Source organism: Convolutriloba macropyga, chromosome 9 (assembly GCF_964194025.1).
Source record: "Convolutriloba macropyga chromosome 9, txConMacr16.3, whole genome shotgun sequence".
In the NCBI taxonomy this organism is placed as follows: Eukaryota; Metazoa; Xenacoelomorpha; order Acoela; family Convolutidae; genus Convolutriloba; species Convolutriloba macropyga.
In genome coordinates, this window is record NC_134476.1 from 15,971,278 (window position 1) to 16,043,366 (window position 72,089).

The following is a 72,089-nucleotide window of genomic DNA, read 5'->3' on the forward strand; positions in this document are numbered from 1 at the left end:
CTCATGGGAAATGGAGGCGGATGCGGTCTCTCTGGCATTTTTGGATCATGCCAGGACAGAGCTAAAGAGAATGACGGCCTACGTAATGCAAATAAAAACTGTAACTGATGAAAAGTTTTTCTTAGTTGGGAATGAATTGAAAGAGATTAGAGAGACACAAAAGCAGATGACAGAGACACAGAACAAAAATTGGGCTATTATAGAGGAACAATTTAACGTTTTCGAGGGCAACTTTCAAATTCTACGAGACTGCACCCAAATGCTGTTCTCGAACCAACAGCTCAATTTCAACTTCGACACAGCAGCTTCTCTTCTCTCAATGCTCTATGCGGACGCCAAAAGCTATAGAACAGCTCTCTACACGTATCGGATGAATGTCCTAAATGCTATCCCAACGTTACTACAACAACAGTTACCAATGTCCTTGGTACCCAAGGAGTCTGTACTTGCTATACTGAAATCTGTCGCTGCTGACCAGTCTTAAGGTGGTAGCAGATTGTCCTTAGCCATACCCCCAACAGTTTTTTTTATCATATGACAAAAAACTTCTTCGAGATGTCGTGACTTTGGATGAAGGACTAGTTCTTACACTTGCCATTCCGTTGGCCTCGTGACAAACTGTTTTTTCTACGTACCAGGCGCAAATAGTTCTGCTGCCTCAGCCAGAACCTCGTATGGCAATCCGATGGGTCATCGAAGCGCCCTATCTTGCCATATCAGAGGATCAAATGGAATCGGTAACACTTTCAAAAGATCAGTTTGAGGCATGTCTAGGATCAGCTAGATCAGCGAATATGCCATGAGACTATCGCTACCCAAACGAATCATCCTTCTTGCATGGCAACCCTCTTCGTTAGTTCGACCCTAAAAGCAGCGGAGACTTGCGACACGGAAGTATTTTACCTTCCTACGCAAGCGAATGCTGCCAATTTAGGATACGGCATTTGGCTAATCACTTCGGCTTCAGATGCTTATGAAATGCGTGAGTACAGTCTTGATTCTGTACATAAGTCATGGAACAGAATAATTCCGGGATGCAAGATATGCATTATAACAGTCGAATGCAACTATCAAATAATTATTGGAGAAATTTTGAAGATTCGATCCGATCTCGAGAGCTGCGACCGAGTTGAAGCGAAACTTATCGACGTTAAGCTACCAGACCCCTTGGAGCATTTGATGAGCGAAATTCCACAAATCGATCAGATGTCCTACTTTAACTCTCGAACAACAGCGGGAGTAGAGCTTCTGAGAAAAGTGAGAGCAGAGCTGATTCGAAGCCCAAAAATAAAGTCAAGTGATGACTTAGTTGTTCAGATTGCGAGACCAATCACTGCTGATATGAGAACGTTAAAGCCTACACTGGTGTCTGAATTCAAAGAATACGTCCCATTAAAGATGTCTTTGTCGCTTACAGTTATTGTTTTCATTGGGAACATCATTTTATACATTTTGTTTCTCTATCTTTATCACAGATTTAAGATCATTCGTAAATTTGTTCCTTCATTCCTCAAATCACAAAATGATGACATTGCTGTCAAACCAGTCATAAGTGTGAAGGACAACATTACTGCTGATGCCATTCCACAAAAATGGAAAGAGAACTATCACATCCTGACTGAAGCCACTAAACCGAGAAGTAAATCTCGCTCACGCACATCATTATCTACGTTGAACAAAACCGTAGAATCAAATTCAAACCCATGTCTCTCACAAACTTGTTCTCAACGCATTGAAACTGATCTCTGAATTAGTGCAGATGTATTGTAAAGTATAATGTGCCCTACCAAACTGAAGAAGAATTGGAGTACCCTTGCAGCAGACCAATAGTTCCTCCTATACTGCGACAGATCACTTTTAATTAACTATTATTCGGTTGGAGTGGAGCAATTTCTTCTGATCTCATTATGTGCTACCATTGTTGGACGATCATTTATTCTTTTCTACTCGCATGTATTCTTTCTAACTGGTTTGGAACTGGCAAACTTCTACTCTTTTACGGATTTGAGCTTCGTCGCTGAATGATGGATACCGAAATTTTTCGAGCCCGGAAGTCTCCCTGAGGAGCGGAGTATGACGTAGCTCAAACCCAAGTTCAAACTTTGACCTTTTACTGTTATTTAACTAACTCTTTTTATGCCATCATTTTGTTCACATTATTACATAATTGAACTTTACTACTGAATTCCAATCAACTTTGGAAAAATCTGTTTAATATTTGCCTATATTTGAATGTAAAAAACAAGATATTAAAATTGTAACAGACAAAATAGTTGCTCGCTAATAAACAGTTGTATTACTGAAATAAAGTTTTTACCAGAGGAGATCTTCAGTTGTCGAAGTGATTGTCGACTCACCCATTCGAAGATCCAAACCGCTAAAGCTATCCAATAGTGAATAAAAAGAACAGCAAAATCGTTAAATTGTAATAGGTGCTCAGCACAATTTCGTTCGCTAAATTGTTGAAGCTGTAATGCTGTGAACAACTATCGTTAATTCAGCAACGTATTCGTTCTTGCTAGAAAAGTTGTTGTTTGAAAGAGTTTACTCGAGTAAACAGATCAATTTGATCAATTAGAATTGCTTTCAACCAAAATGAACAACCACTAGTGGATACATAATATTTGAGCACATGATTCGGACCTATACAAAAAAACACTTAATTTTAGCTATAGCTTAAAAGACAAGAGTCAGGGTATTAGAGGACGACCTCAATGTAAATGAAACCTATATCAATAAAGAATATGTTTACAATTGAATACTCTAATTATTTTGTAAAGTGTAAAGATATTCTTTATTGATAAAGGTTTCATTTACATTGAGGTCATCCTCTAATACCCTGACTCTTGTCCTATAAGCTATAGTTAAAATTAAGTATTTTTTGTATAGGTCCGTGTTTTGAAAGTTTTCCAGCAATGTTATAACGTAAATATCAAATTTCAACTCAGTTTGGTGGTAAATGTTATATAAATATAGTTTGGTTGGTAAAGGGACTTTTATTAAAATCTTTTTGTAAAATTCTATAGGCTTCGTTTTTAGGTTACATATAGGCTTCCTTTTCTAGGTTACAATTCTAAGCAAAAAGTTGAAATTCACAAGCTTTTTTTCAAAGTTTTTTTTTCAAAGTTTAAATAGTCTATTATTCTTAATGTTGTTGTCAATCACTTTGTTTCAATGCTAAGAATTTTTAGACTTCTACTTGGGTCATGAAACTTCAATTTATATCTTTCTTCAATTATGGGAGTTTGAGAGTTCGGCTATGGCTTTCACTCTTAAGACGTAAACTCTGAAAGCATTAACAGTGTTTAGCTATCAGCGTTTGTTCACCTTGTTATTGTAATAACCCGAGGAAGTCAAAAAAGTCTATAGGAATGTAAATTGAATTAAAGGTACGGGAGCTTTTCGTTCTTGAGAACTCATCGGGGTACACTTCTTGATCGCTGGAACATATTTTGATCACTACTTGAGTTACGGCGTTGTTTTCGGATTATGCGTAACGTCCGCTAGAATTTCATTTGACGCGTTTGATGATCGTGTACTGCTGGGAGCTGAAAGTTGTGGGTAGGTGCATCTATGGATAGACTTTCCACTTTTTTTTACAAGTCACCCGTCCTCAGCTGGGACGGGTGACTTGTACTTGATACTAGAAGAAAATTTTCAGGTTGTTAGAAAACTTTGTTTTTACCCATTTGCACGGGAACGAAATTAAAGGGTGGTGGGTCTTATATTAACCACTTCTTTTTGCATCAGGGAACATAAATTAGGGTTTTATAAAATAACGCTTAAAAGAGTAGAATTTGTGCTTTACGTAGCTTTTTGGTAATTTTCCTGGATAATATGGGTATCGGTTCAAGTATATTCTATTGTATATTGCGTTTTTAAGTTTCAAAGATAAAAACCCTCAAAGTGTGGGTCAAATCTTGCTCAAATCTTGCAGAACTGAAATGTGCAATTGATTATACGAAAACTTTGCCGCACATAATGTAAGGGAACTAAACTACCGCCGAGCTTCTTATTAAAACTGCTCAACAATGTCAAAGGAGGTAGTAGTATTTTTTGAGTCACTACATGTGGTTATTGCAATAGACAAGATTCATTCGCCACTTTTTATGGATCTTTTTGTTCCGACCCTCTTGGGGGGGGGGGGGGGGAGGAACTATATACTCAAATGGGTTTTTTTTTGTTCCGTGAAGTTTCGCCGATCGATATATTCATCGTAGAGAGTTGAGACTGGTATCATTAGAAAGCTCGTCCAGCGTAGAATATGGAATTAAAAAGATTTTTTTAATTTTCGTTTTCTACAGGGAGTTATCGAGGTTTAAACTTCTGAGAAAAGTAGAGTGAATTCACTTTGTTTTTATTCACATTTTCCGGAATTTTTGCCTAAATTTTCGTCAGTTTTGCTAAAATTTGCTATAATTTTTAAGAATAGTGTCGTTTATTTTATTTTTGAAGACGAACAAGCATTGTTGATTGTTTTAATTTAATTTGTTTGGTCAAAAAATCTGGATAAACATTTCAAAATTTAGCCTTTTTCATCAAAAACAGCACGAAATAAGCTACTTTAGTCCACTTTGATTAAATTTGCCGACAGTACACACCCAAACAACACTCATACAATCTTTGTAGACTCAGAGGGGGGCTATTTCTACTTCAGAGTCCGCTGAGAGTGCTCTGTAGTTAAAACTTTGCCTTTTTTGCTAACTTTACTCGTTGACTATCAAAAATGAAGAATTTATTTTGAGTTTTCAACTAACAAATTATCTATATCTACAACATTCGAAAAATAAATTGTTCCTAACGGACAATAAGCATTAGCAGGGATAGTTTTGGGCCATTCTTGGACTGTTACAATCCAAAAAAAAAATCGGGTTGTAATCAGTCGGTCTTTTTTTTAAAAAAAAAAAGACCTTTTTTTTTTAATAATAAAGAACAGAACATATCAAATCAAAGCTCAGGAGTGATAGGTCCAACCAATTCGCTTTCTAAGCAGCTCAAAGCTAATGCATTTAGTTTTTTACTTGAAAGTTTATGGTCGTTTCTTTTTTTTAAAAAAATAATTGACTTTTCAATAAATAATGGCTTAATTAACTTTTCCTCTTTTTCTTTCTTAATTTGTTCAACTTCCAGCTTAGTTTCAGCAAAGAAAGAATGCTTCTTCTTTCTACTGATTTAACATTTATTCTCGGTTGCAGTTTTAAGCTTGAAGTTATTGTTTTCTGGCTTTGATACTACAAGATTTCAGATTTTTGTTTGTTTTGATATTTGCCAGTTTTTCACGTTTTCTAATTTTGTCACATTATCACAGTTCTCATGTCACATTATTAGCGTTGAGAATAAGGCACATATTAAAATCGTGAAAGATATACATCATCGTATTAACGGCCTCGACGCCTCTTTCTTGAATAAATCAATTGAATTTTTTAAATTTTGTCTAACTGTCATTTACACTTTGTCGTTTCGGTCGTATGAAATTTCCTGTATAGTGATAGCTTTCATTGACTTTTCATGGAAAAATAGAAAAACCGATATTCTGATATTAGTAGATAGCTGATGGCCTTCATGACTTTGAAAACAATCGTTTTCCAAAATTTAAAAAAAACTTTTCAATTTCGCAATTTTGTTCTTTTTATGTTTCTTTTTGTTACCTAATCTCGTTGGTTAATCACAGGTCAAATACGACATTATGGGTGTCAAGGGAATAAAAGGGATTGGTGTCCCAAAATCTTTTTTTTAAAGAATTTGTTATGACCTTACTGGCTTCGACACCGGTTTTTCACAAAAAAAAGTGAATTAATTTGATTTTTGTCATATTTGACATTTTTTTGTAGATGCAAGAAATGTTCTGGATAATTGCAGGTCTCGAGGGCTTCTTTTTCATGAATAAACGACCCTATTTAAATAGTTCTTTTTGTAATTAATGCCTTTCATGACATTGAATGTAAATTTGTTTCGCAAAAAAAAAATTAAAAGTATTACTTTAGCACTTCGCTTTTTTGTCTACTTGTTACTTAGTCTTACTAATGAATGGCCACAAAATACATTATAGCTGTTTGAAGAAGGCGCAATCGAATATATTTTGAGGGCCAAAATATGGCTTGACGGTTTTGACAGCGTTTTCTGGCAAGTTTCAATTGAATTTTAGTTTGTTTTTTTGTTGTTCTTTTTAGCCGCTTTAAAAAATGAATAAGGACAGGTCCTGACGCCCTTCTATAGAAACAGTGGTAATCGTAAATTTGTGGTAATATTAATTGATTCATAATGGTATTTATTACTTTGTAGTTAACTGTTTCAAAAAAAAAGTTAATTTTTTTACTTTACTGTTTTTGTTCTTTTTTGTATAATTGTTACCAAACCTTTTTATGGACTGGTCGCATATGTTTTCTGGTGATTTATAAGTTATTTTTGTTTAGTTTTAAGTTTATCTGACGGTATGTTGACTTTTTTATTAAATTTAGTTTTTAAGAGGGACATAAATTTTTTGATGTAATTAATGTTTGTTGTTGTTGTTGTGTGATTTTGCTGTTCGTCTTGACTCGCTTTCTCAATATTGACCTATTACAGCAATCTAATGCATCAATTTTTACTCCACTGAGTTATTTGCTTTGGAGGCTATCTCATCGTTCATACAGAATTTTTTGAAAAAGACTTGGACTTTTTTGGGATTCGCAAAAAATATTTTTTGGGGTTTTCTATCTGTTCCTCATTTGGTAGACAATTATGCCAAAATTGTGGATGGGCGGGGTCGGAACCTTATTTGCCATCGCACATTACCGAGCCGCCTTGTTTAAATTTTAAGCATCTTAATTATACAAGGGTAAACTAATTATAGCTTTTTGTATGTCACTTTATTTTTGCTTCTAATTTAGTTTTCTGCTTTGGTTTACTAGTTTTCAGCCAGGGAAAGCTATTTCAACAACCTAATAAATGTTTTTTGGTAACAGAGAAAGTCATTTGCCTTGAACAAAGTAATCTGTCGATTCATATTTTCAAAATGCGGTTAATTTTAAATGCGGTTATTGATTGCCCAATTAATGTATACTCAAGTCTTGACATAATTGTTTGAAAAAAGTTAAGCATAGCTGGTGAGTTATCTATTACGTAATGCTTTTCCGTTTCGCAGAAATTAAATAATTTTAAGTAATACTTTTTCCTTCCCGCGTTGATGTAAAATGTAATCTTAAAATTTGGAACTGCTCTTTTCCCCGGTCCATAAAAATACATGATAAGGTGTGCATTTACTAACTGTCTTGGGGCATGCATTTCATTTTTTAATCTGAAATAAATTTGGAAATGAAGAATTTAGCTCAAATTGGGGGAAAAGACAAATATCTGAAAGTTCCAGCAGTAATCAGTTTGAACGTTGTGTCCTGTGTTAGCATTTGTTGCCATCACCAAATAAATAAATCAATTTTTAGTCTGAAGATCCATTTATTGACAGACTGATTTGAATCCTTGATCATTTAATTTAGCATATTCACTATTCAACTTTTTATAATTCGAGTCTACTCAATAGAAGAGGGAAAACTGAGCAAACAGATTGTTCTGTTGAATTTTTTATTCAAAAAACTAACTGCCACAATCTGAAATATCAAATATGAATTTATCTATTTTATAATTGTCATACAATTGATAATATGTCGGAGTCTAAAATTGGGCAGGTTTGCTACAAATGTTTTAAAATTCGAAAAGTGCAAATAGAGTGTTGTTAAGGATAAATAGCTGTGAATGGAAAATGAGCACCGGTGGAATTATAGGCTCTCTTGCTTCCTCTTTTTCGAAACTGCAAAATAGCGTATTATAATTTAATTAAGGGGCAATTGTTGAAACTTCAGATTGTGGAACGGTTATTAGACAATGTTAAAATTATGTTATTACATTGAAAAATACCAGCAGATACTGTTGTATCATAAAAGCATCCAAAACAGAAATGATTACTAAACCTCTATTTTGATCTGAAGGGAAGAATCGAGGGTTGAACAAAGTATAATGAAACCAATCGAAGTACAATGGAGTGAAAAGGCGTGAACATTTTCATCAGTTCATAATTTTAGAGTGCACTTGTATAAAATATTATATGAATCTCAAGTTGTTTTTGTCTCTTGGATTATACTTCTTGGAAGATTTTTAATGCTTGATTTTAAGTGTCGATTAAGAGTTAAAATGATCAGTTTTGTTATACAGCAGTTGACTTTTTCAATATCTAGCTAAGCCCCTCCCATCTAATATCTGGCTAAGCCCCTCCCATTATTTATGACGCCCACTTGCCATCAATGTTAGTTATATGGCATGTTACTAATTTAAAAAGCACGTGCGCTTGGGGCGCGAAAGTTAAACAAGCTGGGGACTGAAACAGAATAGATCTGAAGTTTTTTGTTTGTTGATCTGATAAAGGGCAGTTCAATAAATAAAAAAATGCTTTTCAAAATTTGGATTTTCAAATGTTTTGAAGAGAATTGTATTGAGGAAACATCGAAATGTTCAACCATCGCGGAATTATCAATAGATCCACTCGTGTCTCTCACTCAAAGGGAATATTTAACAAAAATGCATCTTTTGTTTATGATATTAGTTGCTCTCGAATGAGAAGCAATTATTGTAAAGGTGTCTTTTTTATGAAAAGATTTTGATTGACCGTTTTGCGCTTTTCTTCTAGAATAATCTTCGACTTCTCAAGTAATTTTTCACACGCTTGATTTTTGAGTGACTTCAATTGCCCTCACTCCGAAATAAAGTTCGTTGTTCAAACAAAACCGATTGTTAGAGAGTCGATAACCAGGCCATAATAGCCGAGTGGTTAATACCTCTGTGGAGGTCACGGAATGGGACTCAGGAGGTCGGGGTTCGAATCCTACCTTTGCCTGATGTTTAAGAGTTCGTTTTGCAAAATAATGTATTGTGCAAAGAACAATTGACTATTTGGAACAGATGGGTGTTTTGAATATTCGCACAGCAATAGCAGTGCCAGTTTTGGTCCCACCGTGGAGTTTTACACTCAAATTCAGACGCTTTCCTAAAGTAATTTCCCAATTTTTCTTATCTATTTGAATTAATTGTTCTCATTTAGATGTTCAATTATTAAGAGATCCAATCTATGTTCAAATGAGGTTCAATCAATAAATATAATGTTTTCAGAGAAAAGCTCATTGTTTTTATGGCTGTGACAGTGTTTTTGTAGATTTAAAATAGTTTCTTGAGTGGAAAATTCGAGTGAAATCCTCTTTTGAGTGAAACTAAGTTGAATCTTCTTAGCAATTAAGTTTTTCAACTTTTGGTTTTATGACTTTACGAGTTTTCAAAAAAAATTTGGGTAATAGCTCTGTTTCTTGCTACATTATAACGTCAAAGAAAGGTTCCGTTGGCGTTATAGGGAGTCCCATTGGAACATATATAACGTTTTTAATGAATAGCTTGAGACTTCTATCTCAAAATTTTTTATCGCATTTTTTATTTTTCTCTTTGATTCTTTTTGTAGTTACTTGGCGTACTAAAATTAATAACAGGGGTCTCGATAGCTCACTTTAAAGGCGTAAACTTACATATTTAATATCAGCAGTTGGTAGGTATTGCTTTTAATTATTTTGAGTTTGTTTATTTTCAAAAATTTTGACTTAAAGTTTAAGTTTGATATTTTTCTTTGCCAGCTTGTTAAATTGTTCATTAAACACAGTCTCTTTCAGTTTTATGTGAAGCAAATAATAATGATTTTAACGGGCCTAGTCTCAACCGATGCGTTTATGACTACTATTAGTTTTTATAAATGAATTTTTGTTATGGGTCAAATTTGTGGTTCTTTTTGTTGGCCTTTCACCTTGCCCCTTCGAAAACCGGTCCTGTTATGTTCATATAAGGTCCAAAAGAAATATTTCCATTTAGAAGTTAATTATTTCATTGACGTGAACACTGCGTTTTCGTAATTTAAGAATTTTTCGGACTTGCATGTGTTTGTAGTTATTTTGTCTTATGACAGTGTGACTATTGGCAGGCCCCATTGGCTTTACATGGAGTTAACTGTGAGGCTATCTAATGTTTTTAGTCGCAAGCTGATGGTTTTTTATTGTTAAAAAATTTCAATGTGTTTTTTGAACTTTGTCCCTTTTTCTTTTTGTCGACTTTTTACATGGTCTCATTATGGACTGGGTTGTACTGAAGTGAAAGTTTATTTTTAAATGAAGGTTTGATCTCATATTATTTTGACTCTTTTAATAAGTGATTTTTAAAAATAGAAATAGATATTGAGTATTGCCCTTAGTTTATTGTTTGTTTTAATTTGCTGTTTGTCTTGTCTTCTAGTCTCGATAGTGACAGGTCTCATCACTGCTCTAACGTTTTTTTTTTGGAAAAAAAGATATTTTGCTTTATAAATACTTTTTTAAATCATTCATCTTTTCTTTTCGAACAGTATTCGAATTTTTGAAAGTTACTTATCTTTTCCTCCTTTGGTAGACAGTTATGTCAAAATGTGGATGAACGGGGTCGGAACATTATGTGCAAATGCACATTACCGAGCCTTCTTGTTTTGCTTCTAGGATCGATGACTTTCGAAGTTCATGCTTTCATGCATTTGATTTCCATCAAATTCACATCACGAGCAATTTTTCATGATTGAATACATTTGCCCTATAGCTGTAATTTCAAAGTTACATCAATTTCAAGGCAAATTTATTGGATCGTTTTAGTGAAATGGGTATTTTTTGAACGGTTGAATTAACTTTAATTTTTCAAAAATAACGACTGTATTGAAGTTAACGATTATACTTTTAGATCGCTGAAAATGAGTGGCGATACGGTTCACTTACAAGCTATTGTTGTTTGCGAGAGTTTCTCGCGATCAGATGACGATCAGTTCGAACTGGCAACTATGTTTATAACCGACAAGCAGTCACCACCTTTAACATCGATTGCTGGTGGTGCTTTATCGATTCTAGATTTATTGCTTCAAAATTTGATTTCTAACGGCGTGACCGAAGTATTCCTATGTTATGCGCGTAATAAGTTACACGAAGCTCATTTAAAAGATATTAAATCGAAGTTTGAAACTAGCTCTTTATCTATAGAATTGGTTCACTCTGTGAAGTATTTATCGATAGGAGATATCATTCGAGATCTTGAAGGTCGAGGGAAAATTAAAGATCACTTTATTGTAACAAGCTTTGACGTTATATCGAATTGCGATTTAACAACGGCCTTAGAACAACATAGAAAGCGATACAAAAAGAGTAAACTGAACGTTTTAACAGCTGTTTTTTCGCAACCATTATCTGCGGATAATCCGGTTTTTACGGCTGCCACGCAGAAGTTCAATTTGGGCTTGGAACCGTTGACCAATCAGATCCTGTGGTTTGATAGCCAATCAAGTTCAAGTAAAATGACGATAGAATTGGACATCTTGAATGCGTACAGTGAAATGACTTTGATGACAAATATTTATGGTAAGTATTGTACTGAATTGGATAAAATGGGGTGGGTAAGGTGAAATTTTTTGGGCTATGATATGATTCGAGTATTCAAATTCCTCAAATGATAGCAGCTTCTTAACTCAGTCTGATTGTTCAGTCAAAAATACAAGTTCAGTCAAGATCAAAGATATCGCAGAGTCAGAGATTTTGTTAATTTTATGTAACTGCTTGAAGATTTGAAGTGCCGATTTTAATTCTGCGTATAGCTTCGAACAAAAGCTCTTCTGTACAACATACTAATTCTAGATATTTGATGCTTTAAGGAACAAAAGTAACGATAATCGGTGATAACTGATGCTGGACCTACAGCTATAAAAGAATTGATATAATGGTGCAAAACTGGTTTTATGATCTGTCTAATTAATTAAAAATAAAGTATGGTTGCTGTAGATACGGGACTGTGGATCTGCTCACCGGAAGCTGCTCATCTGTTTGTGGACAACTTTGACTTCCAAGACATGACACAATTTGTACGCGGTGTCCTAGACAACGAAGAAATTATGGGTCAAATGCTTCACGCCCATTGCATAGAAGAGCACGAGTTTCTGTCTCGTTGTTTACAATCAATGTCACAATTGCAAACTGTTTCTTCTATGATAATGCAACGACTGACGTACCCTGTTGTACCGGATATTATTGACAAGCAAATAACTTTCCAACCAATCGGATCTTACTTCCATCAAAACTCCAATTTTGATTGGTCACATTCAAAATCCTTTCAGTCGTTACTGGGTAACAACTCTTCGACCGGTTCGGATTGTTCTATTAAATTTACTGTTATTGGCGAAAATTGTAAAATCGGCAAGAATGTGAAATTAACGAGGTGCTTTATTAGCAACGATGTCACAATTGAAGACAATTGTTCGCTTGAAAACGTATTAATAAGTCGTAATTGTACCATAAAATCAGATTCTACAATCCATTGTGGGCTTGGTTTCATTGGTCAAAAATGTTCAATCGGACCTCAAGCTAATCTTAAATCAACAAAGTTGTTCATTTCGCTAAATAAGTTTGAGAACAGTATAGCATGTTCTGAGTCATCCACAAATTTTGGCACCGGAGCAAATGGATTTTTCTGTGAGTCGAACATCAAAGAACTGAAAGATCGTTGTAGCTTGGATCGATACACATTCAGTGAAGTTTCACGATTCATGAGAATTCTTGACAATCATGGCGAAACTCCTGGACTGTTGGAATCGAGCGGTAACTTCTCGGATTCCGATGTTGACGACGTTGCTGACGATGTTGCTCAAATGGCTGTTCTAGATTACCACGAAGTTTTCGTATCTGAAGTTCAAGACAGCATCGAGCGAAACGTAGCTGAGGGTTTAAAAAACGTCGAAGATTTGATTTTGGAGATCAATGCGTCTAAGTTTGCTTATAACGCTTCGTTGACAGATGTTGTTCAATGTGTGATTGAATGTGTTTTGAATTTGGACAACAAGCCTTCGGAAATTGATAGAAAGACTTGGTTTGCGAGCGCACAGAAGAATTTGAATCAGTTTCGAAAACTGATGCTGCATTACTTCAACTCAGAAGCTAGTCAATTGGTGAGTAATGTGAACAATTGTGATTTTGTGGCTTGTATTTGCGTTCTCTCGAAAGGAGATTATTAGTTCCAACCCTTCAAATGTATTTGGGGGATGGGAACTATACTAGCCGAATTTTTTTAAGAATGAAGCCTTTGAACAGTTAATTCACGTTTCAAATAGACTAAATACAAAAATCAGGTTATTGTAAAATGTAAAAACAATTTTATTACTCACTTCTAAACTCTCGAAATTTTTACGCACTTCTTTGGTATTCTTTTTTGTGTACCCGTTTCTCAAGTTTTTCAGGGAAATTGTAGTGATTGTTGCTGCTGCTTAATTTTTGTAAAGACAAATCAAAGAAGAGGAAATCACTGTGATATTATTGACTTTTTCTTTCTTTTGGGTTTTATGTCCTTTCTAAACATTTGGAAATTAAGATTTGCATTGGTGGCACTAATTGAAATGATGCATGTTAAGCAAATTACAGTGAGCAGAAAACAGTTGTTTTTTTGGAAAAAAAAAGGAAGTAATAATAATGAATAAGGCGTTTTTTAAAACATTTCTCCACTCGATTATTTCTGACTAGCTGGCGTTTCAGTGCTAATATTCAATCTGAATGGAATATAGTTGCCTCATCAATACGGTTGTAGGAGTTGTGTCTTATTTTGCTGCCATTGTCAAATAGATCAAATATAATCTGAAAAACTTTGACTCAATCCCGGAATTTTTTTGACAGTTTGAAATAGTAGTTTTTCTCTTGATTTCCGGTGTTTGATATCTTTAATTGCTCTCGAACGAAATGTGAAGCAATTATTGTAAACGCATGTGTTTTAATGCCAAATTTTTGCTTGAACATTTTGCTTCTGATCATTGTTGTTCCGACCACTATTGAGGGGGGACTATATACTCAATTGGGTTTTTGTCCAGTCAATTTTGACCGATCGATATACTCAATTGACCGACTATATACTCAATTGGGTTTTTGTCCAGTCAATTTTGACCGATCGATATATTCGTTGTAGAGAGCTGTTAGTGGTATCTTTAAAAAGCCCGTCCGGCGTAGAATATGGTATTGGCAAAGTTTTCTTGAATTTCGTTTTCCAGAGCGAGTTATTGATGTTCACATTTTTGTGAATATCAGACCGATTTGCGTTATTTTTATTCACATTTTTCAGAATTTTTGCGTAAAAGTTCGTCGATTTTCCTAAAGTTTGCTAAAACTTTTAAGAATATTGTTGTTGATTTTATTTTTAAAGACAAAAAAGTATTATTGACTATTTTTATTTAATTTTTTTGGAAAAATTTTTGGCTAAATAATTCAAAGGTCAGCCTGTTCATCAAAAATAGCACGAAATAATCTTCTTAGTCCATTTTGATTAAATTTGCCATAAGTACAAACCCAATAACCACTAACACACTCTCTGTGGACTCAAGTGGGGGTATTGCTACTTCAACATCCATTGGTAGTGCTCTGTAATCGAAATTTTGCCGTTCTCTGCTAATTTTACTCGTTGATAATCAAAAACGCAGCATTTTTTGATTTTTTAACTAACAAATTATCTATAACATTTGAAAAAGTGTTCCGAATAGACGAACAGAAAAATGTAATCAGTCGGTCTTTCTTTAAATTTAAATTTTAATAAAGAAAGAGAACATTTCAAATCATAGCTCATTTGTGATCGGTCCAATTGGCTTTCTGAGCATCTCAAATTAATGTATCTAGTTTTCACTTGAAGCCTAAGGTCGTTTTGACTTCTAAAAATATTTGATTATCAATGTGAAGGCTAATTTAACTTTGCCTTTTATTCTTAATTTGTTCTTTTTATAACTTAGTATCAGCGAGGAAGGTTTCTTCTTTCTACTGAATTAGAATTTAATCTTTTTTGCGGGTGTACGACTTAAATGATGGTTTTCTGGCTTTAATACTACTAGATTTAGCATTTTGTTTCTTTAGGTATTTACCCATTTTTCACGCTTTCTCGTTTTGTCACTTTCACATTATTGACAGTTCACATACCACATTATTGGCGTTCAAAATCAGGCACAATTGAACGTATCAAAGTCCTTAATGATATAGATTATGCTTTTAACGGCATTGACACCACTTTCTCGATTTAATCTTTTAATTTTGTCTTCAACTGTCGTTTTTACCTTGTCTTGTTAGTCGAATAAAATTTTCCTCTATAATGACAGGTTTCATTGGCTGTTTATAGAAAAAGTGCATGAGCAGATTTTTTTATTTCAGTAGATAGCTGATGTTTCTCATTACTTTGAAAACTATCGTAAAAAAACACTAAAAAAGACCTTTCAACTTCGGAATTTTGCTTCTTTTTTGTCTTTTTGTTACCTAGTCTCGCTAATTACAGGTCATATATGACATTATTGGTGTCAAGTGAAGGTGTCACAAAATCTAAAAACGACCAGGGTTTTTCACAAAAGGTGAATTGTTGATTTCTGCCATAGTGGACGTTCTTTTTGTAGACATAAGGCATATTCTGGAGAATTGCAGGTGTAAAGGGCTTCCTTTGGCCGAATAAATAAACATTTTAATTATTTCATCTTGTAATGAATGGTTTTCAGGACTTTGGAAATATTTTTTTGAAAAATACAAAAGTTTTACTTAATTTCGCCCCTCTTTTTGTCTACTTGTTACCTAGTCTCATGAGAGTTCACGTACTACATTATTGGTGTTCGAAGAGGGCGCAATATAACATACTTTGAGGCGCAAAATATGGCTGAAAGTAATAAAAACCATTAGAAATCAACTGAATATATTCCACAGGTTTACGATTGCCTATGATTTTTTAGAAAGGCCATTAAAACCTGTCCTTAAATTTTTCATGCGGTTACAAAAGAACCACATGAGTTCATTTGTGTGTTTTTGTAACCCCATGAAAAATTTAATAACGACAGGTTTTAATGGCCTTAAAAAAATCATAGGCAATCGTAAACCTGTGGAATATTTCCAGTTGATTTCTCATGGTTTTCATTACTTTGAAATTTATTTTTAAAATTTCTAAACGAGTTTTTAATTCTTACTGCTTTGGCACTTTTGTCTAATTGTTACCGAGGCTTTTTATGGAATAGTCCATTATCTTTTCTATTGAACTACAAGTTATTTTGTTTCAGTTTTATCTGACGCTATTTTGACTTTGTTATTGTGTTTTTGGATTTTGGTTGTAGTTAATGTTTGTTAGTTTTTTGATTTTGATGTTCGTCTTGACTCACTCTCCTAATTTTCCCAGATCTTATCAATTTTTGCAGACTTAAAAGGGGCTATTCCTACTTCAACTGCCATTAAGATTTCTGTTATTAAACTTTTGCCGTTTTTTGCTAACTTTTTTTCGTTGATTATCAAAAACGGTGCATTTATTTTTGATCTTTTAAATAACAATTTACCCTTCTAACATTGGAAAAATAAGTGTTGAAATGGATGAACAGAATCCAAAAAACCTCGGATTGTAATCAGTCGGTCCTTTTTTTAAAAAAAAATTATCTTTTAAAGAACAGAACATTTGAAATCAAAGCTCACTATTGATTGGTCCAATTGGCAAGCAGCTCCAATTTAATATATCTAGCTTTTTACTTGAAAGCCTATGGTTTTTTTGGCTTTTAAGAATATTTGATTTTTAAATAAATAATGGATAATTGAAATTTACCTCTAATTCGAACATTTTGCTTCTGATCATTGTTGCTCCGACCACTATTGAGGGGGAACTATATACTCTACTGGGTTTTTGTTCAGTCGGTTTTGACCGATCGATATATTCGTTGTAGATAGTTGTTAGTGGTATCTTTAAAAAGCCCGTCAGGCGTTGAATATGGTATCATCAAAGTTTTCTTGAATTTCATTTCCAGAGCGAGTTATTGATGTTCACATTTTGTGAATATCAGACCGATTTGCGTCTTTTTATTCACATTTTTCAGAATTTTTGCGTAAAAATTCGTCGATTTTCCTAAAATTTGCTAAAACTTTTAAGAATATTGTTGTTGATTTTATTTTTAAAGACGAAAAAGTATTGCTGACTATTTTTATTTATTTTTTTGGCAAATTTTTTGTCTAAATAATTCAAAGGTCAGCCTGTTCATCAAAAATAGCACGAAATAATCTTTTTAGTCCATTTTGATTAAATTTGCCAAAAGTACAAACCCAATAACCGCTAACACACGCTCTGTAGACTCAAGTGGGAGGTATTGCTACTTCAACATCCATTGGTAGTGCTCTGTAATCAAAATTCTGCCGTTCTTGCTAATTTTACTCGTTGATTATTAAAAACGCGGCATTATTTTCTGATTTTTCAACTAACAAATTATTTATAACATTCGAAAAAATAAGTGTTCCGAATAGACGAACAGCCTTAGCAGGGCTAGTTTTGGGCCAATATTGGACGGTTACAATCCAAAAATGTAATCAGTCGGTCTTTCTTTAAATTTTTTTTTATTTTAATAAAGGAATAGAGCATTTCAAATCATAGCTTATTTGTGATCGGTACAATTGGCTTTCTAGTTTTCACTTGAAGCCTAAGGTGGTTTTCACTTTTAAAATATTTGATTATCAATGTAAAGGCTAATTTAACTTTGCTTTTTTCCTTAATTTGTTCTATTTGTAACTTAGTATTAGCGAGGAAGGTTTCTTCTTTCTACTGAATTAGGATTCAATCTTTATTGCAGGTTTACGACTTAAATGATGGTTTTCTGGCTTTGATACTATTAGATTTAGCGTTTTGTTTCATTTTAGGTATTTACCCATTTTTCACGCTTTCTGGTTTTGTCACTTTCACATTGACAGTTCACATACCGCATTATTGGCGTTCAAAATCAGGCATAAGTGAACGTATCAAGGTCCTTAATGATATAGATTATGCTTTTAACGGCATTGACACCACTTTCTCCATTAAATTTTTCAATTTTGTCTTCAACTGTCGTTTTTACTTTGTCTTTTTAGTCGTATAAAATTTTCCTGTATAATGACAGGTTTCATTGGCTGTTTATAGAAAAATGGATGAGCCGATTTTTTTATTTCAGTAGATAGCTGATGTTTCTCATTACTTTGAAAACTATCGTAAAAAACACTAAAAAAGACCTTTCAACTTCGGAATTTTGTTTCTTTTTATTGTCTATTTGTTACCTAGTCTCGCTCATTACAGGTCATATATGACATTATTGGTGTCAAGTGAAGGTGTCACAAAATCTAAATCCGACCAGGTTTTTTCACAAAAGGTGAATTGTTGATTTTTGCAATAGTGGACGTTCTTTTTGTAGACATAAGGCATATTCTGGAGAATTGCAGGTGTAAAGGGCTTCCTTTGGCCGAATAAATGAACATATTTAATTATTTCATCTTGTAATTAATGGTTTGCAGGACTTTGGAAATATTTTTTTAAAAATACAAAAGTTTTACTTATTTTCGCCCTTCTCTTTTGTCTACTTGTTACCTAGTCTCAAAAGTTCACGTACTACATTATTGGTGTTCGAAGAGGTTGCAATAGAATATACTTTGAGGCGCAAAATATGGCTGAAAGTAATGAAAACCATTAGAAATGAACTGAAAATATTCCACAGGTTTATGATTGCCTATGATTCTTTAGAAAGGCCATTAAAACTTGTCATTATTAAATTTTTCATGCGGTTACAAAAGAACCACATGGGTTCATTTGTGGTTCTTTTGTAACCGCATGAAAAATGTAATAACGACAGGTTTTAATGTCCTTTCTGAAAAATCATAGGCAATCGTAAACCTGTGGAATATTTTCAGTTGATTTCTAATGGTTTTCATTACTTTGAAATTTATTTTTAAAAATTCTAAACGAGTTTTTAATTCTTACTGCTTTGGTATATTTGTCTAACTGTTACCGAGGCTTTTTATGGAGTAGTCCCATATCTCTTCTAGTGAACTACAAGTTATTTTGTTTGGTTTCAGTTTTATCTGACGCTATTTTGACTTTGTTATTGTGTTTTTTGGATATTGGTTGTAGTTAATGTTTGTTGTTGTTTTTTGATTTGGCTGTTCGTCTTGACTCACTGTACTAATTTTGCCAGATCTTATCAATCTTTGCAGACTTAAAAGGGGCTATTCCTACTTCAACTGCCATTGAGAGTTCTCTGTTATTAAGCTTTTGCCGTTTTTGCTAACTTTTTTGTTGATTATCGAAAACGGTGCATTTTGATTTTTAAATAATTATTTACCCTTATAACATTCGAAAAATAAGTGTTGAAATGGATGAACAGAATCCAAAAAACCTCGGATTGTAATTAGTCGGTCCTTTTTTTAAAAAAAATTATGTTTTTTATTAAAGAACAGAACATTTGAAATCAAAGCTCACTATTGATAGGTCCAATTGGCAAGCAGCTCCAATTTATTATATCTAGCTTTTTACTTGAAAGCCTTTGGTTTTTTGACTTTTAAAAATATTTGCTTTTTAAATAAATAATGGCTGATTGAAATTTGTCTCCAATTTCTATTAATTTGGTCAACTTGTAGCTTAGTGTCAACAAAGAAAAAATGCTTTTTTGTTTCTACTGAACTAAAATTTAATCTTTATTGCGGTTTTACGCATAAAGCGATGGTTTTCTAGCTTTGATACTAATAGATTTAACTGTTTTTTTTTCTTTTTAGGCATTTGCCCATTTTTCACGCCTTCTCGTTTTGTCACATTATCACACTATTGACAGTTCACATACCACATTGCTGGCGTTCGAAATAAGGCAAGATTAAACGTATCAATATCTTTAAAGATGTAGATAATGGTTTTAACGGCTTCGACACCACTTTCTCGAAGAATTTAATCGATTTTTTAATTTTGTTTACTGTCGTTTTTACTTTGTCTTTTTAGTCGTATGAAAATTCCTGTATAATGAAAGGTTGCATTGGCTTTTTATGGCAGAAACATGAACCGATATTCTGGTATTAGTAGATAGTGATGGCTTTCATGACTTTGAAAACAATTGTTTCAAAAATAAAAACAGTTTTAAAGTTAACAATTTGGTTCTTTTTATTGTTTCATTGTTACCTATTATCATTAACGAGAGGTCACATGCTACATTATTTGTGTTCAAAGAAGTCTTAATCAAACATATTTTGAGGCGCAAAATATGGCTTTACTGCTTCCACGGCGTTTTCTGACAAGGTTATTGAGTTTTTGTTCATTTGTTGTCCTTTTGTTACCGCATAGAAATTTTAATAAAGGCAGTTTTTAATGCCCTTGCAGAGAATCATAGGTAACCGTAAACCTGTGGAATTTTTTCTTTGATTTCTCATTGTTTTCGTTACTTTTATTGTTAATTTATTGTTTTTAATAATTGTAAGCGAATGTTTTAATTTTACTGGTTTTGTTGTCTAATTGTTACCGAGCCTTATTATGGACTGGTGCCATATTTTTCTAGTGAAGTACAATTTTTTTTGTTTAGTTTTAGTTTTATCTGACGCTGTTTTGACTTTGTTATTAAGTTTGTTTTTTAAAATGGACATAGAGTTTGGATGAAATAAATGTTTGTTGTTGTTGTTTGATTTTGCTGTTCGTCTTGACTCGCTTTCTTAATATTTTCTGATCTCATCAATCTAGTGCGTCATTTTTCTCCACTGAGTTTTTTTGCTTTGGAGGCTATCTTTTTGTCCATACACCAATTTTTCTTTAAAAATACTTGAATTATTGGGGTTTTCTACCTGTTTCTCATTTAGTAGACAATTACGCCAAAATTGTGGATGAGCGGGATCGGAACCTTATATGCAATCGCACATTACCGAGCCTCCTTGTTTTAGTTTCTCAAGGGATTTTTTCACGCTTGATTTTATTGTTGGAACCTTGTGCGCTCATAATTTTCTTTAGGCTACATTCCTGAATTATATTGCCCCGCCTGTCGTTCGACAGCAATTCGTCCAACGTTAGTCAGTTTGTTTTAGTTTAAGCGCGCCCAGCAGTTTCTGTAAAACTGTCTGGCGTTTAATATTCAAAAATTGAGAAATTTTAACAAGCAATGGTTAGTCGAGTCTTTTTCTCTTCAAAACCAAATTTTACATAATTGACCCTAATTTTTTATCTTATATATCTTTAAATATCTTTTTTTCCTGTCATTTCATTGTTTTTCAGTTCAAAACCTGGGTTATGTTCTCTTTTGATTCCTAAAGATGATGAGTGAATGCTTAAACTCAAAAGAATTGAGCTGTCGGAAAGGCAAGAATTTATTTTAAATACAAAATGGATTAATCTTTCTGACTGGAGGTGGAGGTTGAATTTTTTAATGCTGTGGTGACTGGTATACCAGATCTTGTAATACGAGGATAACTTTATTATTAGTATTTAGTGTAGATAATACCAATCATGGTTAATTTTGTACCTAGGATTTGCCTGATAAAGGGAATTGCCTGATTGGTAAATTTTTGGATGAGTGAAATTTGCTCCGAGCACATTGATTTCTGCAATTTTATTCCATCCGTGATGAACGCTGTAAAAACCAGTATCCCATTTGGCAGTTGTTGGCTCTGCGCCCTCCTCCCCTGAACAAAACAGCGTTTCCTCCAACTATAGATTAACAATCCACAGTAAATATACTTACACCCGTTTAATAACGGTCTGTCATTTCTATACGAACTATAAGGGTTTCAAATGCACATATTGGTTCACAATGGTTATGAAAGGAAAATGTTCACGATGGGAGCGTCTTCCTATTTCTCTTTTCATAATCATCTGTGAAGAAACCTTTTTGCTTTTATCTCTTTTTTTGCATTTACGATGGTTTGCATAACCTGATAATAGGTGGGACCAGCCATTACACAATTAATACATGTCATTAGAACGGCTTAAAGAAGGGTAAAATACGTTATTTTTCTAATGGTTATATTTCACCAGGGAAAAGGATACAGATCCAGTCACCGTTATCTGTGTGACCATTTCAGACAGCAGTTCTTACGATAGAGCGTATGTTCAATGATAGTCCCCAGTTGATTCCAATCAGTCCCAATCTCATGCTGTTCCTCTACCAGTCAGACTTCATATCGGAGGAGGCTTTCGTCAAGTGGAGCGAGTCAGATCCATACGATGACCAGGAGGCGGAAGGGTTCGATAGGATGGCAACTAGGGTGAAGTGCAAAGAGTTCATTGATTTCATGTTGCAAGATGATGAAGAGGATGATGACGATGATTAATACCAAATTTGCAAGTCTTTGAAGAGATGCTGGAACAGAAAATAGCAAAATATGGAAAGAATATTTATTGTTTTCGGGGTTTCATTCTTGTTACAACTCTCTCCGCGTACTGGGTGAAATCACCTTAAACCATTTAGATCATTTTTTCAGTATGTCAATTCTTTATGCTAAGGGGATTGTAATTGCAAAAGCCATAACGTGAATATATTAAAGCGCAACAATCTGATTTAAAAACCTGTTTTCTTGATAAAAAATTGTTTGTAAAAATTCCAGCTTTTAAATTTTGAATTAATATATGTTTCAAAAATAAAAACAGTTTTGATGTTAACAATTTGGTTCTTTTTATTGTTTCATTGTTACCTATTATCATTAACGAGAGGTCACATGCTACATTATTTGTGTTCAAAGAAGTCTTAATCAAACATATTTTGAGGCGCAAAATATGGCTTTACTGCTTCCACGGCGTTTTCTGACAAGGTTTAATTGAGTTTTTGTTCATTTGTTGTCCTTTTGTTACCGCATAGAAATTTTAATAAAGTCAGTTTTTACTGCCCTTGCAGAGAATCATAGGTAACCGTAAACCTGTGGAATTTTTTCTTTGATTTCTCATTGTTTTCGTTACTTTTATTGTTAATTTATTGTTTTTAATAATTGTAAGCGAATGTTTTAATTTTACTGGTTTTGTTGTATAATTGTTACCGAGCCTTATTATGGACTGGTGCCATATTTTTCTAGTGAAGTACAAATTTTTTTGTTTAGTTTTAGTTTTATCTGACGCTGTTTTGACTTTGTTATTAAGTTTGTTTTTTAAAATGGACATAGAGTTTGGATGAAATAAATGTTTGTTGTTGTTGTTTGATTTTGCTGTTCGTCTTGAATCGCTTTCTTAATGTTTTCTGATCTCATCAATCTAGTGCGTCATTTTTCTCCACTGAGTTTTTTTGCTTTGGAGGCTATCTTTTTGTCCATACACCAATTTTTCTTTAAAAATACTTGAATTATTGGGGTTTTCTACCTGTTTCTCATTTAGCAGACAATTACGCCAAAATTGTGGACGAGCGGGATTGGAACCTTATATGCAATCGCACATTACCGAGCCTCCTTGTTTTAGTTTCTCAAGGGATTTTTTCACGCTTGATTTTATTGTTGGAACCTTGTGCGCTGATAATTTTCTTTAGGCTACATTCCTGAATTATATTGCCCCGCCTGTCGTTCGACAGCAATTCGTCCAACGTTAGTCAGTTTGTTTTAGTTTAAGCCAGTTTCTGTAAAACTGTCTGGCGTTTAATATTCAAAAATTGAGAAATTTTAACAAGCAATGGTTAGTCGAGACTTTTTCTCTTCAAAACCAAATTTTACATAATTGACCCAAATTTTTTATCTTATATATCTTTAAATATCTTTTTTTTCCTGTCATTTCATTGTTTTTCAATTCAAAACCTGGGTTATGTTCTCTTTTGAGTCCTAAAGATGATGAGTGAATGCTTAAACTCAAAAGAATTGAGCTGTCGGAAAGGCAAGAATTTATTTTTTTAAATACAAAATGGATTAATCTTTCTGACTGGAGGTGGAGGTTGAATTTTTTAATGCTGTGGTGACTGGTATACCAGATCTTGTAATACGAGGATAACTTTATTATTAGTATTTAGTGTAGATAATACCAATCATGGTTAATTTTGTACCTAGGATTTGCCTGATAAAGGGAATTGCCTGATTGGTAAATTTTTGGATGAGTGAAATTTGCTCCGAGCACATTGATTTCTGCAATTTTATTCCATCCGTGATGAACGCTGTAAAAACCAGTATCCCATTTGGCAGTTGTTGGCTCTGCGCCCTCCTCCCCTGAACAAAACAGCGTTTCCTCCAACTATAGATTAACAATCCACAGTAAATATACTTACACCCGTTTAATAACGGTCTGTCATTTCTATACGAACTATAAGGGTTTCAAATGCACATATTGGTTCACAATGGTTATGAAAGGAAAATGTTCACGATGGGAGCGTCTTCCTATTTCTCTTTTCATAATCATCTGTGAAGAAACCTTTTTGCTTTTATCTCTTTTTTTGCATTTACGATGGTTTGCATAACCTGATAATAGGTGGGACCAGCCATTACACAATTAATACATGTCATTAGAACGGCTTAAAGAAGGGTAAAATACGTTATTTTTCTAATGGTTATATTTCACCAGGGAAAAGGATACAGATCCAGTCACCGTTATCTGTGTGACCATTTCAGACAGCAGTTCTTACGATAGAGCGTATGTTCAATGATAGTCCCCAGTTGATTCCAATCAGTCCCAATCTCATGCTGTTCCTCTACCAGTCAGACTTCATATCGGAGGAGGCTTTCGTCAAGTGGAGCGAGTCAGATCCATACGATGACCAGGAGGCGGAAGGGTTCGATAGGATGGCAACTAGGGTGAAGTGCAAAGAGTTCATTGATTTCATGTTGCAAGATGATGAAGAGGATGATGACGATGATTAATACCAAATTTGCAAGTCTTTGAAGAGATGCTGGAACAGAAAATAGCAAAATATGGAAAGAATATTTATTGTTTTCGGGGTTTCATTCTTGTTACAACTCTCTCCGCGTACTGGGTGAAATCACCTTAAACCATTTAGATCATTTTTTCAGTATGTCAATTCTTTATGCTAAGGGGATTGTAATTGCAAAAGCCATAACGTGAATATATTAAAGCGCAACAATCTGATTTAAAAACCTGTTTTCTTGATAAAAAATTGTTTGTAAAAATTCTATCTTTTAAATTTTGAATTAATATATGCAAAAAAAATTGTCAGAGCCTCTTTTTGTTGTTAGAATTTGTTTTTGTTAGCATTGAAATACCAAAGTTATTTTTGAGGCACAGAAATGTTTCATAAATTGGTTGAGAAAATGTCAATTCTGATGGTAGCAGCTTTGCATCAGAAGTAAATGCAGCAAATTTTCGATGTTTTTATTTTAAAAACATCTAAATTTGTTGTTAAACAATTTGAAATGTCGATTATCAAGGTCTTTAATCGTAATTTTCATCACTTCAGATGTCGGATGTAACCAAGACTAACGATCACGCTTCAAACTGCAAATCATTCGCCGTCTCTTTGGGCTACTATGAAGATCCATATATCAAAATATTTGCTAAAAATCCGGAACGAAAACCTCCTGAAATCAGCCTGGGAACATACGTCCGCTCTATCATTGTTCGTTTAGTAGTTTCAGAGTTTATTTCGATTTTTAAAAGAAAATGCAACGTTATTTCTCTTGGAGCTGGATTTGATACTCTATTCTGGAATCTAGACCTGAAACCAGAGAAGTTTGTCGAGACTGACCTGAAAGAAGTTGTGATGCGAAAGTCTCTCGTTATTAGCCGAAGTCCAGTTTTGAAGCAGGTTCTCTCAAAAGATGCCAGAATTGCGCCTACAGGAGTAATTTCAGAAAATTTCTACTTAATGAACGTGGATATTTCGGAAAATCCGGAATCCATTCTGGAAAAGATTGCGGAAGAAGCGAGTTTGGATAAAGATTTACCGGTTTTGTTTTTGTCCGAATGTGTTTTAATTTATTTGGAGAATGAGCAAAGTCAAAAATTGATTGATACAATTCCAGGTGTATTTCAGTCCGCATTCTTTCTACTTTATGAACAGGTATGTATATTGAGATATCAATGAGTTACTTGAATTACCGGAAATGTCTGCCTTTGGGTCTACAAGATTTAATTTTTTGATGTTTTTTGGACTAAATGAAATTCTTTTGAGTTCTGTTGTATCGTCCGTTGTAACGAGATTTAATTCATATTTTTTCTTGTGAGATTCAGGCTAATTTTTTTGACAACTGGTATATTAATTGTTTCGACCTTCACATTATTTGGAGAGAGGATACTATATGCTTAACTGTTTTTCTGAGTACTCAATTTTGGCTGATTGATATTCAATCGTAGAAAGTTCTGTGTGGTATCATCGGATAGCTCTCGAAGCGTAGAATCTTTGACTTTTTAATTTTTTTAATTGCTCTCGAACGGAGTTTCAAGCAATTTTTTGACTTTTTGTCCAAATTTTTTTTGCTTAAGGGCTTTTTCACTTTTGTTCTAGAATATTCTTGGCTCTAAATTGATTTTTCACTTGACTTTTCAAATTTGCATGATCTCAATTGCTCTCATTCCGAAATAATTTGTTGCTAAAAGTGATTGTAAGCGACGAGGTATGAAAGCCAGGCTAGAGCTGCGTGGTTAAGATAGCAGGCCTTCGAACTGCTTCAGGTTCGGGAACCTTTTTTTTGGCAGATATAAAAAAATTCTTAGCTACATCCATTCTAAATTAAATTGCCCTCCCACGTTGTCCGAGATCAATTCATCCGATGTTAGTCCGTTTATTTATTTGAATTTTTGGTTTCTGGTGGAGTTATTGGGGGTTTGAAGTCTCGCTAAGTTTCGATGCCATTTTAATGCCCATTTGGGCCTTTTTCTTCACTCATTCATTTTTCAAATTTTTTCAACCTACGTAAAGTAATTACTACTAGTTAGTTATTATATTAATTGCTCTCGAACAAAGTTTCAAGCATTTAGTGTAAACATGTATCATTTTTCGATTCGAAGAGGAGTATTTTTATTCAACGGTTTTTTTAACAGAAGCAGGTTTGTTCATGACTTGAATTTTGACTTCTCTTTTCGAACATTGCATATTTACAGTAGCTTACGTAATGTATTGTATTTAAGAACTGTTGGTAATAATAAAAGTGAAAAGGTCATTTTGAGAATTTTGATCCCCAAACCGCCCCCAGCTATACCTACCTACATACCCTCCTCGCCATCACCTAACCACATTCCTAACTGACAATTGATTCTTTCCAAATATTTATTGCTTTGTTTCTTTTTTAATATGTCTGAAATAGGTAGGGTTAAAATTTTTTAATTGCATGACTCTTCGGGTCGTTTACGGTATTCTACTGGCCATATTCTCTTGCAAAATTGTCGCTTGACTGGTTTTTTCTGCAACATTTCTTCGTTATCCCTTCCCGAGAGACTTTCACGCTCTACTTTTGTTTTGTTTTAGTAATTTGAATTGCGCGCATTCTGAAACTGAGTCTGTTGCTAAAATAATACCGATTATGAACGAAAAAAGTTTATAGACTGTATAGCCTTGTTGTTTATGTCAAACCACTCCCTAATCAGGTGTTTTTGTACCATAAACTTTGTGTGACTAACACCGCCAGTCGTTCGAGAACAAATTGTCCGTTGTTACTCGGGGTATAAGTTCATCTTTTCTGAAGCATCAGGTCGAAAGGTATCAGAAAGGTTGTCTAGTGACTCTAATCTTTTATCGGTTCTTGGACTGTTTTTGACATTTTGCAAAGTCTTGGGGTTTAAAATATCGCATTATAAATGGGGTTTAAAATATGCCATCAAGCGTTAATTATTGCAACCGTGAAATTTATGCTGATATCAACACTTGCATGTTTTGGCTAATTCTGAGATAATTTGTCGAACTTTAAGTCTAATATTGTCATGTAAACCTTTAGCGTTTTGCGTTGATTGCCAGCTTTTTTCTTTGATTTTCTCTAAATTTTAGTTGTTTAGTTGCATAAACATATTTTTAGTATTTTTTCTCAATTGTTGACAGAAATCTCAAAGAATATCACAAATTGTAGGTCTTTCTCTGTATTGTAGAGTTTAAAAAGGTGGCTTTTGCTTATTTTTGACCAAAATCAATTAGCTGTTGGGACATCAACCTAATCACATGTATTGCTTGTAATCAGAGGAAATGGGTTTTGATAGCCGCCTCAGCTTCTCAGCCGGCTATTATCGGTATTTTTTACTTCGTGTTGCTGAAAGTTTTTCTATACCTTAGTTCACAGCTTATTCAACAATTTGCTCAGCAAAGCAATTCAAAATGAACAGAGTCAATATCAAAAAACTAAATCAGAAATAGAAACGGGATACACCCATAAAGCCCAATTTCAGATGCCCGTTACTCGAACTTTGTTCTTAGTAACCATCTGTAATGCTTATTGGTATTGATACTAGCCCATGTGTCGTCTCACTTCGATGCAGGAGTATTTTCAGTTCCAAAATGACGTCAAAATAATTTGCACTTTATAATTGTTTGCGTGCAAAAATCATTTTTAGTTTTTTCCCTTTCAATCCCAATCTTGCTTATGAGAATCAACGATGTCTATGTTACAGCAATCTGCCGAGAATCATCTCTATGTTCAGTAACTAGCTATTATTGTTAAAAAACAACTTTCCCAAAATTATTTTTTTTGCACCGGCATTCCGTTTAAGATCATTATGCTTATGCAAAGTATTAGATTTTTGAATTTCGTTTTCGCTGTGAAGTTATGAGGTCTGATATAGGTCTTCCCTAATAAATCATGGAGGGGTGAATAAAGATTGAATAAAATTGTTCAAAATGTAAGATTTCTATTAAAGAAAACATGGCTGGCAGATTGCCAAAAGTTAGTTGCGATAGCTTTGTAGACCTGTAGTGTCAAAATGCCAATAAATATAAGGAAAAGAATTTTTCAGTAGTTGCATGAGATTTCATATTTGAGTTAAGACTCCCATGTTTTTTCTATGAGCTGCTCTCAATTAAACTTCGATTAGAGTGCTTCATCCTCAGTTGACCTTACCTCCTGCAATTTATGCAAGCAAAAGTACTCTTTGAGAATGAGCAAGTCAGTTTTAGAGTGAGATAAGTCGTGTGTCCGAAAAAAAGATCACGCGAATGAACAAAAAAATGTTGCAATTGGAAGGAAAAGTGACTGCATTCACGGTAAGTTATGTGAATGAGTTAACATTACGTAGATTTGAAGTGAGAGTGACGACCAATGACGTAACAGAAATCTCAACAAAATAGAGAAACCAAGAGAAAGACAATAGCTCAGCTCAATCCTCCGGTTTATTAAAGTAGTGGCTGCGTCATATTTAATTTTTTTAAAAAAAATTCCAATAATTAGTTATCTAATGGTGCTCTTTAATTTTGGAGAAGGTATGTGAGGAATGAGTTGAAAGTATCAGTGATAAGCTTATGATTTTTTTTACACAACTTATTTTCAAAAATAACGGAAATCTTGAATTTGCTTGTTTTCTGTGGTCTTTAATACTGCTTCTGTTCTGTTGCTTTCATCGCAAGATGGCGTGTTATGTATTTTTTGCCTTTTAAATTTACGTTTCATGATACAAATATTGACGCTATTACTTTGACGCTAAGTTCTCTGATTTTTTAAATTAGCTCTTGGTTTTGTTAGTTGGCAGATCTTGCTTTTTTGTTTACTTTTCAATCGGTGCTTTTAATATTAGATTGTTTTTTTTTAATCTAATGACGCTTCTTTTGAATTGCGTGAAAGATGAGTTGAGCAGTTTTTGATTTTGATACTTTGTTAACGCTATGTTAATCTGTTCTTAGTTGTACCAATGTTAATCTTTTCTCATTTTTTTCTGTCTGTTCTTTCTGTCGTGTCATGGGGATATTAATAATTAGATTGAATTTTGCAGTGAATGCTGCTGTAGTGTACGGACTGTACCAAAGCCTATCTGTTGTTTAATGCCCTCGACAAGACCAACACCAACAAAAAAATTTGTTTTTGCGAGCATTTCTTCTTTGATAAGTTTTGGTCCTTCTGGCCATTTGACTTTTCGTCATCAAAAACGGGATAAACAGCTAACGCTCGGAGGGCACCTAGTTCTTTTAGACCCTTACCCCAGTCTCTACCTCAGAGTTCAATTCACAAAACTGTTTTAAGGAAACAATTTCATCGTTTGAAGTGCGGTTCTTAATCTTGAAAGGTTGACCCCCCATTCACTCTTTAACATCACCTCCAGTAAACGCTCCTCCACATGACGGTTTTGAACCCCTCTCTTCCCGCCCTACCCCTCCCTGAATCGCTTATATTAGTCCTGTGGTCTTTTTTTATGCGAAGTTTCCCTTGACCGATTTTTTGGTCTGACCAATTTGACTTTTCGTCCGCAAAAACGGAATAAACAGGTAGTGCTCGGAGAGCATTAAGTGGCCGGGCAGCTCTCTTAGAGCCTCACAACTTGCTGATTTCTGAGCATTCGATTCACCAAAACTGTTTTGAGGAGACAAGTTTAAGCTGTGAAAAGTTTGACCCCCTCTGTTAACCCCCACCCCGAAACCCACTTCCACCCTCCTCCAACCCTGCGATTTAGACCCCTCTCCCGTCCTGCACACACAACCCTCCCCCATCACTTGACCCCCCCCCCCCACTCGGCTCACGCCCACCTGATCCATCCCTAAGCCTCAGCTGGCTACTACCGAAGCCCACTGCTCGCCAGTCGTTTAAGAGCAATTCGCCCGACGTTAGTCGGTTAAGGTTATTTGCTTGAGAGTTATGAAGGCGATCGATATTTACTGTGATTATTAGTTTAAATGGAAAATCGGTACTAGCTGCAGATGCTCGTGCCTCCTTGTTAAACTACCTCAGAAATATAATTTCCTTCAAAAGAAGAAGAGGGATGAATTTGAGGGAAGCCACTCAGTTAGCGTTTTAATATTAACTACTACCTGGTGTGCCTTGGGAGAACTTAATATACTAATTGGTCATAAAGTGAATACAAAAACGAGATGAAAAACTTCGCAGTCGAATCTGTTAGAAATATCTTTATCAGTTGCCTACATTTTGTACAGGACTAAACAATGCATGTCTTCTTTCCTTTTCTGCGGTTAATATCCGGCATTGTGTTGTCTGTTTGGTGTGCATTTTCTGTTAACGTCACTTTGTGCTTTAGGTGAATGTGAACGATAGATTTGGTAGAATTATGATGAACAACATCAGATCGACGTGGTGCTCAAGTATCGGAGACAAACATTGCTCATCTTTACTTGCTCAGGAGACCAGATTCAAAAGTAGCGACAAATGGAAGCTAGTGAAAGCCCAGCTAACTTCAGAGTTATCCAAGTTATTACCTGGTTATAAAAAAGCGTATCTAATTGAGAAGTTAGACGAAGAAGAACTGTTAGCGCAGCTGCTAAGTCACTATTGTTTTCTGTTTGCAACCAATAAAGAGGATTTTGATAAAGTTGACAATTTGAATTACATTAAAGAGTTCTTTATGTAAATAGTGCGTGTACATAATTCAGTTCTTTTCATTTTTACCTTATACTATAAAGAGTTGTGGAAGGAATTTGGGTCAGGTCTTTTGGGGGACTTTTTTGTTTTGTTTCCCCTTGTTAACTGCAATTATTTGCAGTAATTTAAGCTAGATTGATTCAACTCAGCTTCTAGGTACCAATTTGGTAGTGTTTTGTGAAACAGAATTTCATGTACTTAAGAAAATAATTACGATGTAGTCATGAAAAATCAAAGCAACAATATGTTTTTCTTGAAAAAAATGTGCAAACAATAAAAATGTGTATAGTTACTATGAACTGAAAATTTCAAAGATATCATTCGCTAAAACCGAAAAATGGCTTTTTTTCTTTACTTTGAGTGCTAACTTGTTATAATGATTTGTCGGCAACAAAACCATTAGCAATCAGTTAGATGACGAGAAGTGTAATTGACTGTTGTTCGAGTCTTAAATTTTAAATTTAAAAGTTTTAAATTTCTTAATTACAGTATTCAGCTCGTCAAATTTTAGAAGAATAATTTTCATGCTCTCGTAAATAGAATTTGGTTATTGATAAGAGAGGTAGCATGTAAAACATTTCCTTGAAAGCTTAACATTCCTTCAGCTATTAAGCCTACTTTTTTATCAAGGCGACTCGGTAATGTGCAATTGTGTATAAGGCTCCGACCCCCACAATTTTGGCATGATTGTCTACCAATTGAGGAAGCTTCATTAATGAGAGGTTACATAATATATTATCGGTGCTCGCAGAAAGTGCAGTCGAACATATTTTGATGGCCATAGTATGGCTTTACGGCTTCGAAAGCGTTTTCTGCCAAGTTTAAATTGATTTTTTGTTTGTTGTATGTTTGTTGTTCTTTTTGTAACCGCACGAAAAATTGAATACCGGCAGTTCTTAATTCCTTCTATAGAAGCATTGGTAATTGTACACCTATGGGATATTTTAGTTGATTCCTAATGGTTTTCATTACTTTGAAATTAAGTGTTTTGAAGTTGTTGAAAAAATAAGCGAACTTTACAACTTTACTGTTTCTGTTCTTTATTGTCTAATTGTTACCAAGCCTTTTTATTGAGTAGTCCCATATCTTTTCTGGTGAATTAAAAGTTATTTTGTTTAGTATCAGTTTTATCTGACTCTATTTTGACTTTGTTATTAAGTTTTGTTTTTTAAAACGGACATGAAGTTTTTGATTTAATTAATGTTGTTGTTGTTGTTTGATTATGCTGTTCGTCTTGACTCGCTTTCTTAATATTTGCACATCTCATCAATCTAATGCGCCATCACTCACTCCACCGCTGAATATTTGCTTTGTAGGCTATCTTTTTGTTCAAACACCAATTTAAAAAAAAATGAATTTTTGGGTTTTTCTATGTAGGTAACAAGTAGATAAAAATGAAAAAAAAAATATGCAAAATTAAGTAACACTTTTTTTGAAAAAAATATTTCCAAAGACATCGACGCCATTAACTACAGAATGAAATAATTAAATAAGTTCGTTTATTCTTCCAAAGGAAGCCCCTAAGAATTGAAATTATCCAGAATATGTCTTACGTCTACGAAAAGAGCGTCAAACATGACAAAAATCAAAAATTAATTTACTTTTTTCCGTGTCGAAGCCAGTGAAATCAACGAATTCTTTAAACATTAGATTGTTTGGCACCAATCCTTCTTGAAACCTTCCTTTGACAACAATAATGTCATATTTGACTTGTAGGTAACGAGACTAGATAACAAACAGACAATAAAAGGAGCGAAATTGCGAAGTTACAGAGTGTTTTTTTAAATATATAAAACAATTGTTTTCAGAGTCATGAAAGCCATCAGCTATCTACTAATATCAGAATATCGGATCATCTATGCTTCATGAAAAAGCCGATGAAACCGGGTCCCTGTACTGGAATTTTCATACGACTAAAAAGACAAAGTTAAAAAAGAAAATTCGAGAAAGTAGTGTAGAAGCCGTTAAAATCATAATCTATATCTTCAAGGATTTTAATGTTATCAATTGTGTTTTATTTTGAAAGTCAATAATGTGATATACGAACTGTCAATATTGTGATAATGTGACAAAACAAGAAAACGTGAAAAATGTGCAAATACCTAAAATTTTTTTAAAAATGTGAAATTTAGTAATATCAAAGCCAGAAAACCATAACTTAAGGCGTAAAACCGCAATAAGGATTGAATTTGATTTCAATAGAAAGAAGAAGCATTTGTTCATTGCTGACAATAAGCTACAAGTTGACCAAATTAAGAGAAAAACAGAGGCAATGTTCAATAAGTCATTATTTATTTAAAAATCGAATACTTTTAAAAGTCAAAACGACCATTTTTTTAATAAAAAAGACCGACTGATTACAATCCGAAATATTTTTGGATTATACCAGTCCAAGATGGACTCAAAACTAGCCCTGCTAATGTTGTTTGTGCATTAGGAATACTTAATTATTCGAACTTTTTAGATATTGATTTTTGTTAGTTAAAACTCAAAAATGGATGCGGCGTTTTTGATAATCAACGAATAAATTTTGCAAAAAAACGGCAAAGTTTTATTTACATAGCACTCTCAACGGAATTTGAAGTAGAAAACGCCCCATTTTGAGTCTAAAAAGATTGTGTTAGTGGTGTTTGGGTCTGTACTTCCTGTAAATTTAATCAAACTGGACTAAAGAAACTTATTTCGTGCTGTTTTTGATGAAACAGTCTTAATTTTGAAAAATTTAGCCACAATTTTTGACAAAAAAAATTGATAAAATCAGCCTGCAATAATGTTTTTTGTCTTTCCGAACAAAAATCAACAACACTTTCTAAAAAAAATAACAAATTTTAGCAAAATTGGCGAAGTTTTAGTCAAAAATTCCGGAAAATGTGAATAAAATCTCACCGGATTTCACACTATTTTCTCAAAGTTTAAACCTCGATAACTCCCTGTAAAAAACGAAAATTAAAAAACTCTTCTTTATTCCATATTCTACGCTGGACAAGCTTTCTAATGATACCAGTCTCAACTCTCTACGATGAATATATCGATCGGCCAAAATTGACTGAATAAATAAACCCATTTGAGTATATAGTTCCTTCCCTCTCAAGAGGGGTCAGAACAATTAAGCTGGCCATAAATGATCACGTGTTGGTTTTGTCGAATATTTTGTTGGAGCCAGTCAAAAACTCTTTCCGACTTTGTTTGAATTGTCAGCTTCGAAAAGGAACATATATGAATGGCGAGGACATGAGCGATAGATATTGGAAATTGATCTTAGAAAGTTCTTTTTAAAATTGTCAACAAGAAGGATCACATGCTCATGTCCGTTGCACAGACTGTTCCCACGTTCGCATTTGGAAGCAAATAATAATACATTATATCGACATATCTGAATTGGTATTGTAGAAACGTTACTTTAAAAATAAACTTGTGCTATATACTGTCTGGAAATGGCATTACTCAGGTTTGAAAAAAGGAAGAACGAAAATATTTGAGTTTTCAGAGAAACACAAAAATGCCGGAGTAGCTAAAGATTTTGTTATTCAAGCTTTTTTTTCAAAAGCTGTAGTAAGTGGTATCTATGATTTTAACATTGAAACGAGTTAGGTCCCAGTTTGTTTTGGTTTGATTTTGTTTCATCGGTTCAATCGGTCTGAAATTTTTTCAAGAGTGTTAGCTATTTTAGTGTCAACTTTACTGATTCCAAATAGACAAATGACTGTATTTGGTTATGTGTTCTTTGGCGAACGCAAAGGAAGCCGAAGTAGAAGTAAGCCGACAGAAAATCAAGCCGAAAGTTATGTAATAGTTATGTAATCTATCAGAAATAATACATTGTTAGCCGTTACTGCGAGTAGTATTATAGTGCATAATCTATTCCAATGCACCAAAGAAACAAAAATGCGTCAATTTTTAAACATCTAGTGGGTATCGGCCTCAGCGGACCGCTGTCCATGGCCATGCCTCTCATCCGCTGTGGGATGTAATCCGGAAACCACGGGCCGGTTATCGCGGCGAAGCGCGCCCACCGGCCCGCCAGGGGCAACTTAAAATACGGGTATCCCAAAATTTTTCGGCTTACTTGACCTCATTTTCAAAATTCGGCTTGCTTGCTTATCGGTTTGCTTGACCACCGCCGTGTTCTTTTGAAAGAAGGTAATCTGTGGCCAAAATACCGGCAAATGTTGCTGCAGAATTTTCAAAAAACATATTGCACTATAATTTTCTCATCCTTTATACTGCTAATTGAAAAAACGATTGGAAACAGACAGCCAGAGCAAGTTTTAGACGTTGCTATGTAGTGCGAGAAGTTGTTTTTGAACGGCTTTTTCAAGCCGAGAAATTTTGTTTAAATGCTGCGTTGCTATTTATTTACTGAACCAAATTAATGTATTCTTACTTTTGCTTGACTAAAATTTACATTGAATAATCAACTGTTCAAATGTTTTCTCACTGTTTGGCGAGCACCGTGTGTCTAACTGCATTCTGAGTATCCATCTGGTTTGATGACTATAATTTTTTGCAATGAAGCATATCAACTTAAACAATCACAATAAAAATCTTTAAAAATTCAAATTTTAGAGCCTTAGAGATTTCGAGGTTTCGAAGAAAATTACATGGTAAAAAAGCGATTACACTGTAACTTCTAAAGAACGCACAGACTACATGCGTTTGAAATAAGTGTTGAGGAATATGCTATGAGAAAGTGGAGGGCAAAACTATGCAAGTTGACAATATTTTGTGAAAATCTTTCGCCCCAACTCACTAACACACATTTTGAAATGGGGCAACAGTATTCATAATATTCATGCAACTATGTTGGCGAAACGTAATACTTATGACACCTTTGAGAATCCAATTCTAATTTTTCAAAAATTTAAGGACAAAATTTGGTCTTAAAGATGTTGAAGAATCCTTCAAACCTGATTCCTGATTCTGAGCTAAATGGCTCTTGAAATTCTGTGCTCTGCTTTCTTATGGGCAATACTTTTTGGTCAAAAACAATTGCAAATGTTGCTGTAATAATTTTGTAAAAAAGTGGAACGTTTTCGAAGGGTCTTCAAATTCAAAACTGATCCCAAGAAACAAAAATGGAAATGGCGAATGCAAGTACTTCGTCTAGCCTTTCAGTTCGAAAAGCATTTTTAACGAAACCAGTTAAAGTTGTTAGATTGCGTTCCAAACGTCTTTACTGTTCACTGCAGCAATTGGCTTTGTAATAAAACTATATATGGATTAAAATAGAAATAGAACTATATAGGGATTAAAATAGAACTATAAGTAAATGTGTTGCTCGTATTGTATTTTATTTGACTAGGGTGTTGTTAAAGATCTCCATGGAGCTCACAGTCTGTCCTATTCTGGTATCTTGAACAAAAAATTTATTATCATTATTAATAGCCGCCCTCAACTTCTCAATCTAAAATGAACAGAATCAGTATCAAAACACGGAATGAAAAATAGAAAGGTGATAACCCATGAGGCCAAATTTTAGATGCCCGCTACTTGAAGTTTGTTCTTATAAGTCTTAGTTACCATCTCTAATGCTTATTGGTATTGATACTAGCTCATTTGTCATCTCAGGAGAAGATTAGGTAACAGGAGTATACCTAACAACAAAATGAAATCAATATAGCTCGCTTTTAAAAAAATTTCCTACATCAATCAGTTTTTTTTTAATTTTCTGTTCTTGCCATTCCAATCGGGGTTATGGTAATCAATGGCGGCTATTTTCCGCCAATCTGCCGATTTATGCTTGATTTCTTGGTATACTTAATTTAAAAAATGAATGATGGTGACAAACAAAATGGAGTTCGCATGCAATTACCTTGTTTTAAAAAATGCTGGAGCAGTAGGTCATTGTGTATTGCCTGTTCCCCTAAAGCAAACCAATAGGAAGGTAAGGGAACTTAAAAAGAGGTTACTGGAAATAGCGGTTTGAAGATGGGCAATAATTGTTGTTTTTCAGAAAAGTGATGTCAATGCCGGTCTGAATATTAAATTTAATTGTTAATTGGAACTAGGACGATAATTATCAGAACGGTGGTATCAACTCAAGAATCACGCTGAATCTAGAACTCGGCATGAAAATTTTGTCACTTTGTTCATAATTTGAAGTGTTGCAAAAAAGTTGCTCTGAAATAACCTCTTAAAATGAACGACAGTTCAAATCCGAATAAAACAGAAACGGGCTTCTATTTTACCAGACCTTAATTCAGCTAAAACATAGGCTATTTTAAAATTTTGACTAGAATGGAGCTGTCACCTAACAACCAGAATTCTTCAACTGGTCAATGGACACTGTCCAACATGAAATGCAAAGTATGCGAGAGTGTATTCACGCTTACTGGAGACAGGGTTCCCAGATTGCTCCTCTGTGGACACTCCTTGTGTCATCTCTGTCTCACGAGGCTGGCAATGGATTCTGAGAGTGAAAGAACCTCAAGCAGCATTTTGTGTCCTTTCGATAGAAGATCGACGTATTTACCGCCAGGTATGTGCACTATTTATAGTAATTTATTTTTAGGCCACCTACGTTTTACAATCTTCTGCTTTTAATGGAAATTCCTAGTCTGTTTTCCCCATGTTTTCGCGTTAAAATGGTGGCCAGGACTTTCGTAGCCTTTATCATTGCTCTTAAACGAGGTTTGTGGCAATTATATTTGTACGGCTGGTCTTTTTTGAAGACTTAAAGAGTATCGGTATTTTAAGATTTTTTTTCAGGTGAAGCAAATTTGTTCATGACTTGAACTTTGACTCAATTCTTTTGGAACATTGACTTCTGTTTTCGAACACTGGATTTCACCAGTAACAGTACAGTAGCTGAGGTTCTAATGCATAGTTATTTCGTACGGCCGGTAGAATTCAAGATAAAAATGGTAATTTTGATGTTTTGATTCCATAACAGTACCTCCTCCTTATGCAAAGTACAGACAATCCCACCGTCTACGTCACACATACCTGCTTACCCCCAACCTACATGAGCTTAGTTAAGAGTTTATGTTGCACGACTCTTCGAGTCGTTTCCGGTATTCTATCGGAATTGTTTATGCGATATTTTGCTACCAACTTTTAGTCTGACCTACAGCTCTTTCGGAGCCGTAGTTCTTTTAGATCACTACGGCTTACTAGTCTCTAAGTATACAATTCACCGAAATTGTTTTAGAGACAGTAATTCGAAGGTTTGAAGGACAGTTTTTAGAGCTGGAGTACCTACCACCCGCAGGCTCGTCCCCACCCGCGCTCAAACCCACCCATGCTCACCCGTCCCACCCTCCTCAATCTAAAGGTTGCCTCCCTAAGCTATGTAGCTGGCGACTAACGAAGCTAACAGCTCGCCTGTCTTTTCAGTACAAATCCCCTTCCGTTTTGCGGGCTTGGATAACTGCGTCTTGATAAATGCAGACGAAAAATTCAAGCTTAACAATTACAATATAATCAGACTAAAACTTAAAAGCAAATGATGGAAATATGAAAGATATTTAAGCTTAAGTTTTTTGGTCTTCTAAATCTTCGGTAGCACATGGTACTTGCAATGTACAGAAGAATGGCTGTATTCACTGCTCGTTCTAGTTGCTTTCCTAGTTATGGCAATGATTTGGCTGAATCAATAGTATCTAAACAAGGCGGCACAATTACTTCCATTAAAGAGTGAAACTAGTTTCCTTTCTGCTATAGACTGACTCTTCTTTCAGAATATGACCTTTAACGCAAAGTTGAGTGTCGTTGATTTGCAATAATTAGTTGTGATGTTTCTAGGTGGCGTAAATGAGCTGAACAAAAATTTCGCACTGTTAGAAGTGCTAGAAACTATGCAGAATGATTCGAACAGTCCAAGCAACAGTTCAACATCAACGTCGTCAAGTGGTTCCAGATCTAGCACCGGATCCCAAGGAGCTCCGCTGAGTCCCAACTCTATGGCGGGAGTCACGAGAAAATGTGACGAGAACGATTTGCATGTTGCGACGCTGTATTGCCTCACTTGTGCAACTAATTTGTGTCTGCAGTGCTCTGAAGCGATACATTCCACAAGGGTTACTCTGTATATTATACCTATTTATTGATCTTGAGATAAATGTGTCGGATCGCGTGCGTTTGACTTTGTTATTTTTGGTCTAAAACTTTCCAAAAGTTGTTAGAAATTACATCTTGCAGTCAATGGAGTTCAACGCCACGGATTTTGTATGTCAGTAGATTTAACAAAAATTAGGTTGTTTGAACTATAGCTTCTAATGTGCTTTTAAACGAAACCGTAGTTTTGTATCCGAGAGGTTTGAAAGCAAGTATAGACTGGCTACATTTTTAATCGCTTTTACTTGGTAACAATTGTTGTCTATTTTTTCAGACCTTATCACGACACAAGAGGATTCCAATTTGCGATGCTCCGAGTCGACAGAGACCTCAATGTCTATTGCATCCTGGCCATCCCGTGGAACTGGTCTGTCTCGAACCCGGATGTCAGATACCCTCCCCAATCCAGACAGGCAGCGTGCAGTCATCTTCAACATCGCAAGTCAGCTCTCAGATCCAATTGCAGTTGCCGATGATGTGCTATCTGTGTCGAGATTTCAGTTCCCATAAAGGCCATAAGTTCAATTTGTTGAGTCACGAAGCGGAATCGATTAAAGGACTCCTGACGAATTGCTTGAACATCATTAATAACTTCTCAGACGATGTCACAAATTACATTCGGAGACTCAATGCATGTATGCAACTAATTGAAGGGACCTCAACGCGATCGCCTACTGGTGGACCATCGTCGTCAAGTTTTCTAGGGTCCGATCGCGATTTGAATCTCAGCGTTGTTGGAGTTGTGAGTCCGGGTTCCAACACCCAGTTGTCAAACGTCCGCGGAACTGCACTGGTAGCTCGTCAACAAGTGCATGATTACTTTGAGGATTTAAGGCACAATTTGAGACGGCAAGAAGAAGTTGCGTTGTCAGTCGTGAACACTTTTGTGCGTGAGAAGAAACTTGCGCTGCAACAGAGCATGCAAACACTGACAATGATTTTGTCGCAGTTGACGTCGACTGAAAGCGATTTGAAACGACAGTCTACTTTGGGGGACGTTGATCTTATTATAAGAAGGTACAATATTTTATTAGCTTGGAGGTCTACTGGTCGTCGCCTTAAACTTAACCTTAAGTTATTAAGTTATCATTCTTCTAACCAATGAAAGACTCACTATGGTCACTAAAACTGGTCGAGGCAACTTCGTAGCACTCAACGCAGGAAACCACGTCAATGTTGTAAGAAGCTAAAAAATTTGTCTCTTTTGCATCCCAAAAAGTAATTGAATGTTCAGCTTACATTAAACATAGCTTGAATATTGCCAGAAAATAGCTACAATAGTTTCGTAGACCTGCGGTCTCATAATAGCAATGAAAAAAGTTGACCGATGATGAGAAATTTTAGATTTTACGTATTGCTGAGTTGCATATTTTGATTGAAGAAACTAAATATTTCGTTGTCTGTATTAGCTGTCCTCCAATAACCTTCAATTAGCGTGAAATATAATCAGTTGACCTTACCTCCTGAAACTAAAGTAAGCAAACGTCATTTTGAAGCGAGGAAAGTTACGTGACACCAAAAGTTAATTCACGCGAACGACCAAAAACGCTCTCATAATTGTGGAAAATCACTTCAAACACTATATTCAGCCAAAATTTCTTTAATGAATGAAGCAAAGCAGAGTTAAAGTTAGCATGACGTCATATGGTTTTAAAAAAGTCTTGATGAAATAAAAAACATAGCTGGTAGAATTCTGGTAGTGATTCAAAGCGTCAGAGCTTCCCGAACAACAACAACCAAAAGTGGCCTAGCAGCTTCAAGCATTTTTTAATTTTGAAACACTTATTTTTCATCGCCAAAGCCAACTAAATATTAAATACAATTTTTGACACCTGTCGTAACGGGAAAATTATCAGAATTGACATCCTTGAAGCAAGCAAGAAAAGGAACATTTACGACGTCCTTCCGAAATCAAAAGAAGGGCAATATTTCATCCCCCATGAATGCAAAAAAGGTTCACTGAAATCTTGAAATTGCAAAATTTTTACCATTTTAAATATATCTGAAAACGCTGAAAATAGCCTAAGATTGATTAAAACTGATCAACTCAAAAAATGATCGGGCTAACAATTATTACAAAATTACAGTTACAGAAATTGGCGACTCGGTAATCACCCAAAATTTACATGAAAAGCGTAAGTAGTAAAATGAAATCTTAGAAACTGCATTGTATTTCAGAAATTGAAGACAAAAGGTCCCAAGAAAACATATTGTTTTCGTTTCACAGTAATCCAAAACATCTTGCATTTATTTCTCAGTTGTTTGGAGATTTGTTTGATAAAAATACATTTAATCTATTTCGAAATAAAATCTACCGGGAAAAAGGCGCAGAAAACTGATAATAACTCAAAAGCAAAATTATTACCAAAATTCAACCCCAAACAATTTCGCAAAAACTAAACCTTAGTCCTTTCAGTTGTAAACATTTGGCATTAATGTTCTAATATGAATTTCATTTAATTCACTGAACTTATAAAAAATGAAATTAGCAGCAGACAAAATGTAAAACTGATGCAAAGATTACGGCAACAAATCATAGATATTTTTAGAAAATAAAAACAGCCAAATACTAGATTTTTTGAACAAATTGTAAAAATAAAGACGGGCCGTCATCATGGTTTCAAAAAATTTGAAAATTATATTAAAGAGTTAAAGAAACAAAAAATCAATTAATAACATTGAATGTTCAATTGAAATTTTAGGGCATCTTTTACTCAAAGTAAAACAGTTAAAGCTAATTGCAAAGATTTGAAAAATGATTTATTTGCCAAACATGCAAAATCGTTGTCAAAATGAAAATTATGAAACAAATTTTCATTGAAATTCAAACTCATTATTATAGGGCTGTTAAAAACATTGCAATGTCAACTCCAGAGGATAAGATATTACTGCAGCTTCGATCGAAAACTTTTTAATTAACAAAACGTTACACAAGCGAAAGAAATGAGACAAATTGACGAAAGACAGTAAAAGAACCGTTATCTCGATGCACTGTTCTGTCAAAAAACAAAGGCAAAAGGAATTCAATCAACGCAGCGTTGAATAATTTTTTTCGGGCAGAAAATTTAATTTCTCTCCCAGGCAGTTCAGGCGATGCCAAATTATTCTCCGTAAATTGGGGGAGCTCAATTGATTCCTATAGATACTTTCAAATTGCAGTGAAGGCAGGTTACATAATCCAGACCAGCAGTATCATCGGTGATATCCCTTAAGTGACTCGCAAAACACCAATAGAATTTTCCACACGCCTAGAAACTAACCTGGATTTTTAGATGGGCCTTTTGTTTGCAAATGTAGATTGTTTGCAAATGATATATCAGTTGATTTTATGAAAAACCACAGGCAATCAGATTGCTTATCCAGTTTTCTATGAAAACTATGGATGTATTGAAATTGATTAGCATACGAGAATTCTAGTTGAGTGGCTAGTTGTTGTAAAAGTCTAATTGTTGTGGCAGTTATAGATTCTACATCTCAAGCCTTCAACTAAGTAGTTATTTGTGTTCTAGATCTGAGATCAGCAGATTGGTAGATGCTGCCCAATGGCAACAGTCTCAGCTGCAGGATCTCCTGACCACCAGTAGCAATGCTCCAACTAGCACGACGTCTAGTGGCACCAATACATCTGCAACTACCAATTACAACACCACGGGTGGTGGGAACAATAGTAGCAGCAGTAGTACTGCCAGTGGTGGTAATGGTGGTGGTGTGATGAATTTGGCTGCCTGCGATCCGAGTATCCCTGTGACCTTCACACGAGATAACAGAGTTCATATAGGTGCGTTCAATGCTTCACGGCATGTTTTAACTGATTCTGTGAACAATACAGGCTATATAGGATATCAACAGAGAGGTCAGTGCATGTATTAATATTGTGATTGCGTAGAATGTCCACAGAGGATTAAAAGAACGAGTATTAGTACATTTGGGTCACCATCCCTCAACTAAGGCTGCTGCAACAGATGACGAAGATAACGGCAATATATAACGAAGATAATCTTTCTCAGTCATTTCACCCTCTTGCATACTGGCCTCGACCGTTCCAATCCATTAAAAACTACTTTTCTACTGCTATACGCTTTTGTCTACTATAAAAAATAGTCTACTAAATTAGTCTACTTGTATCAGTCTAAAGGAGTTTTCAGAACTTGCTAACCTTTTTAGGTCCGAAAATTGAGATGCGGCTTGTGATGTTGGGTCTGAACAATGCTGGAAAGACATCGATTTTGTTCAAACTGAAGCAGAACGAGTTCGTGCCCACAACCTTACCTACGATTGGCTTCAATGTGGAGACCATTGAGTACAAAAACCTCCAGTTCAATATTTGGGATGTTGGCGGAGATCCGAAGCTGAGGCCTCTCTGGAAACACTATTATCTCAACACCCAGGTAAAATTTTTGGGCCTTGTCCATTATAGACCATCAAGCTCCCAATTATTCGATATATGCGGGGAGAGCGTTATTAATCTGAGGAGATATTGTATTGTGATTGGACACATTTTGTCATCTGCTTTTTTAAATTGTTTTACAAATAAAACAGATCGCTGTCTTGAAAAATAATGCCTCCGTTGGGGCGGCTCTGAGAGGTTGAAGACACTCCCACTGTTGACCCCCCCCCCACTATTGCCCCCCACCGCGCTGTCCCCCCATGGAATGGCCATGGAATAGTTTTAAACTTTTTAATATCACATTTTGTAGCAGTTTTTTCGATAAATTTTTCAATTTTTTTCAAGTTTTTTGGAATTTTTTTCGGTTTTAGGTTCTTCCAGCCTCAAGAGCCGTAGAACGTCCTCCAGGGTTTGGCAATAAGTTGTTGGTTGTTGTATAGTTTCTAATTGTAATGAAATGTTTTTCAAGATTTCAACACCACGAGTATTAGCATTTTTTTTTTACAAAACTTGCAATTTTCGTTTTTTTTTACTTTTATTATCACTTCAGGTTTTTCAGCCCAACAGAAAATCTCCGTTAGGTGTTGATAATAAGTTACTGGAAAAAGTTTTTGGCCATGGATTAGTTTTCAACTTTTTATCACAAATTTTAGCAATTTTTTTATGCAACTTGCAAGTTTTTTTAAATCTTTTTGAAATTTTTTGTCATTTGTTAGGTTTCTCCAGCCTCATAACGCCACATAACGTCCTCTGGGGTTTGATTTTAGGTTACTGCATAGCTTCTATATGTAATGGAATGTTTTTCAAGTTTTTAATATGAGCAACTATTAAAAAATATTTGCAATTTTGTCAAGTTTTTTGAATCTTTTTGAATTTTCTATCATTTTTTCTGGCACCATGATCCTAGGGACTTCCTCCGAGTATTGACTATAAGCTGTTGCATAGTTTCTAATGTTAATGGAATAATTATTTTTGTCCTTTTCTGAGTCCAACGATCATTTCTGGCCAAAGAAATTTTTCCAGTCTTGCAGATGGATATTTGACATAACGCCAGAATCAAAAAAAGTTTTGAACATTTACACTGCGAAATCGGGAAGCTTTTGCAAGTTTTGAAATTATCTGTTTTTTATATGATTTATTTACTAACAAGGCTAGAAAACTAAAATTTAGCGAGTCAAATCAAGTTAAAGCTAGCCTCACTAACCGTGCCTGCTATTGACAAAGCCAACTGCTCGCCGGTCGTTTTGAGAGCAATTCGCCCGACGTTAGTCTGTTATGTTTAATTCTGTTTTACAATTGTTTGAAGTTCGCTGAAGATTTTATTAGTCTGTTTTCAACTTGAAGTTTATTCATTTTTGTTTGCTTTTTTTCAGTAACGCGTTTTTGCTTTCTTCCATTAACATTAACTATTCAGTTCGACAGTTTGTTGAGCTAACATTTTATCATTCAAATAAAATTTTCACTCACGTGGTGCTTCCAGCATAATCTCTCTAAGTTGAAATACTCATTTGAGCAGTAAAATGCCCAGAAGTATCTAATCTCATGACAAGATCTCATAACAATGACTGAGAAATTAAAAAAGATATCAAAGCCACACTTTGTGAATCGATGAACATATCCATTATATACATTGTGAGTGAGAAAGAGGGTTCTATCGCAAAAGGGTTAAGTAGGGCTACCTTTTAAGTTCTATAAGCAATCTTAATACATGGGGGGAATTTTTCAATTGTAAATAGCTCCCACAAAAATTCAAATTTGAGCAAACTTGGCAGTGACTAGTACTAGTCTACAAGATAGCATATGAAAAAAGAGTGAACTAACTCGGACGTGTAGTTTTGAGATAATGAGATTTAGATTTCAGACCGCAAGATTGGTACCAGGGGCCCAGGACCTACTCCAAGGCTTGATAATATGTTGCTGCATAGTTTCTTAAGTTAATGGAACGGTTATCAATATTTTGATGACTGGAGTTTTCGAATATTTTTGTCCTTTTCTGAGTCCAACGATCATTTCTGGCCAAAGAATTTTTTCCAGTCTTGCAGATGGATATTTGACATAACGCCAGAGTCAAAAAATTTTGAACATTTACACTGCGATATCTGAAAGCTTTTCTTTTAAATTTTGCAATATTTTGCAAGTTTTTAAAATATCTGTTTTTTATTTGATTCATTTACTAACAAGGCTAGAAAACTAAAATTTACAGAGTCAAATCAAGCTAAAGCTAGCCTCACTAACCGTGGCTAGCTACTGACAAAGCCAATTGCTCACCGGTCGTTTGAGAGCAATTCGCCCGACGTTTGTCGGTTTTGTTTAAAAAAACTATTGAATTTTAAGTGTTTAGGCTCTGATATTTGTGGTTGATAGCTCAGACCGAGCGAGAATGAGCGAAGCACAAAGTGAGTTGTCTCGACTGATGCTTGAAAAAGATCTGAGAAGCGCCATTCTACTCGTCCTCGCTAGCAAACAGGACGTACGAGATTCGGTTGGAGTTGAAATCCTAACCAACGAATTAAATCTTCACAAAATTTGCTGTGGTCGAAAGTGGCATATACAAGCATGCGACGCACAGACAGGAGTCGGACTGGCTGATGGTTTGGATTGGCTGTCCAGACAATTAGTTTGGGCTGGAGTTGTGGATGTCTGTCCGCATGCTCCGGCAGCATCAAGTTCTACAAACCCGGATGTAAGTCACGGTCATAGTCATAATGAAAATGGACATAGCACCATAACGGGGCATAATTTGGCAGTGCATCAAAGCGGTCCAAGTCCAGGAGTTTCTCCGAATCATAGAAGTGGGGAGACGTTAGCAGCTGGTGATAATGGAAGGACTCAAACTTATGATCGGATATCCCGAGAAGTTCCAACCATTGGGTTAAACTTGGACGAAGGAAGGAGAGCGGATTTTGGTGGATTGGAAAATTCTTTTGAACAAGCAAGTGGATCGCTGACTTCCGCTTCTTCTCAAACGCAGATGTATTCGTCAATGGCAACTACAAATCGTGAGTTCCGCTTTTTTATTAATTGCTCTCAAACGAAGTTTGTAACAACTATGCACTGAACTTCAAAAGTAAGAACGGAGTTGTTAGCGTGCAATGGAAAAGGGACGGGAATACTTTATCTTAACATGTAAAAGTATTGTTCTACCGTAATAAGCTACTGATCTTAAGCGCTCGAAATTAGAGTGTTCGTATTTCTTCTCGTTTTTAATAGCCGCACAGCGATAGCTGGGGCTATTATTGGCCTTCTCTTGGTTTTTTTTACGACTCGAAGAGGAGTATTGGTTTTCTCTCGGTTTTTACGACTCGAAGAGGAGTATTGGTTTTCTTAAGGTTTTTTTTTTTACCGGAAGTACTATTCGTTCAGACGATGTATTGACCTAAAAGCGAAAGTGAGTGAAATTGCCTTGTGAACTAATTTTTTCTGAGCGAGAGAAGTTTTTTGATCATGCGCTGCGTTTATTGAATGACTTTTTGACTTTGAAAAGTAGTTTTTGACTGAATGGCACATATAGATATCCGTTTTTAGCCGTTTTTTCGTCTAAGTGGCCAAGTTTTTTTTGCTTTTAGTTTGGTTTTTTGTAGTAATGATTTTTATTAGATGCTGTATTGAATTTTAAACCTCGGAAATTAATACCACAATGTTTTGGAGAGCCTGAAAATGCTTTTGAAGTTCAAAATTGGCACATATTTCTTGATTTTTTAGTTAGTTTTTGACTTTTTTCTAGTAATTTCTTCAATTTTGGATCTTTCAGCTGTGTTTTTGTCAAAAATCAGTTAACGTAGCAACTTCCCTTTGACAATTCATATACTCAACGCCTCTTTCTACCTGGATGTAATTTTGTTTTTTAAAATTGTACATATGCTAATCCGATTTTGGTAGTTTTTTTCAAATTTTCCTGTTTTTTGTCTTTATTTTGGTTTTAATTGCTCGAAATAATTTTTTCTGCTACATGAGTGACTTTAATTGTGTTTCAGTAAAAATTTAATTATTTGATGGCGTTAAGTTTTTGAAAAACAGTTACATTTTTTTTCATAAATGCAGTCTCAAAAGTTTATTGAACATTTTATTCTGCAAAATGTTTTAATATTTTGTTTGTTTGAATTCTGCTTTCTTTTTTTTGTGTTTTGTTCAGGGGATGCATCTTTGTCTCGTTGTCTTTTTAACGTCTCGAATGGTGAACAATGAAATGTATTCGCTTTTCTTGATTTTTTTATATTGATTTTTAACTTTCAAAAATCACATTGATTTTTAACTTTCAAAAATCAAAAATGTCTTTTTGTTACGGTGTTCCTTACATTTTGCCCATATTTACATTCTAGATAGTATCTTTCTAGCTTTGTGCTGGCACCTACATTTATTTTCGGTATATTGATTTTTTCAGTTGTAAAAAATGAATGATTTTTAACAAACAATAACTTTTCTAACTTTCAAAAATCAATTAGTCTTTTTGTTACGGTTTTCTTTACATTGTGTCAATATTCATCACATTCTGGGTTGTATCATTCTGGCTTTGTCCTAGCACCTACATTTATAATCGTTATATTGATTTTTTCAGTGGTTAAAATTTGAATCATTTCAGCTTTTTCTTAGATTTTTCTCATTACTTTGGTTTGCAAATGTTTTCATTCAACTTAAGGCAGTACTGAGAGTTTGCTAAAGAAACCTTTTCAAGTTTTCAGCTTATTACTGTTTATTGCATTTTTCTTCCGGCCTTGGTATTACTTTAAAACGATTTTTGGCCTTTGATTATTATTCTTTTGCTTGTCTTTTCTATGATTAATTGAATTTTTGATTCATTTAGAAATCATGTTGTCTAGAATATATACATAAAGGAAGAAATTTATGTTGTTTTTGTCTTAATTGCAGCGATTAGAGGTCTAATTTTGGTGGTCTTTTGGTTTTTAAATTAGACCATTCTTTTTTGAAAATTTCAGCCTAGTTTCTAAGATTGTTTTCTGCCGTTTACTTTCGCGATGTTTTTGATGAAAGAATCATGAATTATTTGAGGACAATTGATAGCACTGTCAGTTTTTTCAGCCGGTCCGTAATCTGACCATCCTCATTATTTTGGACTTTTTTAACGTTACCAAACGTTTTCACTAATATAAAATTTTGCTGCATTTTGTCTCTCGTGGTGACAGTGGGTTAAATTTCACCAATTCTGAGATCAGACCTGAGGAGGTAATGAGTTAATGGTTTAATATAGAAGGTTATGGTTGCAGCTGCAATTAGGGTTTTCTGTGAACTTTTGATGCTTCGAGTCGCTTCCGGAATTCTTCCGGCTATGTTTTTTTTTACAGGAAGTAGATTTGTTCACGCGGCATCTACCTCGATGTAATTTTGTTTCACAAAATTTTACATATGCTAATCCGATTTTGGTAGTTTTTTCCGGTTTTCGTCAGTTTTTCGTTTGTGTTTTGAATGTAATTGCTAGAAATAGTTTTTTTGTGCAACATGAGGGACTTTAATTTCGTTTCAATAAAAATTCATTCACTTTTTGGCGTTAAGTTTTGAAAAAAACAGTTGGAACTTTTTCATAAATGCAGTCTTAACTTAAAAGTTCTTTGACCATTTTTTTGCAAAATGGTTCAATGTTTCGTATTTATGAATTCTGCTTTTTCCTGCTTTTTGTTCTCTTCAGGAGGATAGATCTTTGTATCGGATGACTAGTTATCTTTTCTATGTCTTGAATGCTGATCAATGAAATGTATTCGTTTTTCTTGAGTTTTTTAAATTGACTTTCAACTTTAAATTGACAATCAAGAATGACTTTTTGTTACGGTGTTCATTACATTGTGCCCATAATATTATTCTAGTTAGTATCATTCTAGTTTTGTCCTGGCACCTACATTTATTTTCGGTATATTGATTTTTTCAGTTGTAAAAAATCAATGATTTCAGCTTTTTCTTAGATTTTCGTCATTTCTTTGGTTTGCAATTGATTTCATTCAACCTAAGGCAGTACTAAGAGTTTGATAGCACCCTTTTTCCAAAATTTCCACTTCTGACTAATTACTACAGCTTTCTTCCGGCCTTGGTATTAATTGAAACGATTTTTTGCCTTTGAATATTCTGCTGCTTATGTCTTTTCTATGATCAATTTTATTTTTGATTTAGTATGAAATCATGTTGTCTAGCTTATGTACAAGAAGGAACAGGTGTATGTTGTTTTTTGTCTTAGTCGCAGTGATTAGAAGTGTAATTATAGGTGTATTCTGATTCTTAAATTTGAGCTTTCTTTTTTGAAAATAGTAAAATTAGTTTCTAAGATTATTATCTGCCGTTTGCTTTCACGATCTTTTTCAGAGTAGAATATTGAATTATTTGAGGACTATTGATAACTTTGTCAGCTTTTTCAGACTATCAGGTTTTTGACCACCTTAATTATTTTGGATTTTTTAACTTACCAAACGTTTTCAATAATATAAAATTTTGCTGCATTTTGTTTCTCTTGTTGACAGTGGTTTAAGTTTCACCAATTTTTAGAGCAGACCTGGGGAGGTAGTTAGTTAATGGTTTAATACAAAAGGTAGTGGCTTCCGTTGCAATTACGGTTTTGTTAGTGAAGTTCTGACGCTTCGAGTCGCTTCCGGAATTCTTCCGGCTATGTTTTTTATTTCGTCATGATTTTTGTTACGACCATATGACGTCACAGCCACTTTTTGTTCATTCGTTCATGCAATTTCAACTGAATTGCATGTGTGACGTCATTTTTCGCTCTTAGTGGAGCGAGTTTTTTTGTTCATGCGCGTGATTAAATTTTCGGTCACACTTGACTTACCTCACTCTCAAAAATGACTTCCTCACTTTGAAATTGACTTTTATTTACTTTAATTCAAAGAGATAAGGTCAAATGGGTGTGTGTCACTCTAAATGAAGGTTATTTGAGATCAGCTAGTAGAGGCAGCAATAACTTATACAGATTTTCAATCAAAATAAAACAGATCAGCCTTCAATGAAAAGACGAATTTTTTTGGTCTGTCTTTTTTACTGTTTTTTTAGACGGCCGATCTACGAATCTATTGCGGCTATTTTCTGGCAATCTGCCAGCTATGTTTTTTCTTTTGCAAAGCATTTTCTCTTTAAGCAAGGTACTTTTACGTAGAGTTCTTAATAGAGCTCTGCTTTACAAAACTGATCGGATGCTGAATTCAGATTTAGTTGTACTTTCAGCCTTTGAACTCCGTTTTTTCATAAATCCCAATTTCTTTTCCTAAAAAAAATGACTTGGTACTCGTGAATCAGCCTAATTTATTAATAGCCGCGAAAAGATAGCTGAGGCTATTATTGGCTTTCTCTTGGTTTTTTTTCAATTCAAGGATTTTGAATTGTATTGGGGCGATGTCTTTTTTAAGATCTGTTCACACATTTTCATGATTTTTGGGGTCAAATTGGAGTAGTGAATGGTCACGCCGGACATCTAAATGGTTTTCCCAATCCATTCATAGTCTGTTCTGGGTCTAGTTTTCTGTTTAGTCAATGAAAATTCTTTGAATTGTACATCAGGACTTGTCCTGCTATGTTTTTTATTTCGTCGGTCGCGATTTGTGTTACGACCATATGACGTCACAACCACTTACAACTACTCAAAGAGGAGTATTGGTTTTCTCTCGGTTTTTACGACTCGAAGAGGAGTATTGGTTTTCTTAAGGTTTTTTTTTTACCGGAAGTACTATTCGTTCAGACGATGTATTGACCTAAAAGCGAAAGTGAGTGAAATTGCCTTGTGAACTAATTTTTTCTGAGCGAGAGAAGTTTTTTGATCATGCGCTGCGTTTATTGAATGACTTTTTGACTTTGAAAAGTAGTTTTTGACTGAATGGCACATATAGATATCCGTTTTTAGCCGTTTTTTCGTCTAAGTGGCCAAGTTTTTTTTGCTTTTAGTTTGGTTTTTTGTAGTAATGATTTTTATTAGATGCTGTATTGAATTTTAAACCTCGGAAATTAATACCACAATGTTTTGGAGAGCCTGAAAATGCTTTTGAAGTTCAAAATTGGCACATATTTCTTGATTTTTTAGTTAGTTTTTGACTTTTTTCTAGTAATTTCTTCAATTTTGGATCTTTCAGCTGTGTTTTTGTCAAAAATCAGTTAACGTAGCAACTTCCCTTTGACAATTCATATACTCAACGCCTCTTTCTACCTGGATGTAATTTTGTTTTTTAAAATTGTACATATGCTAATCCGATTTTGGTAGTTTTTTTCAAATTTTCCTGTTTTTTGTCTTTATTTTGGTTTTAATTGCTCGAAATAATTTTTTCTGCTACATGAGTGACTTTAATTGTGTTTCAGTAAAAATTTAATTATTTGATGGCGTTAAGTTTTTGAAAAACAGTTACATTTTTTTTCATAAATGCAGTCTCAAAAGTTTATTGAACATTTTATTCTGCAAAATGTTTTAATATTTTGTTTGTTTGAATTCTGCTTTCTTTTTTTTGTGTTTTGTTCAGGGGATGCATCTTTGTCTCGTTGTCTTTTTAACGTCTCGAATGGTGAACAATGAAATGTATTCGCTTTTCTTGATTTTTTTATATTGATTTTTAACTTTCAAAAATCACATTGATTTTTAACTTTCAAAAATCAAAAATGTCTTTTTGTTACGGTGTTCCTTACATTTTGCCCATATTTACATTCTAGATAGTATCTTTCTAGCTTTGTGCTGGCACCTACATTTATTTTCGGTATATTGATTTTTTCAGTTGTAAAAAATGAATGATTTTTAACAAACAATAACTTTTCTAACTTTCAAAAATCAATTAGTCTTTTTGTTACGGTTTTCTTTACATTGTGTCAATATTCATCACATTCTGGGTTGTATCATTCTGGCTTTGTCCTAGCACCTACATTTATAATCGTTATATTGATTTTTTCAGTGGTTAAAATTTGAATCATTTCAGCTTTTTCTTAGATTTTTCTCATTACTTTGGTTTGCAAATGTTTTCATTCAACTTAAGGCAGTACTGAGAGTTTGCTAAAGAAACCTTTTCAAGTTTTCAGCTTATTACTGTTTATTGCATTTTTCTTCCGGCCTTGGTATTACTTTAAAACGATTTTTGGCCTTTGATTATTATTCTTTTGCTTGTCTTTTCTATGATTAATTGAATTTTTGATTCATTTAGAAATCATGTTGTCTAGAATATATACATAAAGGAAGAAATTTATGTTGTTTTTGTCTTAATTGCAGCGATTAGAGGTCTAATTTTGGTGGTCTTTTGGTTTTTAAATTAGACCATTCTTTTTTGAAAATTTCAGCCTAGTTTCTAAGATTGTTTTCTGCCGTTTACTTTCGCGATGTTTTTGATGAAAGAATCATGAATTATTTGAGGACAATTGATAGCACTGTCAGTTTTTTCAGCCGGTCCGTAATCTGACCATCCTCATTATTTTGGACTTTTTTAACGTTACCAAACGTTTTCACTAATATAAAATTTTGCTGCATTTTGTCTCTCGTGGTGACAGTGGGTTAAATTTCACCAATTCTGAGATCAGACCTGAGGAGGTAATGAGTTAATGGTTTAATATAGAAGGTTATGGTTGCAGCTGCAATTAGGGTTTTCTGTGAACTTTTGATGCTTCGAGTCGCTTCCGGAATTCTTCCGGCTATGTTTTTTTTTACAGGAAGTAGATTTGTTCACGCGGCATCTACCTCGATGTAATTTTGTTTCACAAAATTTTACATATGCTAATCCGATTTTGGTAGTTTTTTCCGGTTTTCGTCAGTTTTTCGTTTGTGTTTTGAATGTAATTGCTAGAAATAGTTTTTTTGTGCAACATGAGGGACTTTAATTTCGTTTCAATAAAAATTCATTCACTTTTTGGCGTTAAGTTTTGAAAAAAACAGTTGGAACTTTTTCATAAATGCAGTCTTAACTTAAAAGTTCTTTGACCATTTTTTTGCAAAATGGTTCAATGTTTCGTATTTATGAATTCTGCTTTTTCCTGCTTTTTGTTCTCTTCAGGAGGATAGATCTTTGTATCGGATGACTAGTTATCTTTTCTATGTCTTGAATGCTGATCAATGAAATGTATTCGTTTTTCTTGAGTTTTTTAAATTGACTTTCAACTTTAAATTGACAATCAAGAATGACTTTTTGTTACGGTGTTCATTACATTGTGCCCATAATATTATTCTAGTTAGTATCATTCTAGTTTTGTCCTGGCACCTACATTTATTTTCGGTATATTGATTTTTTCAGTTGTAAAAAATCAATGATTTCAGCTTTTTCTTAGATTTTCGTCATTTCTTTGGTTTGCAATTGATTTCATTCAACCTAAGGCAGTACTAAGAGTTTGATAGCACCCTTTTTCCAAAATTTCCACTTCTGACTAATTACTACAGCTTTCTTCCGGCCTTGGTATTAATTGAAACGATTTTTTGCCTTTGAATATTCTGCTGCTTATGTCTTTTCTATGATCAATTTTATTTTTGATTTAGTATGAAATCATGTTGTCTAGCTTATGTACAAGAAGGAACAGGTGTATGTTGTTTTTTGTCTTAGTCGCAGTGATTAGAAGTGTAATTATAGGTGTATTCTGATTCTTAAATTTGAGCTTTCTTTTTTGAAAATAGTAAAATTAGTTTCTAAGATTATTATCTGCCGTTTGCTTTCACGATCTTTTTCAGAGTAGAATATTGAATTATTTGAGGACTATTGATAACTTTGTCAGCTTTTTCAGACTATCAGGTTTTTGACCACCTTAATTATTTTGGATTTTTTAACTTACCAAACGTTTTCAATAATATAAAATTTTGCTGCATTTTGTTTCTCTTGTTGACAGTGGTTTAAGTTTCACCAATTTTTAGAGCAGACCTGGGGAGGTAGTTAGTTAATGGTTTAATACAAAAGGTAGTGGCTTCCGTTGCAATTACGGTTTTGTTAGTGAAGTTCTGACGCTTCGAGTCGCTTCCGGAATTCTTCCGGCTATGTTTTTTATTTCGTCATGATTTTTGTTACGACCATATGACGTCACAGCCACTTTTTGTTCATTCGTTCATGCAATTTCAACTGAATTGCATGTGTGACGTCATTTTTCGCTCTTAGTGGAGCGAGTTTTTTTGTTCATGCGCGTGATTAAATTTTCGGTCACACTTGACTTACCTCACTCTCAAAAATGACTTCCTCACTTTGAAATTGACTTTTATTTACTTTAATTCAAAGAGATAAGGTCAAATGGGTGTGTGTCACTCTAAATGAAGGTTATTTGAGATCAGCTAGTAGAGGCAGCAATAACTTATACAGATTTTCAATCAAAATAAAACAGATCAGCCTTCAATGAAAAGACGAATTTTTTTGGTCTGTCTTTTTTACTGTTTTTTTAGACGGCCGATCTACGAATCTATTGCGGCTATTTTCTGGCAATCTGCCAGCTATGTTTTTTCTTTTGCAAAGCATTTTCTCTTTAAGCAAGGTACTTTTACGTAGAGTTCTTAATAGAGCTCTGCTTTACAAAACTGATCGGATGCTGAATTCAGATTTAGTTGTACTTTCAGCCTTTGAACTCCGTTTTTTCATAAATCCCAATTTCTTTTCCTAAAAAAAATGACTTGGTACTCGTGAATCAGCCTAATTTATTAATAGCCGCGAAAAGATAGCTGAGGCTATTATTGGCTTTCTCTTGGTTTTTTTTCAATTCAAGGATTTTGAATTGTATTGGGGCGATGTCTTTTTTAAGATCTGTTCACACATTTTCATGATTTTTGGGGTCAAATTGGAGTAGTGAATGGTCACGCCGGACATCTAAATGGTTTTCCCAATCCATTCATAGTCTGTTCTGGGTCTAGTTTTCTGTTTAGTCAATGAAAATTCTTTGAATTGTACATCAGGACTTGTCCTGCTATGTTTTTTATTTCGTCGGTCGCGATTTGTGTTACGACCATATGACGTCACAACCACTTACAACTACTCGAAGAGGAGTATTGGTTTTCTCTCGGTTTTTACGACTCGAAGAGGAGTATTGGTTTTCTTAAGGTTTTTTTTTTACCGGAAGTACTATTCGTTCAGACGATGTATTGACCTAAAAGCGAAAGTGAGTGAAATTGCCTTGTGAACTAATTTTTTCTGAGCGAGAGAAGTTTTTTGATCATGCGCTGCGTTTATTGAATGACTTTTTGACTTTGAAAAGTAGTTTTTGACTGAATGGCACATATAGATATCCGTTTTTAGCCGTTTTTTCGTCTAAGTGGCCAAGTTTTTTTTGCTTTTAGTTTGGTTTTTTGTAGTAATGATTTTTATTAGATGCTGTATTGAATTTTAAACCTCGGAAATTAATACCACAATGTTTTGGAGAGCCTGAAAATGCTTTTGAAGTTCAAAATTGGCACATATTTCTTGATTTTTTAGTTAGTTTTTGACTTTTTTCTAGTAATTTCTTCAATTTTGGATCTTTCAGCTGTGTTTTTGTCAAAAATCAGTTAACGTAGCAACTTCCCTTTGACAATTCATATACTCAACGCCTCTTTCTACCTGGATGTAATTTTGTTTTTTAAAATTGTACATATGCTAATCCGATTTTGGTAGTTTTTTTCAAATTTTCCTGTTTTTTGTCTTTATTTTGGTTTTAATTGCTCGAAATAATTTTTTCTGCTACATGAGTGACTTTAATTGTGTTTCAGTAAAAATTTAATTATTTGATGGCGTTAAGTTTTTGAAAAACAGTTACATTTTTTTTCATAAATGCAGTCTCAAAAGTTTATTGAACATTTTATTCTGCAAAATGTTTTAATATTTTGTTTGTTTGAATTCTGCTTTCTTTTTTTTGTGTTTTGTTCAGGGGATGCATCTTTGTCTCGTTGTCTTTTTAACGTCTCGAATGGTGAACAATGAAATGTATTCGCTTTTCTTGATTTTTTTATATTGATTTTTAACTTTCAAAAATCACATTGATTTTTAACTTTCAAAAATCAAAAATGTCTTTTTGTTACGGTGTTCCTTACATTTTGCCCATATTTACATTCTAGATAGTATCTTTCTAGCTTTGTGCTGGCACCTACATTTATTTTCGGTATATTGATTTTTTCAGTTGTAAAAAATGAATGATTTTTAACAAACAATAACTTTTCTAACTTTCAAAAATCAATTAGTCTTTTTGTTACGGTTTTCTTTACATTGTGTCAATATTCATCACATTCTGGGTTGTATCATTCTGGCTTTGTCCTAGCACCTACATTTATAATCGTTATATTGATTTTTTCAGTGGTTAAAATTTGAATCATTTCAGCTTTTTCTTAGATTTTTCTCATTACTTTGGTTTGCAAATGTTTTCATTCAACTTAAGGCAGTACTGAGAGTTTGCTAAAGAAACCTTTTCAAGTTTTCAGCTTATTACTGTTTATTGCATTTTTCTTCCGGCCTTGGTATTACTTTAAAACGATTTTTGGCCTTTGATTATTATTCTTTTGCTTGTCTTTTCTATGATTAATTGAATTTTTGATTCATTTAGAAATCATGTTGTCTAGAATATATACATAAAGGAAGAAATTTATGTTGTTTTTGTCTTAATTGCAGCGATTAGAGGTCTAATTTTGGTGGTTTTTTGGTTTTTAAATTAGACCATTCTTTTTTGAAAATTTCAGCCTAGTTTCTAAGATTGTTTTCTGCCGTTTACTTTCGCGATGTTTTTGATGAAAGAATCATGAATTATTTGAGGACAATTGATAGCACTGTCAGTTTTTTCAGCCGGTCCGTAATCTGACCATCCTCATTATTTTGGACTTTTTTAACGTTACCAAACGTTTTCACTAATATAAAATTTTGCTGCATTTTGTCTCTCGTGGTGACAGTGGGTTAAATTTCACCAATTCTGAGATCAGACCTGAGGAGGTAATGAGTTAATGGTTTAATATAGAAGGTTATGGTTGCAGCTGCAATTAGGGTTTTCTGTGAACTTTTGATGCTTCGAGTCGCTTCCGGAATTCTTCCGGCTATGTTTTTTTTTACAGGAAGTAGATTTGTTCACGCGGCATTTTGACCTAAAAGCGAAAGTGAGAAAAGCTGTCTTGGTGAACAGATTTTCGCTAAGCGAGAGAAGTTTTTTGATCATGCGCTGCGTTTAGTGAATGGCTTTTTGACTTTGAAAAGTAGTTTTTGACTGAATTGCACATATAGATAACCGTTTTTAGCCGTTTTTTCGTCTAAGTGGCCCAATTTTTTTGCTTTTAATTTGGTTTCTTGTAGAAATAAATTTTATTCGAAACTATATTGAAATGTCAACCTCGGAAATTGATACCACAGTGTTTTGCAGAGCCTGAAAATGCGTTTCAAGTTGAAAATTTACACATAATTCTTGATTTTTTAGTTACTTTTTAGCTTTTTTTAATATTAATTTCTTCATTTTTGGATCTTTTAACCGTCTTTTTTGTCAAAAATCAGTTAATATTGCAACTTCTTTTTGATAATTCCTATACTCAACGCCTCTTTCTACCTCGATGTAATTTTGTTTCACAAAATTTTACATATGCTAATCCGATTTTGGTAGTTTTTTCCGGTTTTCGTCAGTTTTTCGTTTGTGTTTTGAATGTAATTGCTAGAAATAGTTTTTTTGTGCAACATGAGGGACTTTAATTTCGTTTCAATAAAAATTCATTCACTTTTTGGCGTTAAGTTTTGAAAAAAACAGTTGGAACTTTTTCATAAATGCAGTCTTAACTTAAAAGTTCTTTGACCATTTTTTTGCAAAATGGTTCAATGTTTCGTATTTATGAATTCTGCTTTTTCCTGCTTTTTGTTCTCTTCAGGAGGATAGATCTTTATCGGATGACTAGTTATCTTTTCTATGTCTTGAATGCTGATCAATGAAATGTATTCGTTTTTCTTGAGTTTTTTAAATTGACTTTCAACTTTAAATTGACAATCAAGAATGACTTTTTGTTACGGTGTTCATTACATTGTGCCCATATTATTATTCTAGTTAGTATCATTCTAGTTTTGTCCTGGCACCTACATTTATTTTCGGTATATTGATTTTTTCAGTTGTAAAAAATCAATGATTTCAGCTTTTTCTTAGATTTTCGTCATTTCTGTGGTTTGCAATTGATTTCATTCAACCTAAGGCAGTACTAAGAGTTTGATAGCACCCTTTTTCCAAAATTTCCACTTCTGACTAATTACTACAGCTTTCTTCCGGCCTTGGTATTAATTGAAACGATTTTTTGCCTTTGAATATTCTGCTGCTTATGTCTTTTCTATGATCAATTTTATTTTTGATTTAGTATGAAATCATGTTGTCTAGCTTATGTACAAGAAGGAACAGGTGTATGTTGTTTTTTGTCTTAGTCGCAGTGATTAGAAGTGTAATTATAGGTGTATTCTGATTCTTAAATTTGAGCTTTCTTTTTTGAAAATAGTAAAATTAGTTTCTAAGATTAGTATCTGCCGTTTGCTTTCACGATCTTTTTCAGAGTAGAATATTGAATTATTTGAGGACTATTGATAACTTTGTCAGCTTTTTCAGACTATCAGGTTTTTGACCACCTTAATTATTTTGGATTTTTTAACTTACCAAACGTTTTCAATAATATAAAATTTTGCTGCATTTTGTTTCTCTTGTTGACAGTGGTTTAAGTTTCACCAATTTTTAGAGCAGACCTGGGGAGGTAGTTAGGTAATGGTTTAATACAAAAGGTAGTGGCTTCCGTTGCAATTACGGTTTTGTTAGTGAAGTTCTGACGCTTCGAGTCGCTTCCGGAATTCTTCCGGCTATGTTTTTTATTTCGTCATGATTTTTGTTACGACCATATGACGTCACAGCCACTTTTTGTTCATTCGTTCATGCAATTTCAACTGAATTGCATGTGTGACGTCATTTTTCGCTCTTAGTGGAGCGAGTTTTTTTGTTCATGCGCGTGATTAAATTTTCGGTCACACTTGACTTACCTCACTCTCAAAAATGACTTCCTCACTTTGAAATTGACTTTTATTTACTTTAATTCAAAGAGATAAGGTCAAATGGGTGTGTGTCACTCTAAATGAAGGTTATTTGAGATCAGCTAGTAGAGGCAGCAATAACTTATACAGATTTTCAATCAAAATAAAACAGATCAGCCTTCAATGAAAAGACGAATTTTTTTGGTCTGTCTTTTTTACTGTTTTTTTAGACGGCCGATCTACGAATCTATTGCGGCTATTTTCTGGCAATCTGCCAGCTATGTTTTTTCTTTTGCAAAGCATTTTCTCTTTATGCAAGGTACTTTTACGTAGAGTTCTTAATAGAGCTCTGCTTTACAAAACTGATCGGATGCTGAATTCAGATTTAGTTGTACTTTCAGCCTTTGAACTCCGTTTTTTCATAAATCCCAATTTCTTTTCCTAAAAAAAATGACTTGGTACTCGTGAATCAGCCTAATTTATTAATAGCCGCGAAAAGATAGCTGAGGCTATTATTGGCATTCTCTTGGTTTTTTTTCAATTCAAGGATTTTGAATTGTATTGGGGCGATGTCTTTTTTTAAGATCTGTTCACACATTTTCATGATTTTTGAGGTCAAATTGGAGTAGTGAATGGTCACGCCGGACATCTAAATGGTTTTCCCAATCCATTCATAGTCTGTTCTGGGTCTAGTTTTCTGTTTAGTCAATGAAAATTCTTTGAATTGTACATCAGGACTTGTCCTGCTATGTTTTTTATTTCGTCGGTCGCGATTTGTGTTACGACCATATGACGTCACAACCACTTCCAATCTGCTTTTTATTCATTCGTTCATGCAATTTCAACTGAATTGCGTGCGTGACGTCATTTTTCACTCTTAGTGGAGCTAGTCTTTTTGTTCATTCTCGTGATTAATTTTTTGGTCGCACGTGACTTACCTCACCCTAAAATGATTTCCTCACTCTGACATTGACTTTTCTTTGCTTTAATTCAAAGAACTAAGGTCAAGTGAGTGTTCGTCACTCTAATTGAAGGGTATTTAATTGCAGCTAATAGAAGCAGCAATAAGATATACAGATTCATAATCAAAATATAACATCTCATCCTTGTACTTGAACTCACATCCACAGTAATTTTTTGGTCTGTCTTTTTTACTGTTTTTTGAAACTGCAGATCTACGAAGCTATTGCGGTTTTTTTCTGGCAATTTGCCAGCTATGTTACTGATAATTGTGAGGTTGAACGACCCCCCGGCTGCTATACGGGGTAATTGCTGCCTTATACGGGAACGAGCCAATCAAATCAAATCTAACACATTTAAATGTTTTCAACTATTGGTTAAGTTTAATTTCCCTTGTTAAACGTTTACTAGTTGCGTTAACTTATAAGTTTTCTTAAACAGACCATTACAATTTTTCATATTTTTTTAAAATTGAAAATGTGAATTTTTGGATCTTGGTTAGACTTCCATTCCTCATTTACAAAACAATTTAATTCTTTATTGTTTAAACAGCATTTCAATTCTTATCACCAATCAAGAATTTGTTCCCGTACTTCTCTGAGCATCCGTCTCTTCCTGATTTTCTGAATATTGTTATGGTAACTACTATTTTGACTCGCCATTCATTGGGTGGGACAAACAATAGACTCTCAGAATATTTTGTCCCCTCTCATTGGGCGACATTCTAGAGATTAGATTGGTAGATCTGAACTGATCATGTTATATCGTGGCCTCTATTTAAAAAAAAGGGATTGTTAAGTTGGTTATACTGTTGGATCTGAATTGATGATTTTTTTTTCAGTGAACAGAGATCCCAATCAGTTAGGTAGTCCCGACACCTCTCGTCCCAATCGTCTCTGTGCACGAGTGGCTGTTCGAGATTACGATTTAGACACACATCGCCAGATGGGAGAAGTGGTGCAGCAATTGGAATACTCTTCCCTGATTGGACGAAACCAGAGCCAATCAAATCAACTGTATAATGAACAACTAAATCCAAACAGTTTTATGCGATAAAAATTTGTAATTATAATGCATATTCTTTCCATTGTAGCGGTGCTAGAAATTAAGGGAGTACGGATATAGTGAATGAATATTAGGTACCGGTTTATTAATTCAATTGAGTCACAGATCAAGGTATTTTTAGGAAATTTCTGTGACAGAAATACGTGTATGAGCCTGATTTCGGATAGATAGAAGACAAGGAGGCTCGGTAATTTGCGTTTGCACATAATGTGCCGAACCGGCTCATCCTTATCCTTGGCTTAATTCAAATGAGGTCAAGACAGGAAACTTTCAATATGAAACAGTAATGATTCTCCTGGATACTTGATAGATTCTCAAATATAGACAGAGGTGTATGCCAATGAGGTCAATTTTATTTCACTAGGAAAAATTCAACTGCGCAAAACATTTTAATTACTGAAAAGAAATCAAGTTAATGCAATTTTCGAAGCAGAAAAAAAAAGTTTATCAAATGAACATCTAATTTAGCCAAATAACAAAAAATAAGATTTTGTATTCTGAATCTATCAAATTCAATCCACGAATAGTATTGACCAACGACTTGAATGCCAACATTTTTGCTGCAACAGCGGCCTTCGATTATCAAATAAATTGATACTACACCACTCTTGACCATTTTTAATTGCTCTCGTAGAAAAGCAATTATTGTAAACGTGGTTTTTTGGATCTATTATGTTTCGGCCCCACATCTTAGTGAGCCTAAATTTTTAATGACCCCCGGCGCATGTGCTATTTTTGTACATAGTAACGTGCTATATAACAACATACAATTTGTAACTGGGGGTCATAAAAAACACTGGGGGCCGAAACAATAGGTCCCTTTTTTGTGCAAAATTTTTGCTTGACCGTTTTGACTTTTCGAGCGACTTTTACGCCCTTGAGTTTATGCGTTTTGCGTGATGTAAAATTCTCTCTCAATCACAATTTCAAGCAGTTGAACTCAATCGGGGGCAGTTTAATACTAAAAGTCAAATGAAAAGTGCGCCAAAACGGTGCCATTTTTCAATTTAAATCTTAATAATGGTATATGTTAACCTCTAATGTGGTTATTTGAAGCCCACTATTGAACTTCTTAGTCCCGTCTAGGCTCCCATCCCCCCAATTTAAGCAGGCTGCAATTGATTAGAGCTCCCACTAGTCGTTCGACAGCAATTTTTCCGACGTTTAGTCGGTTATGTTTTTATTTCGTCCTATAAAACGAACAGCCACAATCTGAAATATTATATATGAATTTATCTATTTTATAATTTTCATACAATTTATAATATGTCGAGTCTAAAACTCGGCAGGATTGCTACAAATATTTTAAAATTCAGAAAAATGAATATGGAGTGCTGTTAAGGATAAATAGCTCTAAATGAAAAATCAGCACCTGTGTAATTGTAGGTTCTCTTGTTTCCTCTTTTTTTTCAAAACTGCAAAATCTCGTTTTATAATTACTGCTAACTGCAAAAGAGATTTAGTTGACTTTCGGACACCTATAAAAGTCTTCTAGGATTCAAATTTTGCCCTTTTTTGCAAATTTAAAATGATAATGCAAAATGCATTATTCTGTTTTTGATTTTTTAAAAACTTTAACCTAACAATTGATCTAAATCACAACAATTTGGAACAATTAGGTAGTTTTTTTGGTTGCGCGGAAAAATCAGGGATTCGGTGTGATCCCATCTTGGATTCTTACAATCAGAAATTTTTTAATTGGGCGCTGCCTTTGTTCAAATTTTTTTGCCTTTTTTTTAATGTTAATTGCTGACAAAAATTTTCAATTCTTGGAAGAAGTGATGACAACTCCCAGTTACCTAAAAATGAGGCTTAATGTAGATATAATATGTTTTCTTTACGGCTTTGAAGAGTTTTAGTAAAATTGATCTGAATTTTTGTTTTTTGTTTTTCCAGTTATTATTGTTTTTGCAGTCTGATTGCTAATTGAGGTCAATTGTATTTCACTAGAAAAAAATGAACTGCGCAAAACATTTTGATTACTGAGAAGAAATCAAGTTAATGCAGTTTTTCAAGCATAAAACAACAAGTTTATCAAATGAACATCTAATTTTGCCGAACAACAAAGAAATGAGATTTTGTATTCTGAATCTATCAAATTCAATCCAGCAATAGTATTGACCAACGAATTGAATGCCAACATTTCTGCTGCAACAGCGGCCTTTGATTATCAACAAATAAATTGATCCTACACCACTCTTGACCGTTTTTAATTGCTCTCGTAGAGAAGCAATTGTTGTAAACGTGTCTGTCTTTTTTGGATCTATTCCTTTTCGGCGCCCCAGCTTAGTGAGCATAAATTTTTAATGACCCCCGGCGCATGTGCTACTTTTGTACATAGTAACGTGCTATATAACAACATACAATTTGTAACTGGGGGTCATAAAAAACACTGGGGGCCGAAACAATAGGTCCCTTTTTTGTGCAAAATTTTTGCTTGACCGTTTTGACTTTTCGAGCGACTTTTACGCCCTTGAGTTTATGCGTTTTGCGTGATGTAAAATTCTCTCTCAATCACAATTTCAAGCAGTTGAACTCAATTGGGGGCAGTTTAATACTAAAAGTCAAATGAAAAGTGCGCCAAAACGGTGCCATTTTTCAATTTAAATCTTAATAATGGTATATGTTAACCTCTAATGTGGTTATTTGAAGCCCACTATTGAACTTCTTAGTCCCGTCTAGGCTCCCATCCCCCCAATTTAAGCAGGCTGCAATTGATTAGAGCTCCCACCAGTCGTTCGACAGCAATTTTTCCGACGTTTAGTCGGTTATGTTTTTATTTCGTCCTATAAAACGAACAGCCACAATCTGAAATATTATATATGAATTTATCTATTTTATAATTTTCATACAATTTATAATATGTCGAGTCTAAAACTCGGCAGGATTGCTACAAATATTTCAAAATTCAGAAAAATGAATATGGAGTGCTGTTAAGGATAAATAGCTCTAAATGAAAAATCAGCACCTGTGTAATTGTAGGTTCTCTTGTTTCCTCTTTTTTTTCAAAACTGCAAAATCTCGTTTTATAATTACTGCTAACTGCAAAAGAGATTTAGTTGACTTTCGGACACCTATAAAGGTCTTCTAGGATTCAAATTTTGCCCTTTTTTGCAAATTTAAAATGATAATGCAAAATGCATTATTCTGTTTTTGATTTTTTAAAAACTTTAACCTAACAATTGATCTAAATCACAACAATTTGGAACAATTGGGTAGTTTTTTTGGTTGCGCGGAAAAATCAGGGATTCGGTGTGATCCCATCTTGGATTCTTACAATCAGAATTTTTTTAATTGGGCGCTGCCTTTGTTCAAATTTTTTTGCCTTTTTTTTAATGTTAATTGCTGACAAAAATTTTCAATTCTTGGAAGAAGTGATGACAACTCCCAGTTACCTAAAAATGAGGCTTAATGTAGATATAATATGTTTTCTTTACGGCTTTGAAGAGTTTTAGTAAAATTGATCTGAATTTTTGTTTTTTGTTTTTCCAGTTATTATTGTTTTTGCAGTCTGATTGCTAATTGAGGTCAATTGTATTTCACTAGAAAAAAATGAACTGCGCAAAACATTTTGATTACTGAGAAGAAATCAAGTTAATGCAGTTTTTCAAGCATAAAACAACAAGTTTATCAAATGAACATCTAATTTTGCCGAACAACAAAGAAATGAGATTTTGTATTCTGAATCTATCAAATTCAATCCAGGAATAGTATTGACCAACGAATTGAATGCCAACATTTCTGCTGCAACAGCGGCCTTTGATTATCAACAAATAAATTGATCCTACACCACTCTTGACCGTTTTTAATTGCTCTCGTAGAGAAGCAATTGTTGTAAACGTGTCTGTCTTTTTTGGATCTATTCCTTTTTGGCGCCCCAGCTTAGTGCGCATAAATTTTTAATGACCCCCGGCGCATGTGCTACTTTTGTACATAGTAACGTGCTATATAACAACATACAATTTGTAACTGGGGGTCATAAAAAACACTGGGGGCCGAAACAATAGGTCCCTTTTTTGTGCAAAATTTTTGCTTGACCGTTTTGACTTTTCGAGCGACTTTTACGCCCTTGAGTTTATGCGTTTTGCGTGATGTAAAATTCTCTCTCAATCACAATTTCAAGCAGTTGAACTCAATTGGGGGCAGTTTAATACTAAAAGTCAAATGAAAAGTGCGCCAAAACGGTGCCATTTTTCAATTTAAATCTTAATAATGGTATATGTTAACCTCTAATGTGGTTATTTGAAGCCCACTATTGAACTTCTTAGTCCCGTCTAGAGTCCCATCCCCCCAATTTAAGCAGGCTGCAATTGATTACAGCTCCCACTAGTCGTTCGACAGCAATTTTTCCGACGTTTAGTCGGTTATGTTTTTATTTCGTCCTATAAAACGAACAGCCACAATCTGAAATATTATGAATTTATCTATTTTATAATTTTCATACAATTTATAATATGTCGAGTCTAAAACTCGGCAGGATTGCTACAAATATTTTAAAATTCAGAAAAATGAATATGGAGTGCTGTTAAGGATAAATAGCTCTAAATGAAATATCAGCACCTGTGTAATTGTAGGTTCTCTTGTTTCCTCTTTTTTTTCAAAACTGCAAAATCTCGTTTTATAATTACTGCTAACTGCAAAAGAGATTTAGTTGACTTTCGGACACCTATAAAAGTCTTCTAGGATTCAAATTTTGCCCTTTTTTGCAAATTTAAAATGATAATGCAAAATGCATTATTCTGTTTTTGATTTTTTAAAAACTTTAACCTAACAATTGATCTAAATCACAACAATTTGGAACAATTGGGTAGTTTTTTGGTTGCGCGGAAAAATCAGGGATTCGGTGTGATCCCATCTTGGATTCTTACAATCAGAAATTTTTTAATAGGGCGCTGCCTTTGTTCAAATTTTTTTGCCTTTTTTTTAATGTTAATTGCTGACAAAAATTTTCAATTCTTGGAAGAAGTGATGACAACTCCCAATTACCTAAAAATGAGGCTTAATGTAGATATAATTTGTTTTCTTTACGGCTTTGAAAAGTTTTAGTAAAATTGATATGAATGAATTTTTGTTTTTTGTTTTTCCAGTTATTATTGTTTTTGCAGTCTGATTGCTAATTGAGGTCAATTGTATTTCACTAGAAAAAAATGAACTGCGCAAAACATTTTGATTACTGAGAAGAAATCAAGTTAATGCAGTTTTTCAAGCATAAAACAACGAGTTTATCAAATGAACATCTAATTTTGCCGAACAACAAAAATGAGATTTTGTATTCTGAATCTATCAAATTCAATCCAGGAATAGTATTGACCAACGAATTGAATGCCAACATTTCTGCTGCAACAGCGGCCTTTGATTATCAACAAATAAATTGATCCTACACCACTCTTGACCGTTTTTAATTGCTCTCGTAGAGAAGCAATTGTTGTAAACGTGTCTGTCTTTTTTGGATCTATTCCTTTTCGGCGCCCCAGCTTAGTGAGCATAAATTTTTAATGACCCCCGGCGCATGTGCTACTTTTGTACATAGTAACGTGCTATATAACAACATACAATTTGTAACTGCGGGTCATAAAAAACACTGGGGGCCGAAAGAATAGGTCCCTTTTTTATGCAAAATTTTTGCTTAACCGTTTTGACTTTTCGAGCGACTTTTACGCCCTTGAGTTTATGCGTTTTGCGTGATGTAAAATTCTCTCTCAATCACAATTTCAAGCAGCTGAACTCAATTGGGGGCAGTTTAATACTAAAATTCAATTGAAAAGTGCGCCAAAACTGGTGCCATTTTTCAATTTAAATCTTAATATTGGTATATGTTAACCTCTAATGTGGTTATTTGAAGCCCACTATTGAACTTCTTAGTCCCGTTTAGGCTCTCATACCCCCAACTTAAGCAGGCTGCAAATGATTAGAGCTCCCACTAGTCGTTCGAGAGCAATTATTCCGACGTTTAGTCGGTTATGTTTTTATTTCTTCCTATAAAACGAACAGCCACAATCTGAAATATTATGTTTGAATTTATCTATTTTATAATTTTCATACAATTTATAATATACCGAGTCTAAAATTGGGCAGGTTTGCTGCAAATATTTTAAAATTCAGAAAAAATGAAGATGGAGTGCTGTTAGGGATAAATAGCTCTAAATGAAAAATCAGCGCCTGTGTAATTATAGGTTCTCTTGTTTCCTCTTTTTTTCAAAACTGCAAAATTGCGTTTTATAATTTACTTACTGCTAACTGCAAAAGAGATTTAGTTGACTTTCGGCGACCTATAAAAGACTTCTAGAATTAAAATTTTGCCCTTTGCAAATTTAAAATGATTATGCAAAATGCATTATTCTATTTTTGATTTTTGAAAAATATAACCTAACAATTGATCTAAATCACAACCATTTGGAACAATTGGGTGGTTTTTCGGTTGTGCGGAAAAATCAGGGATTCGGTTTCATCCCATCTTCGTACAATCAGAAATTTAGAGATTTACAAATCAGGATTCTTACAATCAGAAAATTTTTAACTGGGCGCTGCCTTTGTTTTTCAAATTATTTTGCGTTTTTTATTGTTAATTGCAGACAAAAATTTTAAATTCTTGGCTGAAGTGATGACAACTCCCAGTTACGTGAAAATGAAGCCCAATATAGGTATATTTCGTTTTCAGAGAAAATCTAATGGCTCTTTATGGCTTTGACGAGTTTTAGTAAAATTGATCTGAATTTTTGTTTTTTGTTTTTTCAATTATTATTGTTTTTGCAGTCTGATTACTAATTGAGGTCAAACGTATTTCACTAGGAAAAAATGAACTGCGCAAAAAGTTTCGATTACTGAGAAGAAATCAAGTTAAGGTAATTTTTCAAGCAGAAAAAAAACAAGTTTATCAAATGAACATCTAATTTAGCCGAACAACAAAGAAATGAGATTTTGTACTCTGAATCTGTCAAATTCAATCCAGGAACAGTTTTGACCAACGACTTGAATGCCCACATTTTCGCTGCATCAGCGGCCTTCGATTGTCAACAAATAAATTGATCCTACACCACTCTTGACGGTTTTTAATTGCTCTCGTAGAAAAGCAATTGTAAACGTGTCTGTCTTTTTTGGATCTATTCTGTTTTGGCCCCCCAACTTAGTGAGCATAAATTTTTAATGACCCCCTGGCGCATTTGCTTTTTTGTACATAGTAACTTGCTATATCACAACATAAAATTTGTAACTTGGGCTCATAAAAAACACGGGGCCGAAACAGAATAGATCCCTTTTTTATGCAAAATTTTTGCTTGACCGTATTTACTTTTCAAGTGACTTTTACCTCTTTGACTTTATGCGTTTCGCGTGATCTAAAAATCTCTCTCAATCACAATTTCAATCAGCTGAATTCAAATGGCGGCAATTTAATACTAAAAGTCAAATGAAAAGTGCGCCGAAACTCGTGCCATGTTAATATTGGTATATGTTAACCTCTAATGTGGTTCTTTGAAGCCCACTATTGAACTTCTTAGTCCCGTTTAGGCTCCCCTCTCCCCCCGACTGAAGCACGCTTCTGCAATTTATTAGAGCTCCCACTAGTCGTTCGAGAGCAATTCTTCCGACGTTTAGTCGGTTATGCTCTAACAATTAAATGGCAAGCAATTGTACTAAAAGGTCAATAGTTTTGCAATCTTTCAGATGTTCATTTGAAATTATTTGTTCCGACCCCCAATTTAGTGGTGAGAGGGAACTACATGCTCCAATGGTGATTTTTTGTTCAGACAAATTTGTCCGATCAATATATTCATCAAAGAGAGTTGTGATTGGATCATTAGAAAGCACGCCGCTCACTGTGGAATATCGAAATAAAATTACTTTGTTTTTTACGGGGAGTTATTGAGTCAAAAGTTCGTGAATATTCGACAGTTTTTGATCCCCCTCTTTTAAATTCGCTAAATTAAAGTTTAAATTTTTAATGATAGAGTGTTATTGTTTTCATTAAAGATAGAAGAGCCGTGCTGAATTGCGTGGTTGAGTTTTTTAGCTAAATCAAATTTTTCGGATAAAATTTTGAAAGTTCGAACTTTTTTCATCAAAAATGACAAAATTTGCATTTTCTGGTCCACTTTGTTTAATTTTGCCAGAAGTAGAGTCCTTGAAACCGTTGCCACAATCTCTGCTAACTGCAAAAAAGAGTTAGTTGGTTTCGGCGACCTATAAAAGTCTGCTAGAATCAAAATTTTGCCCTTTTTACAAATTTTAAATGATTGCAAAATGCATCAATCTGTTTTTGATTTTTGAAAAAGTTTAACCTAACAATTGATCTAAATCACAACCATTTGGAACAATTGGGTGATTTTTTGGTTGCGCGGAAAAATCAGTGATTTGGTTTGATCCCATCTTGGAATCTTACCATCTTAAATTTTTTAATTGGGCGCTGCCTTGGTTTTTCAAATTACTTAGACTTTTTTAATGTTAATTGCTGACAAAAATTTCAATTCGCGGCTGAGTGGTGACAGCTTCCAGTTACGTCAAGATCAAGCCCAATGTAGATATATTTTGTTTTCAGAGAAAACCTAATGGTTCTTTATGGCTTTGACGAGTTTTGGTAAAATTGAACTGAATTCTTGTTTTTTCTTCCTTTATTATTGTTTTTGCAGACTGATTGCTAATTCTAACTGCTCAAAGATCCAAATGGCTTCTTCAGGTTGTGTAAATACAGCTACACAATGCATTCAGTTGGAATCTAATGTCTCTTGACATTGAATATAAATGTTTTAAGAAAATTTCAGTGATTTCTTGAACTTGCCAATATTTGTATCCCAGTTCTGTCAGTTTTTAGATTATTCTCAGTAAAAGCAGGCCAAACATTCTTTCATGTCAGATACAAACTGATCTTTGCAGTTGTTTTTTAAATAAGGGCTTCTTGGTTTTGGCACTACGTTTTTCATACAAAATTTTGTGATGTTTATGCATAATTGCTCATTTTTGCTTTCTTTCTGTTTCTTTGGGTAATTGTCACATTATTGAAAAATCCTCTCTGAAAAAGCGCTTAAAATACGCAATGAGGCATATTTATTGCTGTTATATCTTATTGTTTTTTGAGGGCTACGACATTGTTCTCTTGCAGAGTTTGGTGGTTTTAGACCTGTATTTGTTATTTTTTGTTTTTTGCTATATATTAAGTAATAAAAGATCGCAATGGCCAACTATAGATATATAAATGAACTCATTCGTTGACACTTGTATATAGTTAAAAGTTTTACTGGATTTCGAATTTATTTTTTTCAAGAAGTTTCTAAGAAAATATTATAAAAAAATTTAGTCAACTCTTCAATTTTCATACTGGTTTTGGTCTTTTTTGTGTTGTGCGGTTTCGTATGATTTTTTTTAAACTCAGCCTTACTACTGAGAGATCTCGTCATTACAGAGAAACTTTTTCGTCATTTTGAGACAGTCTTTTTACAATGATGTTCAATGGAGACGCAAGTGCAGATTTAATATTCTTGCGGTTAATATCTTATAAATTCAATGGCTTCGACACTGTGGTTTCGCCGTTAGTGAAATGTTTTAATTCTGGTCGTATTTAAAATTTTAAAGTCTTCTGACTGAGTTTTGATAATGACAGGCGCAATAAGCTTTCTAAGACGCTTATAAACTAAGACGTTGATAAATGAAGATAAACTGATCTGTTCTGCTTATGTGTATGAGTTTGGAAAATATTTGTTTTTAAAAAAGACTGGATTTTTGCCAATCTTATTTCTGATAATTTGTAGTTTATTTTCTCTGTAGACAAATGGAAACCAATATTTCGTGAACTAAAATGTGCTCTCCATAACTGTTTTATTTAACTCAAATATTCTTTGTTCTTGGTATTACGAGTTTTCGTGATTCTCGCAGATTTACCCATATATCTTTTCTTAATATCACAGTAATGGGCGGTTCTGTTGCCATTCGAAAGAGATGCAATCAAAAACTTTAATGTTCGTGCAAATTTTGATTTTTTGTTGTTTTTGCCTCTGTATGTGCTTTATGTCGTCGTATGACATATCCTGGGTAATGAAAGGTCTCAATCACTTTCTATGGATGTATAAATGAATCTATGATTTCAGTTGATACATAATTTTTTCAATCAGTTTGACGTTATTTTTTTTCCAAAAAAGCCAACCTTCTTTGCATTGAGAATTAGAGGCATATTTTTTCTATTGAAGTACAGGTTTATTTCTCTTTAGTATAGGTTTTATCTGATGCCATTTTTGTTGGGCAATTAATGTTTTGGTCGTATTTAAAATTTGTAATTATTTGATTTTATCACCGTCTTTTCTGGTAGTCACTTTAATGACAGGTCTCATCGGCCTTCTAAAGTATATTGTTTTATTCATGAAGTGGTTTGTTGAACGATATTGTAAATTTTTTAATCTCCTCATTTGGTAGACAGTTAAGTAAAAAATTTAGATGAGCGGGGTCGGAGCATTGTGCGAACGCACATTATCGAGGCTCCTTGTCTTTTCTAAGCTTTTGCTGGTATTTATATGTCCTGAAGTGAGCACTAAGGCGGTGTGTCCCGTGCAA

At 34.1% G+C, this 72,089-nt stretch overlaps 3 protein-coding genes across 3 annotated transcripts; all 3 read left to right on the top strand.

Annotated features, from left to right (window-relative positions):
- The first annotated feature begins 10,767 nt into the window (after nt 1-10,767).
- Nucleotides 10,768-22,376, top strand: LOC142345637 (translation initiation factor eIF2B subunit epsilon-like). The gene is made up of 3 exons (XM_075397795.1): nt 10,768-11,432; nt 11,850-13,009; nt 21,885-22,376. The coding sequence occupies exons 1-3, from the start codon at nt 10,775-10,777 to the stop codon at nt 22,131-22,133; spliced, it is 2,067 nt and encodes a 688-aa protein (XP_075253910.1). The 5' UTR covers nt 10,768-10,774; the 3' UTR covers nt 22,134-22,376.
- A 2,761-nt stretch (nt 22,377-25,137) lies between these two features.
- On the top strand, nt 25,138-31,246 carry LOC142346075 (leucine carboxyl methyltransferase 1-like). Its single transcript, XM_075398574.1, has 2 exons — nt 25,138-25,780; nt 30,880-31,246. Exons 1-2 carry the CDS (start codon nt 25,178-25,180, stop codon nt 31,207-31,209), a joined length of 933 nt encoding a protein of 310 aa, XP_075254689.1. The 5' UTR covers nt 25,138-25,177; the 3' UTR covers nt 31,210-31,246.
- A 5,850-nt stretch (nt 31,247-37,096) lies between these two features.
- Nucleotides 37,097-61,663, top strand: LOC142345638 (E3 ubiquitin-protein ligase TRIM23-like). Its single transcript, XM_075397796.1, has 7 exons — nt 37,097-37,698; nt 38,964-39,238; nt 39,550-40,292; nt 42,785-43,053; nt 43,440-43,663; nt 46,004-46,661; nt 61,330-61,663. The coding sequence occupies exons 1-7, from the start codon at nt 37,458-37,460 to the stop codon at nt 61,542-61,544; spliced, it is 2,625 nt and encodes an 874-aa protein (XP_075253911.1). The 5' UTR covers nt 37,097-37,457; the 3' UTR covers nt 61,545-61,663.
- The last annotated feature ends 10,426 nt before the right edge of the window (nt 61,664-72,089 follow it).

Coding starts and splice junctions, on each gene's coding strand:
- LOC142345637 (XM_075397795.1), top strand. CDS start 10,775: ATGAGTGGCGATACGGTTCACTTACAAGCTATTGTTGTTTGCGAGAGT. Junction 11,433..11,849: donor TTTGATGACAAATATTTATG/GTAAGTATTGTA, acceptor TGGTTGCTGTAG/ATACGGGACTGTGGATCTGC. Junction 13,010..21,884: donor ACTCAGAAGCTAGTCAATTG/GTGAGTAATGTG, acceptor TGACCATTTCAG/ACAGCAGTTCTTACGATAGA.
- LOC142346075 (XM_075398574.1), top strand. CDS start 25,178: ATGTCGGATGTAACCAAGACTAACGATCACGCTTCAAACTGCAAATCA. Junction 25,781..30,879: donor TCTTTCTACTTTATGAACAG/GTATGTATATTG, acceptor TTTGTGCTTTAG/GTGAATGTGAACGATAGATT.
- LOC142345638 (XM_075397796.1), top strand. CDS start 37,458: ATGGAGCTGTCACCTAACAACCAGAATTCTTCAACTGGTCAATGGACA. Junction 37,699..38,963: donor ATCGACGTATTTACCGCCAG/GTATGTGCACTA, acceptor TGATGTTTCTAG/GTGGCGTAAATGAGCTGAAC. Junction 43,054..43,439: donor AGATAACAGAGTTCATATAG/GTGCGTTCAATG, acceptor TAACCTTTTTAG/GTCCGAAAATTGAGATGCGG.